The sequence below is a fragment of the Telmatherina bonti genome, assembly GCF_933228915.1.
Source record: "Telmatherina bonti genome assembly, chromosome: 12".
In the NCBI taxonomy this organism is placed as follows: Eukaryota; Metazoa; Chordata; class Actinopteri; order Atheriniformes; family Telmatherinidae; genus Telmatherina; species Telmatherina bonti.
The window spans coordinates 3,194,963-3,265,992 of NC_136610.1; the positions used below are offsets into that span (position 1 = coordinate 3,194,963).

The 71,030-nt window shown below is 50.2% G+C and overlaps 1 protein-coding gene across 3 annotated transcripts; it reads left to right on the forward strand.

Moving 5' to 3' along the window:
* Positions 1-9,315: 9,315 nt before the first annotated feature.
* Positions 9,316-43,770, forward strand: csnk1a1 (casein kinase 1, alpha 1). Of its 3 annotated transcripts, none has more exons than XM_079250579.1 (11): positions 9,316-10,074; positions 10,281-10,387; positions 20,352-20,478; positions 20,599-20,697; positions 26,198-26,281; positions 30,488-30,627; positions 32,495-32,573; positions 32,673-32,747; positions 35,176-35,282; positions 35,516-35,664; positions 43,172-43,770. In XM_079250579.1, exons 1-11 carry the CDS (start codon positions 9,952-9,954, stop codon positions 43,177-43,179), a joined length of 1,098 nt encoding a protein of 365 aa, XP_079106705.1. In that variant the 5' UTR covers positions 9,316-9,951; the 3' UTR covers positions 43,180-43,770. The 3 variants fall into 3 exon arrangements, with proteins under 3 accessions (XP_079106705.1, XP_079106706.1, XP_079106707.1); XM_079250580.1 differs by having other exon boundaries at positions 35,516-35,628; XM_079250581.1 differs by lacking the exon at positions 26,198-26,281.
* Positions 43,771-71,030: the final 27,260 nt, after the last annotated feature.

A 71,030-nucleotide genomic window follows, 5' to 3' on the forward strand; every position in this document is an offset into this window, starting at 1 on the left:
CTCCATGGAACTTTGAATTTGGCAAATGTGGATTTGATTTAGAACTTGCTGTGTTTGTTTTTGGTTATTTCTGTGCTATAAAACTATTAATCTATAGATCTACATAAAAGTATCACCATGTTTTTGTCCCATCTTTGCATGATAAACTGACAGCAAGTCATTAAGGGAGTATCAGCACTTATTTTGGTCCACTTAAAGCACTGCGCAACACTATCATATTTCATCATCAGTAATTTCTTACGATCTGCTGCCGAACGAGATGCAGGTGGCTGCAAATGGCAGTTACCTTGGCAACAGCGCAACAAGAAACATTAAATTGTCCGCTCAGCCGCTTCTTGTTAAAAACATTATTTTAACAATAAAAACAACATTAGTAATTTATCTTAAATCATTTCCTTTGTGAGTGACCAAAGGTATAAGTGGGAGGCAGCCAACCACGGCACCTGCACTGCGTTGGACGGTTCTTGCCTCCACGTCGTCCATTAATTTCTGATAATGGACACCTCATCGGGCCTTATCACTTACTTTATATTTGGGGTTTTACATCTGCCTGCTATTCAGTCAGACTGAGTTCTTTCCTGATTACAGTTATGCAGAATATATTGTTTCTGAAAGCTCACTAAAGGACCTTTTTAGAAAATGTCCTGTTTGCAAACGTCTGTCTGAAGTCAAGAGATGGAGACTTGGGACCATTGTGTTGTTCAGTCAGGTGTGTCCAGGTGACAGTAAGTTGGCCTGTGGAAGGAAACACCCCAGTGGGCAGTTTGCAACTATTTGCTGCAGTATACTTCACAGGAGGAGCTTTTGTTCAGATGGAAAAGGTTTCTATAAGATTAAAAACACACATCATTTCTTCACTACATGGATAAAATTAAACTTCTGTTCTTTTCTCAGGTCTGCAAAGCCAAGATTTTGTAAATTCATCAGTACGACACCTTCAGAAGACCCCCGGATGTTTCTGGAACCAGTGATCTACCACAAACGGAAGCTGGACCAGCAGAACTTGTTTAGTGAACTTAGACCACATGGACAACTTTGTGTAGGGCGGGCAGTGCTCAACCCAACAGAGCTTCCACAGAACCAAATGACAGGGTTTCAGCCAAGTCAGTACCTTTTTCATTACTCTCATTATTATAAAAGATGACGCTACAGTGATAAGGGTTTTATATAAACAGCCTGATGCTTTTCTTTCAGGCTCCATGGCACTGTACAAAGCAGAAAAACTTCAAAACTAGCTGACAAACATGTAAAAACTGTCAACATTTGGTAAGCAATAAATATTTTATCACTGACAAAGGCTGTAATGAATAAAATGTTTGAAAAAAGAAATACTTATACTAAGTATTATAAAACTTGTGGGAAAAACTAAATAAACAAAGTGCACTCAGCATTACTCCGTATGAGAGACTACCAAAGGAAGAAGTCACATTTCAGTCAAGAGCCAGCTGGAACCCAGTGTAGCTCCTATCCTGACCAGGAACCTCTTGGTGTATCAGGTCTACAACACATGACAGGATGACCACCCTGATGTATTCCCAGCACCACTTGTTCCAATTTTAGGGATTTTTACAATTAAGATATTAATAAAAACTCAAATGGAGCACCAGTTGAAACCCTGTGTAGGATAAAGGCAGGTTAAAATCTGGGTGACGTCTCCAAAAAAAAAAACAAAAGAAAAAAAACAAATAGAAAACACCCAGCAACACATGAACAACTCATGCTGGGCGGACACTGTGCGATTTCGAGAGGATTTCACCAGGATTTGCGATTTCGAGAGGATTTCACCAGGATTTTGCTGTCGCAGACCGCGCTGCGTCATTGTGGAAACATGGTAGCGTCGGGATGTCCGGTCGGGAGCCGTACAGTGTGAGAACACTCACGAGGAAGGATTAATTGCTGCTACGTTCTAACAATGATGCTGCGACCTCCCGATCAAACTTCTGGCATGTCAGAAATGTTCGCCGTCGCTCGTACAGTGTGAGCGGTGTTACGTCACGATTCTACATTCGCACCTGCGCAGAAGACACTGGTGGAGCTTTAAACAATGACGGGCAAGCCCAACTTCAGACGTGTGCGGTGGACACAGCTGCTAGAAGAGAGATTAGTAGAGCTATGGAGAGAACACGAGGTTTTCTTTTGTTTTTTCGTTTCAGCGCACAAGACAGCGCACACAACTGCAACAACTGGCTGCCTGCTCGCCATCTTGTTGTCAGGCACGCTGTGGTTGTCATAGGAACTAGGAACACTTGTTTTTCGTTGTTCACACTCGAGCACATCATGCCGTCACGCGCCGACTGACGCCGACAAGTAGTCGTGGTTGTCAATAATCGTGGCTGACAGCAGTCGTACAGTATGAGTACACATGTCATAGGGTCAAATAGAGTAGGAGGGACAAACCCGGTCGTGCAGAGGGAGCATTTCCCCGACAGTCAGATTTCTAAAATCGCACCTGACACGTAGTGCCACCCCAGCCAATGTTAAGACGACACACTGAAGGTGATGCCACCACCTGGCCGACAAGACCACTATACGTCAGCATTTAAAAGGTTCCAAAAATAGAAAAACATAAGAAAACCATCAGCAGGTGTGCTTCCTACGAAACCGTAAAGCAGAAGAGTAGAATTATCCTTCTGCTGCCACAGGACAGCACAAATAATGTGCCAGTTAACTTTCCCACAGTGATCAGCCTGCGGATCCCGCCTTGTTCCAATTCAGAGAGTAAATGAGGGCAAAGCAGCAGTCGCGTTCCAGCGGCCCATCTTAAGGGCCAGAGCACGGCAAGTCACTCGCCAGGTTATGATCAGACCTTCAGTCCCTGTAATGAAGGACATGTCAGCCACGCAGAGTGATAATTAAATAAAGAATCTAGTGATCACTTACTGATCAGCAGAAGTCAGAAACAGAGGCATGCACTGAAGTGTGTTCAGCATGACACTGCCTTAGTACCAAGCTGATCTGCCAGTGATTTGGGGCAGCTGTAGCTCAGGAGGAAGAGCAGTCATCCTTCAAGTGGTAAGCTGGGGGATCAATTCCAGGCTTCCCCTGATGGAAATGCCCCAAACTGCCCCCCCCCCCCCCCCCCCCCCCAATGTGCCTATTGGGGTATGGGTGAATGTGGCAAGTAGTGTAAAGTGCTTTGAGAGGTCTGCATGACTAGAAAAGCACTATAGAAGTACAAGTTGATTTGCCAGGGGATCAGCACAAATTGCTGAGACCTGGAGAGGATCTCTCTTACTACACATAGTCAGCTGTGTATTTACATTATTGAGATTCTGTTCGGCCATTTTTATTATTATTCTGCCAAACTTTGCAGCGTTGGTTTTTGCATAATGAGCTGAAAAATGCTTTAACAGGGTTTCGGAGCTCTGCACCGGTTTGCAGAGTCCGGTTCACCAAGTTCCCGTCCCCATTGTCTTTCCTGCAAAATGTTTGAAACTCTATTCCTCCCACACCTTTTGCCTCATTTCAACCATTCAAATATCAAGCTGTTCAGCTCATTCAGGAGATATGTGCTATGACTTTTGGTCTTTCTAACATGTAAACTTTTCAAGTTATTCACATTTTTGCCAAATGTTGAAATCCGTTCCTGTGATTGGACAAAACAAATTTCAGCTCAGCGATTGGTCCATTTTGTGCACTGGTACACAGGTACACATACAAGGCACTGGTTCAAATGCAACATTTAACATGTTGCTCTGTTGTTATATGTCGGCTGTTGTTTGTGTGATGGCATGCAGTTCTGCAGGCTGCTTAATGTGAACTATTGGTTTCAGCTGCACACTTCAAGGAGCAAAGGAATTTATTTGCAAATGTCTCAGTTAAATATGAAGGATTTGTTCCAACAATGCTCCCTGCAACATTTCAAGACTTTGATGAATCTTAAACAACTTAAAAATGAGTTTTTCACATTGAACAAAGTCTTTCATATCTTCACTGGAGTTTAGTTCAACCTTGCACATGTTTTTGCCATCCCGCTAATTACACTCTGCTGGAAGTGAAATACAAAGGCGTACCCATCCCAATTGAAAAAAGTCATGAGAATGGCTTTCTCATAATGGCTTTCCATTCTAGATTGCACCGTCTGATGGCAGCAAATTGTAGTAGCTCTGACATGCGATCTTGTTTTTTTTGTTCGTTTTTTTTAAAGTACAAACTTTTCTCACATAGATATTACCTCAAATTTGGTCTTTTTTCTGAAGATTTCATGCCGGTTCAGAGGGTGTGCTGCAAGGGAGATCTTTCTGCATATTTTTGGCTCTCTCAAGATTTGTTATGATGAGTCTCCACGGCAACGAAAGACTTGTTTACAATCGGGATCAGCTAATTAAACTCTCCAGAACCGAGAGAGTATAATCAGCAAAACAACACATCAAATCCCGATGGAGTTGAAAAGAAAGAGAAAAGGATGCAGAGTGGGAGTGAGGCAGAGGAGAATGCGATGGAGATTTAAACCAATTCTTCCAACTGTTGTGATGGGTAACATGAGATTGCCAGCTAATAAAACGGACGAGCTTGAGACGCAAAAGCTCCTTAGCGGCAAGGCCCCGGGGGTGGATGAGATACGCACGGAGTTCCTTAAGGCTCTGGATGCTGTGGGGCTGTCCTGGCTGACACGCCTCTGCAGCATCACGTGGACATCAGGGACAATGCCTCTGGAAGAAGGGGGACCGGAGGGTGTGAGGAGGAGTGTGGTTTTCGTCCTGGTCGCGGAACAGTGGACCAGCTCTATACCCTCTTTGGGGTCCTGGAGGGGGTATGGGGGTTTGCCCAACCAGTCTACATGTGCTTTGTGGACCTGGAGAAGGCGTTCGACCGTGTCCCCCGGGGGCTCCTGTGGGGGGTACTCCGGGAGTATGGGGTACCGGACCCCCTTGTACGAGCTGTCCGGTCCCTGTACGACAGGTGTCAGAGCTTGGTTCGCATTGCCGGTAGTAAGTTGGATTCGTTTCCGGTGAGGGTTGAACTCCGCCAAGGCTGCCCTTTATCACTGATTCTGTTCATAACTTATATGGACAGAATTTCTAGGTGCAGCCGAGGTGTTGAGGGGATCCGGTTTGGTGGCCTCAGAATTGGGTCCCTGCTTTCTGCAGATGACGTGGTCCTGTTGGCTTCATCTGGTCGTGATCTCCAGCTCTCGCTTGAGCGATTCGCGGCCGAGTGTGAAGTGGCTGGGATGGGAATCAGCACCTCCAAATCTGAGACCATGGTCCTCAGCCGGAATAGGGTGGATTGCCCTCTCCGGGTCGGGAGTCAGGTCCTGCCTCAAGTGGAGGAGTTTAAATATCTCGGGGTCTTGTTCACGAGTGAGGGAAGGATGGAGCGCCGGTCTGTCGTGGTGAAGAAGGAGCTGAGCCAGAAGGCGAAGCTCTCGATTTACCAGTCGATCTACGTTCCTACCCTCCCCTATGGTCATGAGCTGTGGGTCGTGACCGAAAGAACCAGATCTCGTATACAGGCGGCTGAAATGAGTTTCCTCCGCAGGGTGGCCGGACTCTCCCTTAGAGATAGGGTGAGGAGCTTGGTCATCCAGGAGGAGAACAGAGTAGAGCCGCTGCTTCTCCGCATTGAGAGGAACCAGTTGAGGTGGCTCGGACATCTGGACAGGATGCCTCCTGGACCTCCCTGGTGAGGTGTTCCAGGCACGTCCCTCTGGGAGGAGACCCCGGGGAAGACCCAGGACACGCTGGAGGGATTACATCTCTCGGCTGGCCTGGGAACGCCTCGGGATCCCCCGCAGAGTTGGCAAATGTGGCTGGGGAGAGGGAAGTCTGGGCTTCCCTGCTTAGGCTGCTGCCCCCGCAACCCGACCCCGGATAAGCGGCTGAAGATGAAGATGAAGATGAAGCTTGAGATGCTAACAAGGTCTCAGAAAGAATACAGAGTGCAGTATTATGTGCTTCACCGAGACATGGCTCCATGAACACATCCCTGACTGTAATGTGTCTGTACCGGGCTTTAAAACGGTCCGTGCAGACCGCAGTAGACAACACAGCGGAAAGCTAAAGGGTGGTGGAATTGCAGTGCTGGTTAACCAGCGTTGGTGTCATCCTGGACATGTTACTGTCAAGGAGAAGATATGCACAAGGGACATGGAACTGTTAGCTGTGAGCTTCCGTCCATATTATTTACCCAGAGAGTTTACCTGTGTTATTCTGGTAGCAGTTTATATAATACCTGGTACCGCACCAGACACAGCCTGTGACGTCATCAGCGCCGTCGTTGCTCGGCTACAAACACAGCATCCAAACTCATTCATGGCGATCTCCGGAGACTTCAACAACGTCTCCCTCTCTGCAACTCTACCAACATTCCAGCAGTTTGTCAGCTGCTCCACCAGAGAAAATAAGATGTTGGACTTATTTTATGCAAATATGAATAATGGATCCAGTTGTTCTGCCCTGCCTCCTTTAGGAAGATCTGACCATAATCTGGTTCTTCTCACCTCCACCTACAAGCCCATCGTTCAGCAGCAACCAGTCATCACAAAGACTATCAAAATCTGGTCTGCTGAAGCTGAAGATGCTCTTAGAGGAGGCTTTGAGGCTACAGACTGGAACGTCCTCTGTGAACTTCATGGAGACGACATCAACGCCATGACTGAGTGTGTGACAGATTACATAAACTTCTGTGTGGACAGCATCGTCCCAACAAGAACAGTGAGGTGCTTCCCCAATAACAAACCCTGGATCACCAGTGAGCTGAAAAAGCTGCTGAACATCAAAAAGAAAGCCTTCAGGGATGGAGACAGGGAGTTATTGAGGGCAACACAAAAACAACTTCAAACACAAACTAAGAAGTGCAAAGAGGATAGGAAAGGTCAGAGCAGACTGTACTTCTTAAGGAAGCTGAGATGGTTTAACGTCTGCACCAAGATGTTGCATATCTTCTATAAGTCTGTTGTGGAGAGTGCAGTCAGCTTTGCAGCATCTGCTGGGGTAGTAGCATCAGAACCAGAGACTTGAAGAGAATCAACAAACTGATCCAGAAAGCTGCTTCTGTGCTTGGAGTAACTCTGGAGCCGCTGGAGCTGATTGTCCAAAGAAGAATGCTGCACAAGCTGATGAAGATGATGGAGGATTCTTCACACCCTCTCCACAACACAGTGATGAAACAACAAAGTGTGTTCAGTGAGAGGCTTCTTCAGGTCCGATGTAAGACTGAAAGATACAGAAGATCATTCCTGCCAGCAGCCATCAGCCTCTGGAACTAGTTAATGACCTACTACAATAAAGGATTTCCCTTTAGGGATTAATAAAGTATTTTTCATTTATTTCATTTTTCATTCATTACAGATGTCAACTACTGGTAATGTGGCTTGTTATAATTAAATTTTAGGAATGGGACTGTGACGTCATTTGTCCTGCTCAGAATATCAATTTAGATATCTGAAATGATGATTTTGACTAGGGATAATTGAATTACAGATATCTGAAATACGTATCCCATTAAACGAATAAATGCTGAAAAAAACCCCCAAAAACTTGCCGTAGTATAAATTTGTCCTGCCATGGGAATGACTGATTGACTCCAGACAGGTTTATTCAGACTCTAACAGGGAGGAGAGCTTGTTGCTTTTGTCAGCTTTCTGTTGTTCAGTAAAAGTTGTCTCTCATATATTTGACACTTAATGTTATATTTGCTCTATCAGGATTACTTTACTAAGCTCGGTGTGTGTTTTATAGGCTCCTAGAAGTGTGTTCCTTTTTCATAATTCAAATAAATATTTGATGGAAATATTTCATGGTACTGACTAATTTAGACTATTGTGGCAGAGGAACGTTTATCTTAGTTTTCTTTAACTAGTACAGTGTGCAAACTAACGCAAAAAACTCTTCAAAGTGAATTTTTTTTTAATTGGGTAAAAGCATTAAAGTGACCCTGCAATCGCAATGTTTCATATAAAAACAAAGTCTTTTGAATTTTTCTGTATTACTGCAACATCACTGTTATATTAAAATAGGAATATGCACTTTTGATGTATTTTGCGTGATGATCTAATGAGCTTAATCTTTACAGGAGCAATATATTTTGGAGCACCAGACATTGACCCGGTGACTGTGGCCTCAGCAGAGAGGAGCTTCTCAAAGCTGAAGCTCATCAAGACCTACCTAAGGTCATCCATGAGACAGCATTGCCTCACTGGTTCTGCAGCACTCAGCATCAACCATGAGATGGGCAAATAGCTGTTAGATGAGGACGTTGTTGATGAAATAAAAAAAGTCAGGAAGCAGACGTTTAGAGAACGATACACTCTGACTGTTACTGTGAATAATGTGGGTTTTGAATGAATGAATGAACTTTATTCATTTCACAATGGAGAAATTCCAGTTTCAGTACAACCTATCCAAGATCAGCCAGACATACATAAACAAAAAATATTTTGGCTTGGTGGCTCGCCAGTTGGCTGGTGGTTCAGGGGCGGGAGTTGTCGTGTGACATGGATCGGCTCAACAGCACTCTCTCATGGCTGCTGAGCCCTTCCTTTTGGTGGACAGGAAAGAACTCTGTGACCAGCCTGACCACAATACAAACAGAAGTGTTTTTTAAATCTGTGATCTTGTTCTTTTTGACTCAAGCGTGTACGGCCAATTAACATCGGCTTGGGTTGATTACTTCCTTCAGAGACTGGAGTGCACATCGTCTACAGAGTGGGTTTGGGACAAGGCGCCACTACTAGTCAAGTGTAGTAGTGCGTGTAGCAGCAAGTGTTTATGGAAGTGAAGCTGTAATTTATGGGAAATACTCTGTGAATAGCAGAGAAGTTATTCACCATATTAACGTTGAAGTGTTTTTTTTTGTGCCAATTTATTATTTCTCTCTCAGATAAATAGCTCTTTTTATTTGATCTTTTCAATATATAATCTGTAAATGATCTAATTAACTTACTTTGTAATATTGCAGCACTAACATTGAAAATCTTAAGTAATTCATAGGGAAAATATAAAATAAACAAAAAACAAAGAAACAAGTAATAAAACAAGCACATAAAAATTGCTTGACAAAATATTAAATCCCTGCCTAATGATGCATTCAAAGACCCTGCGGTTGACAAAGCTCAAAAGCACGTCATGCTAACTTCATGACATACACAGACACATGGAAGAAACAATCGTGGCAAAGTAAAACACCGGCTTTCATCAATCATTCCAATAACGGAAACAGATTTTAATAAATAATGTTTCCCCTCTCTGATTACAAAAGCTGCACCTCTGCTTTGCAGTTCATGCGACAGACAGCTGCTAGTCGTGGGATTGCCGACAGCCCGTGAATGCGTCCTGTGATGTCTTAGCTAATCGCTTCAACGGAAGCCAGCTGAGAAGACAAGATGGCGGATTGAGTGGGTTGCGCTTTGTGAGGACCGTCGAGACCCTTAAAGTTAGGCGAAAACGGGCTCTAAGGATTACAAAAGCAACAATACCATCAGGAGAGAAAAATTTGCCTTTCGTTTGGGGAGAGGTTGGACATTTTTCCGCGGCGGTCCTTGCGACAGCGTTAGCTTGATGCTAATGTTAGCTAACGTTACAGCTGACAAACATTAGCTGCTAACGTTGCTTAAAGCCTGAAGCTGGTTAAGATCCTAACGGTGGTTCAGACCTGAAGCTGGCTCAGATTTAGATGTTAACGTCGCTTAAGGCCTGAAGTTGTTCAGATTTGGTTTGGATGTGGAAACTGTGACATCGACACGGTTTTTTCTTACTTTCAGAAGGGGCTTATTTTATTTCAGAACGCTGCAGTAGTCGCTAGTTTATCACTAAATCCAACGCCCTCGAAGAAATCTGCCGATTTCCCTTCCCTTTCCCACGGTGTTTGAAGTGCGACTTAATCCACTCCCAGCGACATCCACGGCCCTGCGTGTCCTGAAACCCAGCGACATCCACGGCCCTGCGTGTCCTGAAACCCAGCGACATCCACGGAGTTTCCTGAGGTTTGTTGGCTGCCTTGGGGGATATTATGGCGAGCAGCAGTGGCTCCAAAGCCGAGTTCATCGTCGGTGGGAAATACAAGCTTGTCAGAAAGATTGGATCAGGATCTTTCGGGGACATATATCTGGCGATCAACATCACAAATGGAGAGGTAAATGTTCCTGCTTGGGACTGATGGGGCAGCAGCCGACATGTTGTGGCTGCGAGGCAGTATGTTAGCAAGGCCACAGCCGAACCGCCATCATAGTGTTCTGGTTCGTGTTTCTGACCCAAACCGACCGAACTCCAGCAGACAGCTGTTGGAGGTGATCAGGAGACCGAACAGTCCAGAAATGCGTGTTTCTGTCTGCTTTTCAGGAGGTAGCAGTAAAACTGGAATCACAGAAAGCCAGACACCCACAGTTGTTGTACGAAAGCAAGCTGTACAAGATCCTACAGGGAGGTGTCGGGATCCCCCACATCAGGTAAGTCAGCACCTTCCTGTCTGCTGCTCACGCGCTGCGAGACAAACTCCGTGGTTATTGTGGTTTATTTTTACATGAGCTGCTGCTAAACAGAGCCAAGGCAAGAGTCATGAAGTGGAAATAAATCTGGATGTTTCCACGTTAAGTTGTTCCTGTCAGCAGCTGATCCAGGAGAACAGCTGACAGGCCGAGCAGGCTGCAAATGGCCGCTCCTCTTTGTTGTGCTACAACATGTCTTCCTGATAGAAAATGGCGGCGGAGTCAGCAGCGAGCGCAGCGGACCGGGCTCTGTTCCGGACCCGGGCTCTGTTCGGCTTCTGAGTTCTGTTCAGAACCGGGCTCTGTTCCGGGATTTGCTTCCATGATGGGTGTTTGGCCCTTGGGAGGTGTATGTAGTCTGTGTGTGTATGTGTGGTCTATATGTGTGTGTGTGTGTGGTCTATGTGTGTGTGTATGTGTGGTCTATGTGTGTGTGTGGTCTATGTGTGGTCTGTGTGTGTGTATAGGGAGGCAGTGGTCTGTTCCGGAGGTAAACTGCAGGGTCCGGAATAGGACTGGGCTATATGGCCGAAAAATTATTTTTTTAAAAACCAAATCCGATTCCTGATTTTAATCGATTTTTTCCCCCCGTACTGTAAAGAAAATAATAAATTACAAAAGTCAAAAATGATTCTTTTTCCAAAATGCTTTTATTGCAGCCAGCCGAGGAGTTTACCTGAATTTAAAGTGCACCTAAAGAAGCGGTTAAACTAGATTATAAAGAGATGCAGGCGCTGCCGCTGTAAACATTATAAGAAACACCATGTTTGTACTTCGCGCGTTTCCACTGTGAGATAGTTTTTAACTTTTGATCATGCATTTAAGAATAGACCTCACTTCACCTCACTTTATTCTAAAATTAAAAAAACCAAATAAATAATAAATAAAAATGCCTCCTTGGAAGAAAAATAGTGATTCCTTTTAGAGTATTTTGACATTAAATAACCAAAACAATTTCCCACGTTGGCAATGAGGGAATAAAAATGTTTCTTTACACTTAACATGTGTTTAGAGAAAATTGACCTCTGTGATACAAAATACTATTTGTAAAAAATCCCTGAATGTTAATTAAAGCTATATTTCTAACATACATGTATTATAACATTCTTGCTGTTTTTTGTTTAATTTACACATTTTAGGCAGAAAGACGAGCCTGTTGGCATCTGGCTTCAGACCCCTGTGGCATGGGACCCCTCCCACACTGAAACCCTGCCTTTCCATCACACCTAGAACTGCACAAAGACTAAATGTCACCATAAAAACCAGCTGCTATAAAAGTTTTTACCATCTCAAGAGGTGGTTTTTCAGACATTTCCATATATAAATATATTGCAGGATTGTAATGGAAACACTTTTTTTGCGTTTACGTGTCCCCGGACGTGACGTGGGGGACGTGACCAGTTAATTCCCGGTAAAGATGGCGCGGTGTGGAATAAACAGCCAATTTCAGAGTTTTAGAAAAGAAAGAAGGAGAAGAGCTTAGGAAGCAAATTCTCCGCAGCAAGTAGAAAACCCGAAAATAACGCAACGAGCCCACTCTGCATTAACTGAATATTTATGTAAAATCTCATGAGAGAAACTAGATTTTAGGAAACGTGATGCTAATGTGCTAAACGTTGTTCAACGGAAACACCCGCAAATCACAATTATTGTTTGTCGAAACTTACAAATATTGTTTTTATTTTGCAACAAAATGTAATGGAAACGCAGAGGGGGCACTTCTTCTACGTTTCTAGCTGCCATGTTGTTGTGTGTTTCTGTGGGAAACGAGCGGGAGTCTGACGTCACTATAAGCTACGGAAGCCCAAAAGGCCACGGTGGGGCAAAAAATATCCCGATTTTCATCAAAATAAATCTTCAGAAACAGCAAATTGGGATTAATCGATTAAATCGACCCTGCAGACCGGACGTGGTCTGCAGGGTCAGGACCCACCTGAAGGGAAAACCAGAACATGACACCGGTTCCGGATGTGGTCTGCAGGGTCAGAACCCACCTGAAGGGGAAACCAGAACATGACACCGGTTCCGGATGTGGTCTGCAGGGTCAGAACCCACCTGAAGGGAAAACCAGAACATGACACCGGTTCCGGACGTGGTCTGCAGGGTCAGAACCCACCTGAAGGGAAAACCAGAACATGACACCGGTTCCGGATGTGGTCTGCAGGGTCAGAACCCACCTGAAGGGGAAACCAGAACATGACACCGGTTCCGGATGTGGTCTGCAGGGTCAGAACCCACCTGAAGGGAAAACCAGAACGTGACACCGGTTCCGGACGTGGTCTGCAGGGTCAGAACCCACCTGAAGGGAAAACCAGAACGTGACACCGGTTCCGGACGTGGTCTGCAGGGTCAGAACCCACCTGAAGGGAAAACCAGAACGTGACACCGGTTCCGGACGTGGTCTGCAGGGTCAGAACCCACCTAAAGGGAAGCCGAGATACATGCAAAAACTGCAGGGTTGGGGACCGGAGCTGGTCACCTCTGCTGTAAAATATAATACATCAAAGAAACTACAACATTTGTTAATAAGTTCTAGTTTTTAACAACTGACCTTTTCATCACAATACCTAGCGGATCAAGTAAATAGAAAAAAGTATTGATCCATATTAAGTGTGTCAAAAATCATATTTAGAAGATTCTCGTATTAGACAGGAACCTGGTCCATTCAAATGGACCTGGCAACAGTTCCGTTTAGCTTCTGTGTGTCTCTGTTTCTGGCAGGTGGTTTTGTGTTTGTGGTTGTTTAGGTCTGGCTGTTGGTCCTCTTCTGTTTCAGCCTGGCCCATAGGACACACGACAGTCCCATAAGGAGTTGTGTAAACCTGGCAGCGTGGCTGTATTACTGGAACTGTGGATGCCAGCAGTGTGGCTACTTATGGATGTTGTTGTTGGACAACAGTAAAGCATGGATAGGAGCAAAGTCACAACGTTAAAACAGTGAACATGGCGTCAGGCACTATCATCGTTAGCCAAGCCCCAGCTCTAAAAAACGCCCGAAATGTTTCAGATGGAGACCTGGAAACATTTCAGACTCAGAAAGGACAAACAAAGATGAACTTGACAAAAGAAAAGCGATTTGCAAGACGTGCCAAACGAAGGTGAAGTTTTATGGGAGGAACCAAAGGTTGAGACATCGCCAAGATTTCCTGTCTAAGCCGTTCACCTGGCAGCAACATATACACTACTCACAAAAAGTTAGGGATATTTGGCTTTCAGGTGAAATTTATGGAAAATGCAATATGTTCATGCTACAGTGATATAATATCATAAAAGTAAGACATTTAAGTAGAAGGATGCACTACTGATTTCCTCATCTCTAAAAATTCATTCAACACAAAAGGTAACAACAATGGTAGTTACACCACAACAAAGAATTTGAACGTCTCAATATCTGGTCATGTGCCCTTGAGCATCAATTACAGCTTGACAACGACGTCTCATGCTGTTCACAAGGCAACTTATTGCCTGCTGAGGCATGGCATCCCACTCTTCTTGAAGGGCAGCCCTCAGGTCATTGAGGTTCTGGGGTGCAGGGTCTCGAGCCTCTACATGACGGCTCAGCTGATCCCACAGGTTTTCAATGGGATTCAGGTCTGGAGAGAGTGCAGGCCATTCCATTTGAGGTCCACCAGTCTCCAACAGCCGTTCCCTGATGATGCGGCCTCGATGAGCAGGAGCATTGTCGTCCATGAAGATGAAATTAGGCCTGTGCTGTTCATGTAGGGGCACAATCACTGGATTAATGATGTTATTCAGGTAGTATGGGCTTGTCACTGTACCATTCACAAAGTGTAGGGCAGTTCTGTACCAAGTGGACACCCCTGCCCACACTGTAACACCGCCACCACCAAAAGCTGGCCTGGTGACAACAGTGGCTGATGCATAGCGCTCTCCCTGACGTCTCCAACATCATTTCTGCTCAGTGTGAATCGACTTTCATCAGAGAACAGCACTGAGGCCCACTGGTTCCTCGTCCAGCGTAAATGCTCCCTGGCCCATGCAAGACGATGATGCCTGTGCCTGGTGGTGTGGTCAGGTACCCGTGCAGGTCGTCTAGCACGCAGACCACGCTGATGGAAACGGTTTGGAATGGTCTGACGTGACACTTGGGTGCCTCTCACCTCTCTTAAACGTGCCTGGAGTTGAGTGGCATTCATCATCCGGTTTCTCAGGGCAGTGTTCACAATGTAGCGGTCATCAGCACGGGATGTGGCCAAAGGACGTCCACTTCTAGGCCTTTCTGTGACTCTTCCAGTCTCTCCATATCTCTGTTGCAACCTGCTGATGACACTCTGTGACACTCCAAGCTCAGTGGCCACTTCTGTCTGAGAACGTCCTGTTTGAAGCATGGCAATGGCAAGGGACTGTTGTTCCATTGTTAGGTGTCGTCTTGGTCTCATGATGTCAAAATGTGAACAGCATGATGAGGACAACTGTTTAAACACCAGCTCTAATTGAACCAGGACATTTATTGGTCAATTTAAGGATCACACACCTGCCGTGATTTTTGCCGTTAAGCTCCTTGTTAGAGAACAGCAACTTGTGCAAAATTTAATGAAACATTTAACAGTTGGACATGTGCATTTAAAAGCTTAGAGAAGATCACATTAAGTTCACCTGTACAGGTCTGAATGCATTTTAGGCTTGTTGTGAAATTTCACCCAAAAGCTGAATATCCCTAACTTTTTGTGAATAGTGTGTATGTATATATATATATATATATATATATATATATATATATATATATATATATAGCGTCATATCGCCCAACCCTAGTTGCATATAACAAGTCATGTAAATAAAAAAACTTACATAAAACCCTATTGGATCAGAACAAATCAGATCCAGTTGTGATGATCCATTCTAAATTTTCAGAATCGAATCGTTTCTTGACACTGAGCCCTATGAACAGTGGAAACTCTATATTCGTATTTCGTTTGACTGGAAACTTGTTGAAAGTGTCTCCAATGCCAACAATGGGTCCACCAGGAAGCTGCTGTAAAGAGAGGGGCTGTCTTCTGCAGTGCCTGATCAAAATGGTTGGAGTTCTAAAAGCGGCATTTAAAGTTGGGTAGGTAATGTTGGGGGTATGCGCTGCGGGAGGGGAGCCAGGAGAAGAAGCTTTGGAAGTATAAGAAATGAACAACTCCATTTAGGTCGGAACGCTTGGATTGGTCAGAGTTTTTTACAGATTTACAGTAAACTGAGGGGTCTAACTATATTTCTTATTGTTCATGAATACAGAATATGTAGACTATCAGGATGAGGAACCACTTCACCCAGAGGAACATGTCTCTGAGTAACATTACCTACTAGAGATTTAAGTATTAAGTACCTCTTTCCCCGTCAGACAACTTGTAAATTAGTTGCTAGCCAGCACCAGGCATTTTGATAATATCCAGCAATCTTTTAAGGCTGGCTGAAAATGTTGACACTGCATTTATCAAAAGAAAGAGAATCTGACCTTTCAAATAAAAAAAGAAACCTTTTTTTTTTTTTTAAATTTATTTATTCATTCTTGAGTTATCAACTGTTGAATATTGGTCATTTTTGTAAAAAAAAAAAAAAAAAAAAAAAAAAAAAAAGAAGAAGAAAAACAATCTCAGAAAACAACTTTTTTCATAAACATTGTCAGTACAAAACTGCTATTTACATTTTTTTTTATTTACAAATAAAAAAGCATCACAGTTAACCAAATATAATAATAATAATATAATTAATAATAATAATAATAATAATATCTTTGAAAATATCCGAACAGCTTTTAGAATGTTAGGGGTCACAACACTAGAAGAAAATTTCCTTACATGGAAGATTATATCACAAACTTTAGATATTTCCATCAATTTCTCTTATATTACAAATTAATAACTAAATAAATAAATAATTCCATCTTATTTTCGTTCTTCGAGCAAGCACTGCAAAAATGGAACAAAAAAATGAAAACCTGGAAAAATTTGCAGAATAAATTGCATTTGTAACTAAATTGTCCAGAATTATCACAAACAAATAACTGGACAGTCATAAAACCAATTTCCATCCTAAGAAGGATTGATTGGTTGATTAATTGATTTTTGTTGATTGGAATTAACAGTTTTTTGTCTATTTTGTTTTACGCGTTATAATTTGCTTTTGAATGGTACACAGTGTAACACTGTCCAAAGTGTAAAGGGACACCACAGCCTTTGCAGTTATGTTTCCTTACGCAACCCCTTACGTATGCAAAACCTGCACCTTCTGGTTGGGTGATCTTTTTTGGCTGTTGGCAGGATGGGGACCAGTGAATGTGCAGCAAATATGACATCCGATCTTTTCTTGGAGTCGGTCATGTAAGGAGCTCTTCGGTTTTCTGAGCAGTGGGGTTGTCTCGTCCCTCCTCAGCATGGGTTTCGGGACCATCAGCCTGTCTCACGGGGACCTGACTGGTCCATGACTTCACGACACTCTGAATAAAGGCCAAAAGCGTGCTGCATCAGCCAGATGGGGTTTTTGCTTTGTCGATGAAAGTGTTGAAAAAAACTGATTTCAAATAAATAGTTGATGAATTTCTTTGTCCACTTGTGGGACTTTCTGACAAAGAGGTGTTACACAATATTTTGATCTAATTTATCTACTCCATTCATGGCGTTGTTGTATTCCACAATGCAAGTTGGCTTTTGTTTGGAAATCCTGTCTTTATATCCTCTTTGCCAAACCTGAATGGTTTTCATCTCATTTGGCTGCAATGTTGTCACCATTTTTACTATCTGCTTGTCTCGCCAAGCTAAGACCATGTGACGCACAAGTGGTGCTCCTTCTCTCCTAAGATCTGCGTTACCAGCATCTTGGATCACTGATGGTTCCCCCCTGTTCTTTCTCAGTGTGCCACAGACATGGGTTTTTAAGTCGAGCAGACGCTCACATAGGGCAACAGAGTTATAGTAGTTGTCTATGTACAGCCTGTAGCCATGACCTGCTAAGCGGTCAAGTAGAGAGACAACTGTGTCTCCAAGTGGGGCACTTGCTCCGCAGTAGGGTTTTAGGTTGCCCGGTCTCCGAATCACAAAGAATGTAGGATTTGATCCCATATTTTACTGGTTGTACACCCTAAAAGCCATGTGCCCACGCCTGAGAAGCATTCCCTCATCAATGCAAATGTTTCAAGGACAGAGCGGACTTTGTACAGATTATCATTGCAATTGGCTGGTCTTGTTTCATTATCACTGAAGTGGAGAAATCTCCAAATGATTTCAAATCTGTTCATATATATATATATATATATATATATATATATATATATATATAAGGCCATAGAGCGCAACTATATAAAAGCCGCACTGAGCGCAGCAGCTCTTCTTCCTTTTCCAACAGCCACATCGTTGCCTCTTGAAGGCTGTTTTGATCATTTCATGTTTTTCATGATGGTGTGTGCATGAACACAAAATGACAAAATACATAAATTAGCCACATCACTGTTTAAGCCACATAATTCCAATCAAGGTGAAAATCAGCAGAAATTACAGAACACATTTATTTATTCAAATGCTAAAGAAAACGATGTCTTGAGCCTCTGGCATCTGGGAGCCCAGATCAAGATCTCTGCCTTGAGTCCCTCCACTCCGTCTTATTACCTAAACGGCCACTGTCATCACGACGAGTCAGTGCGCTTCGTCTTGTCCCACACCTGGCGGTTCGTCTTTTCCTGTCACGTCCCCTAAAAGTTACTTCGGTCTGGCTGTGATCGTCGTCTCTTCCGTGTCCGTGTCCCCCGTCGTGTCGTTTCTCACCTCCCCCGACTTCTTTCTTGTTTCGGCGTCCAATTTCTCCCTCATCACGGCATCCGATCTCTCTCATATCCTCATCTTCCCTGTCACGGTCACGGTCAGTCTCCTCTGACAAATCAAAGATCGAGTTGCCGGAGTCCATGATAGTTTTGAGGGCCTCTGTAGCGGAGTGCGTTTTCTGTGGAGCCGCCATTGTCAATCATAGGTGTGATAGTGTTGTTTACTGTGTTGCTATATGATACCAGTTATTTGTTTATTTACCAAATCAGCCGCAGCCCCGCCCACATTTTAAGCGCAAAAACACGGATTGCCGGAATATCTCGTCAATGGCAGAGAAAGAGTTAAGTACTTGTGAATGTTTGACGCTGATGCAAGTGTTGGAGCCCAAAGCGACAATGTTGAGAATCATTTAACAAAAGTAGCCTTCAAAACCCGCCAGTTGCTGTGCTGCTCATATTGTCACGATACCAGAAATTCACGAGTCGATACCAATACCGGTGAATTCCCATGGTACTCAGTACCAAATTCAATACCATGGCAAAAAAACCCAAACTCTTAACCATTTTTAATAGTCACCTATTTACAATGTAAAACTTGAACAGATGAATAAATATACCTGCAGTGGCACGTTGCCTGCAAGTATCTAAAACAAATTTTTACCGTAATTAGCAAAGTTTCAGCTAACCCCAACAATTAAATACATATAAATAATAGGTAGGTAATGTCAGCCTCATTGTGTCTGTCACCTTATTCCCTACATCGAGCTCTCACCATTTTTTAGAGGTGTCCAAAGAGGAAAAAAGTAGTGCACTCCAAATTACCCAGAATGCATATAGAAAAGTAGTGACGGTCACTATACGGGTCCATACTGACCGCAGGAGCAAGTGTTAAATCATCAAAGCAGTTCACTTTATATCCTGATTGAGTAATTATGCAACAAAGAAGGAATAAAATACAGTATAAGAAAATAAATTATTTTCACAGGAACTTGAATCTGGTTTGGAATGATGTGTGGTGGTTGCCATGGTGACAGCCGGTAGTCATGTGATCTGCAATGAGGAGAAAAACGCCGGCTTTGTGTCAACAACAGAATAAGTTCAGTAAATATTCTGGTGTACAGCACAGCAGGCACGGTTAGGGCACAGTGTGGACATTCGGACACGGAGAGTCTCAGCTGCTCTCCGTGTCGCGTGCTCGGAGCCTCACCGGGATGCGACCACACACGGAGCAGCACGCTTACCTGTGTGTGCGCCGGCTGCTCCTGCCAGCACCGCGTACAGAGTGCGCATCGGGAAAAGTGATCTACCATGTGAAAAATCTGACACATCTTTTAAACTCAACCAGGAGATGAAACACTCCATCAAGGAATGATCAGAGTATTTTTCCTGCTCCGGCAGTTAACGCGTTTACTTTGACAGTCCTGGCATGTAAAACTCAGACTCTGTTCAGCAGCGTCAGTTTTTTTTTTGAAGCGCTGTTAGGATACATGAGGCAGTTCTATAGGAAGAAGAACTCTGACATGCGGTTGGCCAGAGACCGTTTGGGAACCCGAAGGCCTCGTTGGGGAACATTATGTTCAGAAAGCTTTTCATTCGGCCCAACAACTTTGTCATTTTCATGTCCACCGTAAGCAGACTTCAAAGGAAACGCAGCTCATCTCTGCTAAACCACGACTGGTGTTTGTGAACAGCTGTCAGCACTGTGCGTGTGTGTTAGTCAGACTGCTGGAGTCTTGTTGGAGCCTGTCCAACCTGTTGGTCCTGCTGCCACTCCTAGCTGCCACCCTTTTTCCTCATTCTTCTGCTGCTGACCCACCCTTCTTCTACAGGGAAACCAGGCAGGCTGTGCCCCTTTGGGACACGAAAGCAGTTGTAAAGCGTGATGATATGTTTATCAAGGAGGGTGAACCTGCTGTGCATGCAGAGGTGGTCGGTGCCAGAGGGTCTCCAGTGCAAGCCTCTGATAAAACCACACATCTACTGTTAAAAGAAAACAGATTTACAATCAACGTTGATGACTAAACACTAGAATTTCCACCCTGATGAAAATTTTCATTGGACTGTGGTACCTGGGGTGTGTGTATATATGTGTGTGTGTATATATATATATATATATATATATAAGTGTGTATGTATGTTTCTGTTGTCTCTTGTCTTTCCCAGGTGGTATGGCCAAGAGAAGGACTACAATGTCCTAGTCATGGACTTGCTTGGACCCAGTCTGGAGGATCTGTTTAACTTCTGCTCTCGCCGCTTCACAATGAAAACGGTCTTAATGCTGGCAGATCAGGTAGGAAAGCCATGTCTGGCTGGATCAAGTCAGATGTTCACTTGCAGGGGATCTCAGACCTGCATCTGCAAAGAAGTGACAGGATGGTCTATCTGCTTACCTCGGCTGTTCTCTCTTTAGATGATCAGCAGAATTGAATATGTACACACAAAGAACTTCATCCATAGAGACATCAAACCAGACAACTTCCTCATGGGCATCGGCCGTCACTGTAACAAGGTAAGGTCTGCAGGATGCTGTAAGTATGGCTCAGGAAAATGCCTGTGAATAATTTGTAGTGTGTCCTGACTTATTACCAACAGCATGGACCTTTTACTGCTTGTAAACCTGACTCCGCTAAACCTACCAGGATTTTAGGGGATGGGGGGGTGTGCTCAGCTAATAAATACACTAACCAGTGTCAACTTCATTAGGCTATGGTGGCGTTAAGACCAGTTAACATCTCATTCTAGCTCATCAATATCTTTATCTGACTGTCTGGTCAACTTGTAACATGTAAAGCAGCTGCATAAAAACCATGCCGGTTCACCTGGTTTCTGGGTTTAGCGCATGCTGCGTTCAGGTGCAGAGCAGATGTCAGACAGCAGAGTATTGTAGGTTCAGTTAGAAAATGTCAGGTTGTCCACCGCCATCGCACATGTTAACAATGTCGGCTCACATCACAGCCATTGCACCGTCATATTAAAAATAACCTTTCTTTCTTTGAAAAGCAGAAAGGAAATACATATTCAGTATTACCACTAAAGTACTATTTAACTCATCTATATGATACACTATATAAACACATACTGTTTTCTCCTCCTATACATATTTTAAGTACTGACTTAAATTTTTCTAAGTGGAAGGGTTAGTCTCTGTATGGATCTCACATTTCTGAATGGACAATCATGTTTTCTAAATGCATTCACACCAGTCTGAAGTCAGGTCTGTCTATATGGAGGGTTGTGCAACAAAATATAAAGGTAAAGGTGCCATCATTCTTGTTCAGGTCTGTTTCATGAATTAATTTTTTAATTTGTCCACGTGTATATTCTGGATTCATAAATACTTTCTTGCCCCATAATACCTTTTTCCCAGTAATCTTTTGTGGTGGTTTTAAGGCAAGTTTGTTTGTGTACCACATTTCATGTACAAGACGGTTCAAAGTTCTTTACATGAAACAAAAAACATTAGTGGGCGGAGGAAACATTAAACACAAGCTTTTAAAAGAAAATAAATAAAAGTAATACTGTTTAAACACATCCTAGCTTTCAACTCCTTCTAAAGTGACTTTAAAAATAACTATTGCTAAAGAATATATTAGATCCTGTTGTAACACATTTATCAAAATGGCAGTAGTTATTCTGTTTGGGTAAAGTAGTGTAAACCCACCTGGAAGGCTGAAGACCAAAGAGTCAAAGATACGGCTGCTCGATTATGCCAAAAATTATAATCAGAATTATTTTGACTGAAATTGAGATCTGGATTATTTAACACAACTGTCCAGTATTTATAAACAACGCTGCGCGTCGTGGTGTTCTAGACTCCGTGTCGTACATTATAACCGTCTAATGCACGGTTCCGAGTTGTTTAATCTGCTTTTACTGCTTCTATAGGAACTATTTTACGTTGGCCTGGATGTACGTTTTATACCAAACAACTGCTGTCAGGCTGCAGCACGTTTCTCTCATTCACCTGTTAAAAGACGGCTGATCTGAACCAGCTGGTTAACGCGTTGCTATGGTAACGCCCCGTAACGGAGGGATATTACAGTGTTTAACTGGCCGAACTGTGTATAGGAAAATAATGCAGCCAGCTGTCACTGACAATGGTATAAACTATGTTTAGGTGAACTTCCACAACCTACTGCAGTTATTCTACATTGACCTGCAGCCGGAGCCGACTGAGACTGGCCGCCTGGGAGTGCTTTAGGACGGGAGAGGCTCCCGCTGCTCCTTCCTTACAGTAACTGCAGAACAATATGTGCCTTCAAGTCAGTCGCCAAAACACCAGAAAAGTCTCTAATAACTCCAGTAAAAGTCGCTAGATTTGTCGCTTTTAACAAAAAAAGTCTCCAGATTTAGCGAGAAAGTCTCCAAGTTGGCAACAGTGTCTGAATGAAAGCAAAGCGGCTGTGGGAGGAGTTTACAGCACAGCGCTGCAACGCCAGAGACGCTCGATTAGCAGCTGAAGACAGCAGGAGAGGAAACTGCAGAGAGAAAAATAATCACACCCTTTTAGTTTTTATCATCGTTGGAAACTCAGATCGTACTGAGATTAAAATCAGAGTAATGGCCCAGCCCTAGTCAAAGGTCCACCTCTACAGTGTGTTGTGAACAATATAGTGTGTATTGCCATTGTGAGGACCCCAGAGCAATCGCTCCAAAAATTCAGCTAAAAATATGGGATGGCCATGATGGTGTCTGGTACCTTGATTGGGTCAACACCCACGGACAGGTTAGCAGAAATAGGTTTAGCTAATGTAAACTCAAAAAAATAATTTTTTGTAGGAAAAAATCGTAAATTAGAGAAAGACGAGGTATCATTCTAGGAGTCAGGATATCATGAATGAATGAGAGATCTTTGGTTTCTGAGTTAACACTGACACCCTATGACTGTTATTATAGGACCACCTGGTGGTTGACCCATCACTGTTCAGATTTCTCTACATGGACAGAAGTCGTCACAGCCCTATTCACGATGTCATCCGTATACGTATGGTTTCAACTGCCCAATCACTTTTTTGTGCAATAGGAAAATAAGAATAATAAAAAAATAAGAATGAAAAAAGGAAGCAACCACAATAGAGTGAATGCAGGAGCAGTGGGAAATGTGATAATCTTGGACCTTGCCCTGCTCTGTGGGACCCCTGATAAACTCACTGGTCTGTTTGGACCAATCAGTCATCCATGTAACTTATAGGCTTAGTAATTCACATATGTACTGTTAACGTTCCTGACTTGTTTGTTTGATGCCACAGTAACATCTATTCTGTCCATTTTGGGAGCCGATGCTGTCCTGCTGATTCTGAGAAACCACTGTACTACATACGTTTCCAGGACATAAGCCAGTGCGACTGTTGCAGCAAAGAAACACAAGGACATTATAGGGGAAGAAAGGGAAAGAGATAAGAAAGGAGACTGATAAGACTGTTTCTCACTGTCTGGAAAGATCTAACCATGCAGGCAGAATGAAGACTATGCTTGACTAGCCGTCTGAAGTTCTTCCACATTTATCACTTCATTAAATGACCTGTTGTTTTTCATACCAACTTTTCACTACACCTCAGAAACTTTAACTTCATTTCAGTCTGTAGTGATGAAAATACATTATCTTTATACTAAATCTTTAGTAAATATGGGATTCATTTAACAGAGCCTGCACCATTTTAAAGTTTCAACAACTTTGTCAGAAAAAATGTCACAATGAGGTGGAGGTGTGGACCCAAACGCAGGGCTGGAGACAGAATGCTCATTAGGTTCTGGGAATGTTTGACTACACATGCAGGGGACCAAACTCAATGGACCAGCGAGGTAAAACCACAAGTGAGGGGTATAAATACACAGAGCAAAACAAGACACATGTGACATGGATGAACTAAATGAATCCAGGTGAACTAATGAACATAGAACAAGGCAAAACAGGAGAAACTACCAAATAAGAGGAAACCAGACCTAAAGACACATGAAACATAACCTCATGACAGAAAACCATGAAGTCCTGCTGGTTCCTGACTGTTCCTCAAACTAGTTTAATATTTAGTAAAGATCAGAGGAGATGTGATCCTTTCCACATAGATGCAGCGGCTGATTATGACGGGATTTTACACTCTTCCTGTTTTAGCTTCCCACTGACTGAATTCAGTGTAGCTGTAATGGACGAGTTACTACTAAGAGTTCATGAGTACAGATTCAGCAGAGCTGACTTTAAGGTTGAGCTTTACATCCTGTTTAACACCAAAGACTAAACAGAGTACCTATTAGATTCTATTTCAGCAAAGGGTTTTCTATCACCCACAAGTACAAGGAATGTATTTATTCATTCCAGTGAGATACACAAGGCGAGAGCTGCTGCAGTTTAAATGGCTTATGAGTGAAACTCATCTGGACTGTGTCCCTTTTTGGTGTCTTGGGTGGGCTGAAATGTGCCGGTGTTCTGGCTGGATGGAACAGCAAGCTGCTTATGAGAGACATGGACCGAACAAGTCTACGCCACTAGATGACTCCCTTACGCTATAAGTTAACTGTAAGTTATTGTTCATTGAGAGGGATCTGATGGCTTTCCAACATTGCTGGGGATCATTGAGTCCAGCTGAAGTAATGTATAAATGATCATCTTGGTGAGGAGCCTTTGCCATCTTTGCTGTCCTGTGAGTTTGTCTTTTGGTTTATTGTTGAGCTGAAAGTGTTACCCTTGTGCCATCCTTTCTCCCGACCCTGTCTGGATCCATGGCAGCACTTTTAGCACATAGAGCTTGTGGAGAACGATCCCAGCAGTGTGTGTTTATTAGCCGGGGAGATGAGCACTACTCGGTCTGTTTTCAGCATTTACGTAACGTTCTGATTTGTCTGGATGTTGAAGAAATGTGTAAACGGGTCCTGAAAGTCTGCTTAACCAAACACTGTTGTGTGTTAGAGACATAGTCTCTACTGTTTCTGACTTTTAAACTCAAAGCCCTCGTGTTATGGAGCCTATCTCACACATTAATAAAGTACTGGTCTTAAACAGGCTTTGGGGTCTTATTGGAATGTCGTGTGACCACACTTTATGCAGTTATTTTGCCATTGGTCTGAAATACAGCCCCAGTCACTGCATTTTAAACTGCTTCTGGCCCCTTCACTTAGAAAACATGTTGAATGTTGGCAGCTTTCCATTCAGAAGTGGAAAAATGGTCCTTTATAAAACTCCGGCTCCTCTGAAGTCCACCTTTTCTACCATTTACAATAGTAAATCTGTGGTTGATAACTGACCCTTTTCTGGTGCACCCACATGAACAAAATGAGACACCCCAGTGGAACATGTGCTAAATGTTAGTCTGGAGTCCTGGAAGAAACCCAGAGAGCTCTTCTTATCTCTGCCAGTATGTGGAAAGGCAGCAGCCTAGACAGCACACAGGTCCTATACATTTGTTCTCATTTCTGATGTAAAACACACAACTTAACCCTTACCACTGACCGATCTTCATTAGAAACGGATAATAGTCATTGATGAGCGATTGGCTGTGGTGCTTTGGAGATTGAGCAACGCAGCCCTGCAGTGCTCATACTTGCTTCCTGAAGATGAATCTGTTTGGCTGCCATGTTGGAATAATCTGTGTGTAAGTAGAAGACATGTTGGTAAAGGCATGTGTTTTCCAAACAGCAGCAGTTGTTCAGAACACAAAAGAACTGATCTGTGAAACTCTCCCAGTGTCCCTCATGTTCTGTGGGACCTTTAAAATGTTCCTGTAGTGGTGATTCCTGTCATACAGGGATGATCTTTTTAACGCTGTCCTGACAGGAAGTCACCGTCATTTGGTGTCTTCTACACCAATGGCCAGAAAGATCATGTCTGTATTACATATGTGACGAGGTTTTCTCTGTGAGATGTGTAGAGGCTGAGCCCATCCTGGCAGCGTAACACACCTGTAGCTGCGCATGTGGGTGCAAACAGAAGAGCCTGTTGTACTCATGTTGATGTTGACTTAAGGTGGATAGAAGCTGTGTAATGTTGACCCCTGCCCCTCTACTGTCTGCCCTAGTGTTTAGACTCGTCAGTGGGGAAGAGGAAAAGAAGCTTGGCTGTTAGCTCTTCTCAGGATCCATCTTTCTCAGGATTAAACCAGGTGTGACTTTACCACAACACCAGCTGCCTCACTACAGCTTTTTGCTTTGCTATCATACCTAACCACATTGGTCTGAATTTATCTGGCACCCATCCTGCACCTGCATAACACATACTGTCTGCTCTCCATCACTCCTTGTGCTCCTGGTTAGAGTGGGCACTCCCACTTCAATCAGGGCTCCGAGCTCTTAGACTATAGCTCAGGTGGTTTCTTGTGATTTGAAGGTTGATCATAAATGAATACAATCTCAGAGCCCAGGGGGAGATGAGGAATTACAGGAGATGTTGCTTGGTCATTAGTGAAGGTTGGATCACAAATCATTTAAATTGAGCTGGTAGATGTGTTCCTTATCACAGAACATGTATTATATTTACCTTTATGTCACCAGGCAACACAGATAAGAACCAAATGGATTGTAGATGAAATTATTTTTTTTATCTCTGATGTATAAAGTTGTATCTGACTTGTCTCTTTCTGGAACTAAATGAAGTTGGATTATTTCTACTTAAATACCTGTAAAAAGCACAACTTGTAATACTCTGACCTTTGGGCTGCCTTTTAGGCATCACAGCTGCATTATTGCCGTGTCATGCCACTGTTTGAGCCTCATCACAGCTCTGTCATGGCTGCATCGTGGCGGGTTAAAGCTAAATCACACTATTAACTAGCTAAAAACTGGCTGTGCCACATTCTGCCTTCCTGCAGCAGGATATCTGCTACCTGTCAATCAAAAGGTCACGCCCTTATTTAGACTGACTTTCGTGATTAAGTTACTAGTAAACGTAAGTTATTTAAAAAAAAAAAAAAAAAAAAAAAAATCACTCCCTCACAGTTGTCATGAAGGTTAACCTGACCTGTTGAACCTAAAATGTTTTTTGTATCAGGCTGGAAACATGTTTTTTCTGCTGCGGACGTGTTTATTTCCGCTGTAAACTACGTGTTTATTTCGGCTGCTGACGTGTTTATTTTGGCTGCTAACGTGTTTATTTTGGCTGCTGACGTGTTTATTTTGGCTGCTGACGTGTTTCTTTCGGCTGCTGACGTGTTTCTTTCGGCTGCTGACGTGTTTCTTTCGGCTGCTGACGTGTTTCTTTCGGCTGCTGACGTGTTTCTTTCGGCTGCTGACGTGTTTCTTTCGGCTGCTGACGTGTTTCTTTCGGCTGCTGACGTGTTTCTTTCGGCTGCTGACGTGTTTCTTTCGGCTGCTGACGTGTTTCTTTCGGCTGCTGACGTGTTTCTTTCGGCTGCTGACGTGTTTCTTTCGGCTGCTGACGTGTTTCTTTCGGCTGCTGACGTGTTTCTTTCGGCTGCTGACGTGTTTCTTTCGGCTGCTGACGTGTTTCTTTCGGCTGCTGACGTGTTTCTTTCGGCTGCTGACGTGTTTCTTTCGGCTGCTGACGTGTTTCTTTCGGCTGCTGACGTGTTTCTTTCGGCTGCTGACGTGTTTCTTTCGGCTGCTGACGTGTTTCTTTCGGCTGCTGACGTGTTTCTTTCGGCTGCTGACGTGTTTCTTTCGGCTGCTGACGTGTTTCTTTCGGCTGCTGACGTGTTTCTTTCGGCTGCTGACGTGTTTCTTTCGGCTGCTGACGTGTTTCTTTCGGCTGCTGACGTGTTTCTTTCGGCTGCTGACGTGTTTCTTTCGGCTGCTGACGTGTTTCTTTCGGCTGCTGACGTGTTTCTTTCGGCTGCTGACGTGTTTCTTTCGGCTGCTGACGTGTTTCTTTCGGCTGCTGACGTGTTTCTTTCGGCTGCTGACGTGTTTCTTTCGGCTGCTGACGTGTTTCTTTTGGCTGCTGACGTGTTTCTTTTGGCTGCTGACGTGTTTCTTTTGGCTGCTGACGTGTTTCTTTCGGCTGCTGACGTGTTTCTTTCGGCTGCTGACGTGTTTCTTTCGGCTGCTGACGTGTTTCTTTTGGCTGCTGACGTGTTTCTTTCGGCTGCTGACGTGTTTCTTTCGGCTGCTGACGTGTTTCTTTCGGCTGCTGACGTGTTTCTTTCGGCTGCTGACGTGTTTCTTTTGGCTGCTGACGTGTTTCTTTCGGCTGTAAAGTTGGTCTTTTTTAACATGAAACTTTATATAGATTTGCTCTGTTTTAGAGCCCCTAGTGGATGATTGGGGAACTGCAACTTTTGGCATTTTCACACAGCATCACTATGGCTGTGTCTTGCCCTTGACAGCTATCAGGAGTTGTTAAAGGAACCGTAAGACGGTCAATCCAGGCTGGGTCGTCATGGCAACCAGGGAGTGATTGGCCAGGACTGCCAGTGTTATGTTGACTTCATTAAACCAAAAACTTTTTGGGAAGATGGCAGTCTTTACATTGATTCTGATTGTTACTGTCAAGCAGATAATCAGGGTGATTCTGCATGAATTAATTTACCAACAGCCTCCTAGATCCCTAAGTTTTATTTCTGGTTCTGCAGACATAACAAGTGAAGAACATAGTCCCACTCCATATAAACCTCCTTTGCTGTGTAAATAAGGATTAAATCCTACATTTAACTCTGGATTTGTCTCAAATAAAACTGATGAAAAGACTAAAGCACCTCCATCTAGACCTCGACTTAGACCTGGACTTGGTCTTCTACCTGGTCCTGGAAGTGGACTTGGGACACATTTGGAGCTAAATGAAATGCCTGCAGGGTGATTTAGTCTGTTAGTTTGGAGAAAATAAATCTTCCTCTTCTGAACTTTCCCATGAAAACAGGAAGGAAAGAAAACAAGCAGGAACACATGTTTAACTTTGTTCTCCTTCCTTCCAGGTTGTTTCCATGTAGGAAGTCATGAAGATCTTTGATCATTTCATAATGTTGCGATTAATAACGAAATGTTGTCATAAAATCTTTGGTGTACTTAATAAAATACTGTCTGCATACTTCTCCTGAATTGGTTTGTAATTAGGTTGAAGAACAGTTTATGAATCCAGTGGAATAATCATGGAAGTTAGGAAAACAGGTGTCCTGGTCTCCTCCAGGAGCTCCTGGCCTCTGATCTGTTTCTTCGTGGTGACCTTGTTCACTCTGGTTAACTCTGAGCCACTACATGTGGACAAGTCCCAGGAAAGATTGGCATGCCAGTAGTCCTAGAGCAACCTGTGAGACTGGTGAGTTGTTTGCCCTGACATCTTAGAAACTTGGACGAAGTAGGACCTGGACAGAAATGATCTGCTGTAGACATAGGCATCTTCAGACTGATGTCTCTGCCGGGCTTAGAGGTCTCATCAGGACTGTGTGATTCAGCTTAGAGGAACTAAAACCATGTTTATATAAACTGAGCTTGTGTTTAGCGTCACGTTCTGACTGGACCTGCGTCTCAACATGGGCTATTACGTCACATGGACTGCTTGGTTCTTTAACTGCCAGCTTGATGCAACACAACACTAACAAGTGACAGCTGATCTCCTTCACTCTGCTGACAGCCAATCACTGATCAAAGTAGTTGGTTTAAGTGTAGTTACTGCATTCAACCTCCATCAGTTTGCTTTGTTCAATCCAGGTAATTGATGAGGAAGAAAAGGCCTGAGTGTCTGCTCCCTGACTGTCCACCAGCTTGTACTGTTGGTTAGCTGATGGTGAAGCTTTATGCTGAAACTTGAGGTTGTAGCTTCTCAGTTGGTGTAAAACATTGTCGCGCCGACTGTTGGTCAACTTCATCATGGGAAAAAGTCCATTCAGTACTTCCCACCCTGATACATATCATTTCTATCATGATGCTAGAACACACACGTCAGAGGTGAAGAGCAGGACTAAAAACATGGACGTGTTGGCGATGAACAGCAAGCTTGTGGCTCCTTGCTGTTTAGTGTCAGCCGATACACCAGCTGGAATTCCCAGTACAGTAGTGTGTCTTCTCTGAAGATGGCGTGAGTCCCTATACTTCATAAAAAGCACACACCATGCAGACTGCAGCCAGTCTTGCTGAAATGAGCAGGAACACATCCTGAATGCTACAATGTCATCAGTGTATATATTAGGAACTCCGTCTTTACATTTACAGCAGCTGTTTCACTGCTGCTGTAAGCTTCTATAGACAGAAACGATCAGCAGATTCATCTGTAAATGTGTGCAGTGATCATTAATCGGTGATGGGATTAACATCACATTTTTCCTAGCAGAGGGCCATAAAACCACTAAAAACTGTCACCTTTTATGGATGTATTTAGTTGATAACCACCAGAGACTGAATATTCTCTTCCTCTCTGACAGTTGTTCCTTATTGACTTTGGTTTGGCGAAGAAGTACAGAGACAACCGTACGCGACAACACATCCCCTACAGAGAAGACAAGAACCTGACCGGCACAGCACGCTATGCCTCCATTAACGCACACTTGGGCATCGAACAGAGGTTAGTCTGCCAACACATCACATTTTGGTTTAGCTACAGAATGACCCTTAGACCACAGGGCTTGGTTATTATGAGGTTTACAGAGAAATGCTGCTGCCCCTTGTGGTGTAGTCAGAGGTCCAGGGGGTTATGGACAGAGCCCATCCTCAAAAGTTCAGACACACTTCTTTAAGTCATCACACCTGAACTGCCAGGAAGTCTGCACCAGCTAAAGAGACACAAACGCCAACGTTGTCAAAGAAATAATGTTCTGCTCCCTTCATTTTTTTTAGTGAACGAACGAAAACAAAAAGTTTTTTAGACTCGGGGTGGACTCTCCTATCTCTGGGGCTGAAGTCGCTGAGGTGGTTAAAAAGCTCCTTGGCGGCAAGGCCCCGGGGGTGGATGAGATCCGCCCGGAGTTCCTTAAGGCTCTGGATGCTGTGGGGCTGTCCTGGCTGACACGTGGACATCGGGGGCAGTACCGCTGGATTGGCAGACTGGGGTGGTGGTCCCCCTTTTTAAGAAGGGGGACCGGAGGGTGTGTTCCAATTACAGGGGAATCACACTCCTCAGCCTCCCTGGTAAGGTCTATTCAGGGGTCCTGGAGAGGAGGGTCCGCCGGATAGTCGAATCCCGGATTGAGGAGGAGCAGTGTGGTTTTCGTCCTGGTCGCGGAACAGTGGACCAGCTCTATACCCTCTTTGGGGTCCTGGAGGGGGCATGGGAGTTTGCCCAACCAGTCTACATGTGCTTTGTGGACCTGGAGAAGGCATTCGACCGTGTCCCCCGGGGGCTCCTGTGGGGGGTACTCCGGGAGTATGGGGTACCAGACCCCCTTGTACGAGCTGTCCGGTCCCTGTACGACAGGTGTCAGAGCTTGGTCCGCATTGCCGGTAGTAAGTCGGATTCGTTTCCGGTGAGGGTTGGACTCCACCAAGGCTGCCCTTTATCACCGATTCTGTTCATAACTTATATGGACAGAATTTCTAGGCGCAGCCGAGGTGTTGAGGGGATCCGACTTGGTGGCCTCAGGATTGGGTCCCTGCTTTTTGCAGATGACGTGGTCCTGTTGGCTTCATCTGGTCGTGATCTCCAGCTCTCGCTTGAGCGATTCGCGGCCGAGTGTGAAGCGGCTGGGATGAGAATCAGCACCTCCAGATCTGAGACCATGGTCCTCAGCCGGAATAGGGTGGATTGTCCTCTCCGGGTCGGGGGTCAGGTCCTGCCTCAAGTGGAGGAGTTTAAATATCTCGGGGTCTTGTTCACGAGTGAGGGAAGGATGGAGCGTGAGATCGACAGACGGATCGGTGCAGTGTCTGCAGTAATGCGGACTCTGCGCCGGTCTGTCGTGGTGAAGAAGGAGCTGAGCCAGAAGGCGAAGCTCTCCATTTACCAGTCGATCTACGTTCCTACCCTCACCTATGGTCATGAGCTGTGGGTCGTGACCGAAAGAACCAGATCTCGTATACAGGCGGCTGAAATGAGTTTCCTCCGCAGGGTGGCCGGGCTCTCCCTTAGAGATAGGGTGAGGAGCTCGGTCATCCGGGAGGAGATCAGAGTAGAGCCGCTGCTCCTCCGCATCGAGAGGAACCAGTTGAGGTGGCTCGGGCATCTGGTCAGGATGCCTCCTGGACCTCCCTGGTGAGGTGTTCCAGGCACGTCCCTCTGGGAGGAGACCCCGGGGAACATGGCTTCTCTTTCACCTGGTCTGGAACCTGGGTGGTGATGAATGTGTTTATGTGCTCACTGTGTTTGTTTGGGGCCCTATAAACTGAATTTATTCTTGCAAACAGTTATACAGCTTCACTCTTTTTCATCTGATCTGATAAATCTTTTTTTCTTTCTGATGCTCTTTCTTCTTGGTAACTCTGATTGTTGTGACCAGTCGCCGCGATGACATGGAGTCGCTAGGCTATGTGCTGATGTACTTCAACAGAACCAGTCTGCCGTGGCAAGGGCTGAAGGTAAACCTCCCCAGTCGTCTTCCTGTTAGTTTTGTAGGTCATTTTTCTGAGACGGGTGTAGTTACTCAGTAATGATGGAATTTGGGTTTTCCTGTTCAGGCTGCCACAAAGAAGCAAAAGTATGAGAAGATCTCAGAGAAGAAAATGTCCACCCCTGTTGAAGTCCTCTGTAAGGTAAAACCTTGACACAACTCACCACCTTATCTCTTGCACGTCTGTGTGAATAACTCGCACAGCAAATATCGTCAGAAAATATTTATCTTTCCGTCTATTAGTCTATCTGTATAAAAGAAAATGTATAAAATGACATGGTAAGACTAAAAATGACTATCAATAAAATCTTGATGAAGTAATTTGAAAAAGTGACATTGTGGAAAAAAATAACATTTGACAATTAGATGTTAAAAATAATTAGATATATTTTCAAATAGCAACTCATATTACACTTTCGTGGTCATATTTCTGTTTATCAAAATAGAAATGAAAAAAGTTTTAATTTTATTACAGATAAATCGGCTTCACACAGAGACTACCGTGGTTGATTTTCTGTACACGTGTCAGAGATGCTTCTTGTCATCTCGTGCATTCCTCAGAGATGCAGACACAAATGAACGTTGACTTGAAACACTGAACTGCATTGCGACAGGACGAATAGCAGCACACTGACGGACCAGGTTGTTAAACCAGTTTTAGTGTCTGCATATGGAAATGGATCCTAGATGAAAACTAGGCACTTTTGGACCAGTGTAAACATTCGTCATCATACCAGCGTGGTCCTGGTTGTCAGTTCGGCTAACGTGACACGGAGCCACGTGACAACCGTGGACAATGACATAAACACCGTCTGTACACTAGTGTAACTGAAATAAAGGCGAGAAACTCGTCCACAACATGTTTGACGGTCTGTTTTACTCCCAGTCACCACAGACAACCCGGTAATCTTGTAAAATAAGGCAGTGGGACAAAAATAAACAGTCCTTGTAGTTCAGTCTTGTTTCCACTGTGATGTCGAGGCAACCCCTTCTTGCTCTGACATGGCCGTGGTGCTGCTGGGATTTTGTTTCTGTAACTGTGGGTAAACTACAAGACTTCTCATTTGTTTCCTGCACCTTTCGTAACTTCCATGCTTCCCACAGTGCTTCCGTTCTTACTCTGTTCTGACGTCATCCACAAGTTGCCGACACACAAAATTTGCATCAACATATTTTAATTTGCAAAACGCATCTTCGAGGTCCTACAAATGTTTACAAAACTTGCTAAATATGCTAAAGTATGATAATATTTTTGTCAGAAAATGGCCAAATGGTCGCATTTTGCAAGTAAATGTGAGACCGGACAAATGAATTCTCATCTACTTGTGCTATTTGCCCAATAAATTTGGCGACGCTTCCTGAAAATCCAGATATGAGAAAAACAACTAGAGCTAAAAGGGGGGCTGTGAGCATGGAGGTGGACGATGCCTGTAACTAAGAGCTAACTGAGCTTACCTGGAGCCAACGAGAGTTAATTAGCTAACAGAGGTAGACAGGAGAAAGCCAGAGTGCTGTTTTAGCCAGCTAAATTTCACTGTTGTCTGCCCTCTTGCAAGTGGATACCTGTCAGTCACGAGGACACGCCCCTAATCATGCCGAATTTCAAGATTAAATGACATCTGAACAGATGAGTTATATTAAAAAAAACATTCACTCCCCCCGCAGTTGCCATGAAGGTAAACGTAACTTACATATTAGTTCGTAGCAGGCTGGAAGCATGTTTTTCTGCTGTGAAGTTAACACTTCTGCTTTGGCTTCACTACAAACTGTAGGAGGTTGTTGCTCACTTCACCAAACACAAACATTGTCAATGGCTACGGTTACATGATGTTTTTTAAATCTGAGTTAATAATTAGGAATTAACGTATACTCATAGTAGTCCACATGAAAATAATCATTCCGAATGAAGGTTTACATGAAACTCGTCTTACTTAATCCCTCTTCAGAGCAGCGGGTTGGGAAGGGTTCTGATTGGACAGAGGGTGCACGTGACGTATGATGTATACCGGAAATAAAGTTACCTCCCTGCTTCTCGTCTTTTCAGTCGTCGCTTGTAAAAACTACATAATAAGAACGAGTTTATTTTTATTCTAAATGTGAAGTAGCAGCTCCACACCAGCATACTACTTCACTTTCTGCAGCAGCTGAGAAGGAGAAAGATAGAGCACCGAACACGGGAGGTAAAACAACGTCATCGGGACAGGACAAGGTAACGAGCATGCTCAGAACGACCGGAGTTAACTTAGAGCGGAACAAAGGTTTACATGACAGAGGAATTAAATAGATTGGGATTAAAATGCGAATAAACCAGCCGCTTACATCGGAACTAAGTTTCATTCTGAATAGAAATCTGCATTAGGAATTAAGTGTTTACATGGTTGTTTTTCATCAGTTTAAAGCGGAATTAACTTTTATTCTGAATTAAACAGGAACTAAAACTCCCATGGAAACGCATGGAATGATGGTTAAGGGGACCACCAGGGCGTTCTCCCCAGTCAACCTTTCATTGGAGGCTGGTATGATTCCAGACAGAACATGTGGAAGTGAGCTGTTGTGACCTGTGTTTCCAGGGTTTCCCAGCTGAGTTTGCCATGTATCTAAACTACTGCCGTGGATTACGCTTCGAGGAGGCTCCAGACTACATGTACCTGCGTCAGCTGTTTCGCATTCTTTTCAGGTAAATGTGGAACATTAAACATGATCAGTGTAATCTGGCAGGAAAAGTTTAGAAGTTAGGACGGTTATGGATCGCTGCCGCCCGTTGTTTCCAGACGTTCTAATAGTTTAAAAGTCAGAAACAGAATAGTTTCGGTCTAGATCAGACAACAAGGTCTGAACTGATGCAGGAGATTCTCTGTTCCACACTGTCCACTGCACATTAAAACCCGCTGGTGTGTTTCTGTTTTGCAGGACTCTGAACCACCAGTATGACTACACATTTGACTGGACCATGCTGAAACAGAAAGCAGCCCAGCAGGGGGCCTCCTCAGGGGGCCAGGGCCAGCAGGCACAAACCCCCACAGGCAAGCAAACTGACAAATCCAAGCCTAACTTGAAAGGTTAGTAGCAAACAGCCAAGTGACGTTTTTTACAGACACCAATTGCTCATATTTCATTAAGTTTTGTAAGTAGGAAGATGAGATATGGTTTTAGTTCCTGACCCATACCCCAGTGCCCCTTTACAGTAAAACAAGCTCCAAATTGAACATGGACCTGGTCTCAACTGGAATGATGAGACCAGGTGGCATTAGTCTGAGGAGGCACCTAAAACCACAGTAAATCCAGAATTAGAAACCAAACAAAAGTACAATTGGTCTGTCTTTCAGAAGCAAAGACGTCCTTGGGGAATTTGACTACTAACTTTGCCACCCTGCTCTTCTGTTCCTATGTTGGGGCTGGACAATGGGCTTTCTCCACATTGATCACACAATGATCTCTTTGCTGTACTTCCTCTTTATTAACGCTCCTTTTCCAAACTCGGATAAAAAACACTTCCTCTTCTACGCTCCACACTCATCTTCCTCTTATTGTTTCTCTGACAGTAAGACAATAACATGGCATTGTTTCTGACAGGTTCTAAATATCATATATCCGGTTTACTTTGTGTTAAACAAGCATGCAGCCTTTTCAGTCTGAGAATAATGAAGTATTCTGATTCTTCAGGACCTGGGAGTGAAACTGTCTAGCAGGCTGAGTTTACTGAAACCGTTTCACTTAAGGAAAGCAGGTGACTTGGAAATGTGATCAACTCAGAAGGTTCAGGCGGATCTCTACTGAAGAGGAAAACTAGGAGACTTGGGATCGTCGTGTGCAGAAACTGATCAAAAGGAGTTGCTCTTTCCATCCGCAGACATTTTATAACCTTTCTGTAAATGCAGCTGTAGGTCGTTTCTATTAATTCATCTGAAACATTCATGTTCATCATCATCATCATCAGTCTTTATTCCAGACACATCGCTCCGTATCAGCAATTAAAAAACAAAACACAAATTTATGAAAACGTCCGTAGAGACATTCATTACAGTGCTTCCAAAAACAGTAGAAATGCCTTGCGTCACTTATTTTGGCTCAGTCATAACCATTACAAAGACATTTTCTGAGACCCTTAATGGAAATAAATTTATACAAATTCCTCAACACGGCATGAAAAGTAGGAACGTAATTCGATACGAGCATGTGGCTTTACATGTCCATCCTGGAAGTGACAACAGCATTCTCAAAGCTTCATGAAATGCCACCTGAAGCTTTTTTATTTTAGCTTTGCTAGTATTCCACCATAAATGAGCAGTACAATACAATCTAAAAAGGGTTATTTTCACATCAAACTTGCGAGTCAGAATATTTCCATGTGCAAAACTGCAGGTAAAAATCATCATCACATAAATTTGAAGAAGCTGCTGTAAACCTGCACTGTAAAGGGACAGGATAACTAAGTCGTGCACACTTTGCATCCGGTTGCATTCAGCTTTCTGGAGAGATCATCCACGTGTATGTTAAAAGCACAGGTGAGAACCCTGTCGAACCCTGTTCGTAACTGGAAATGATGCAGGAACGCTCCTCCCTCATTTAGCTTGCATAGACTGATGTGAATACCCATACACTTTTTGGGAGTTCCGATCTGATACCTGAAATTTGTGACTTTGGTTATTATTGCTTTGCCGATGCTGGTATCTGTGCATCCCTAGTGAATACCAATACTGTAAAATTTTCATCAAATACAATCTGGTCTTCCAATTTGTCAAACAATTTACAGTGATTAACGCTGTCAAAAGCTTTAGACATCTAAAAAACACATGAATACTGTAGTTCTATACCTAGTAGCAACTTCCTTCAGTGCATGTAAACAAAGATCTGTCCTGTGCTTTTGTTTAAAACCAAGCTGACTGTTCCTTGTCATGATGCACTGATGGAGCCGATCCAGAAGTAATTGCTCAAAAACTTTAGAAAGTATGCTAGCCAGGGCAACAGGCCTGTAATTCTCAGTGCTGGATATTTTACCAGTTTAATCTTTAACTACTGGCACTAACCAGACTTAACATGGAATCAGGTAAGATGCCACGTTTTGTAGCAAAAACACTCAACTTAGTCTTGATGGTTTGTATCTTTCCTCCAGTGCAGGTTCCAATAGCATTTTTCCTACTCCATCTACTCAAAGTTCCCAAACAAGCCAGCTCTCCACAATGGTGCCACTTGAGTTGCGCTAAAAAGATGCATATGTGGAACTTCAGGTTGAGCGACTAGAGGAATGGCGACGTAAAGTTTAGCTATCACCAGTCCAAAGGAAACTAATACCCCCCCAAAAACTTGAATAAAATTTTAAATGCACCAAGTTAAAAGCAGGTAACAAGTTGTAGACATCGGAGACGTTGGAAGGGCCTGAGGAAAAAAAACAAACGCACACGGAAAGATTGCAGATAGCAAAGCTACAACGAAGTTGTTGCTTAGGGAGACACCTCAATGCTATATGCATATTTGACAAACATAAACAAAGAAGTACGTGAACTCAAAGTGGAATTGTGAAATGGCATAACATCTCTTGACTGGAGCTTCAAAAAGAAGTTTGCTAGTTTCAATGATAACAAGCTAAAGACTAACAGTGACATGAACAGAGGAAAAGTCTTACCAAGGTCCAAACACACATCGAGGAGTTTGACATTTTAACATGGAGGCCAAGGAAGCTCTACTAAAACTACATGAGCAAAGAAAACTACAGAACAAGTTAAAGAATCTGGAGGGAACACCCAGGACGAACAACATGCAGATTTTCGGGGTCTAAGGGTTTGGAACGGGACTCGGTTCTTCGTTTTGTTGAGGAACTGTTACTGAAATGGTCTGAAACTTCGACCTGTTATTAATTTTCACCAATTTGACACCAAAGAGCTGATACTGATGAAAACCTGGTAAAAATGGATTAAACCCAAACACACCTCTATACCTCGGCCATTACTACATCGCCAAGGTGGTACAGAAGTGTAAAACACACCGAAATAAAGATTCTAAAAGAAAAAGGCATCGGGTTCCAGACACCTTTTACTAGGATCAGAATCCGCTGGACTGATGATCCCGGCAATATAAAAGCAAAGCAGATGAGGAAAAAGGGGATGGAGGTCCAGATAAAAGAGCCTGACGAAGGTCACTCGGAGGAGCAGATCCGAGGGAGGAGCTACAATGTGGCAGCATGTCAGAGACCCAGAGATGCAAAGTGATCTGTCCCAGTGTGCAAGAGGAAAGCTACAGGATTCCAGCTTTCCTCGTAATGCAAGGCACCTTTGACGTCATGTCTGCTGGCGTAGTCCAAACACAGAAATTGTTGGACACTACTAGAAAGCAGGGGGGTTGTTTTCAAAGACCCCTTCCCACCTCTAGCAAGAGGTGCTAGAGGTGGGAATGCCTCTTTACAGGAATATCCCCCCCTTCATCAGGGACACAGCCGTAGTACAGGAGGCCCATTAATATTGTTCTTGTGCTGCTTTTCATGTTGTTCGTGTTGATGGGAAGAAATCGAGTAGAAGAGATGAAATGTAGCCAACTCAAAGTGGTGTCTCTGAGTGTCAACGGGTTAAATTATCCAGTGAAATGAGAGAAGGCATAGCAATAAAAAAGTCAGATTAGTGTTTTTTTCCAGGAAACTTGAGACAAAAGATGAAAAAATTTGAAAGTCAACTTGTTACCCTACTCAGTGTTTATGTTCTTCCAAATGAGTGAAAAGGTTTTTTCACATGTTTGTTTGTAGTTATTGTTCAAGAATCAGAATAATTTTTTTAAGCCATGTCCAGCATTGAAGCAGCAGAATAATGCTGTTCTGGTGAGCAAGTTTACTTTGCTCGGAGGAGATTGTAATGATCCCCTTGATATTCTGAAGTCTATGTTGCTGGACCTGAATGGAGAGGATAGCAGGAGGATGGAAAGAGAAGAGAGAAAAGGGAAGTAGACACAGAACTGTAAGGAGACAGAAATACACAATGTAGGAAAAAACAGCTGACCACAGATTCTGGACCATCTGCTACACCTCTACTGAAACCCAACATAGGATGACACCCACAGAACGACCAAGTCAACAACTGTCAGGAGGACTAGAAAAGCACAAGCTAAATAAAACCCATGTAGTTTGGCTGAAGCCAGAAATACACAAAGAAAATTACCTGCTGTTTGTGGATAAACCTGCAGAACAACTCTTGTGTATATCAGCAGAAGTGGCTGGTTTATTCGCATTTTAAATGCGAATGGTTTAATTCCTCTGTCATGTAAACCTTCATTCTGCTCTAAGTTAATTCCTATCATTCCGTTCATGCTCGTTGCTTTATGACGTCCCAATGATGTACATATTCCAGATGTTGTTTTGCCTCCCATGTATCTTCCTTATCAATTGTTGAACAAAGTACTATGTTTGCTTGTACTTGAAAATTTTAATCACCATAGAAGCAAAACTGGTTATCATGCAGTTTTCTGTGTTAAGACTGAAAAGACCGGGAGCATAAAGCAAACTTTATTTCCGGTAGATGTCAGGAATCCACGTTCACCTGAACCGGAAACTTTACATCCGCCTGTTCGCTAAACCTTACATCCGCCTGTTCGCTAAACCTTACATCCGCCTGTTCGCTAAACCTTACATCCGCCTGTTCGCTAAACCTTCCATCCGCCGGTTCGCTAAACCTTCCATCCGCCGGTTCGCTAAACCTTCCATCCGCCTGTTCGCTAAACCTTACATCCGCCTGTTCGCTAAACCTTACATCCGCCTGTTCGCTAAACCTTCCATCCGCCGGTTCGCTAAACCTTCCATCCGCCGGTTCGCTAAACCTTCCATCCGCCTGTTCGCTAAACCTTCCATCCGCCGGTTCGCTAAACCTTCCATCCGCCTGTTCGCTAAACCTTCCATCCGCCTGTTCGCTAAACCTTCCATCCGCCTGTTCGCTAAACCTTCCATCCGCCGGTTCGCTAAACCTTCCATCCGCCGGTTCGCTAAACCTTCCATCCGCCTGTTCGCTAAACCTTACATCCGCCTGTTCGCTAAACCTTACATCCGCCTGTTCGCTAAACCTTACATCCGCCTGTTCGCTAAACCTTACATCCGCCTGTTCGCTAAACCTTACATCCGCCTGTTCGCTAAACCTTACATCCGCCTGTTCGCTAAACCTTGCATCCGCCTGTTCGCTAAACCTTACATCCGCCTGTTCGCTAAACCTTACATCCGCCTGTTCGCTAAACCTTACATCCGCCTGTTCGCTAAACCTTACATCCGCCTGTTCGCTAAACCTTACATCCGCCTGTTCGCTAAACCTTACATCCGCCTGTTCGCTAAACCTTACATCCGCCTGTTCGCTAAACCTTACATCCGCCTGTTCGCTAAACCTTACATCCGCCTGTTCGCTAAACCTTACATCCGCCTGTTCGCTAAACCTTACATCCGCCTGTTCGCTAAACCTTACATCCGCCTGCTCGCTAAACCTTCCATCCGCCTGTTCGCTAAACTTTCCATCCGCCTGTTCGCTAAACTTTCCATCCGCCTGTTCGCTAAACCTTACATCCGCCTGTTCGCTAAACCTTACATCCGCCGGTTCGCTAAACCTTACATCCGCCGGTTCGCTAAACCTTACATCCGCCTGTTCGCTAAACCTTACATCCGCCTGTTCGCTAAACTTTCCATCCGCCTGTTCGCTAAACCTTACATCCGCCTGTTCGCTAAACCTTACATCCGCCTGTTCGCTAAACCTTACATCCGCCTGTTCGCTAAACCTTACATCCGCCTGTTCGCTAAACCTTACATCCGCCTGTTCGCTAAACTTTCCATCCGCCGGTTCGCTAAACTTTCCATCCGCCGGTTCGCTAAACCTTACATCCGCCTGTTCGCTAAACTTTACATCCGCCTGTTCGCTAAACTTTCCATCCGCCGGTTCGCTAAACTTTCCATCCGCCGGTTCGCTAAACTTTCCATCCGCCGGTTCGCTAAACTTTCCATCCGCCGGTTCGCTAAACTTTCCATCCGCCGGTTCGCTAAACTTTCCATCCGCCGGTTCGCTAAACTTTCCCATCCGCTAAACTTTCCATCCGCCGGTTCGCTAAACTTTCCCATCCGCTAAACTTTCCATCCGCCTGTTCGCTAAACTTTCCATCCGCCGGTTCGCTAAACTTTCCATCCGCCGGTTCGCTAAACTTTCCATCCGCCGGTTCGCTAAACTTTCCATCCGCCGGTTCGCTAAACTTTCCATCCGCCGGTTCGCTAAACTTTCCATCCGCCGGTTCGCTAAACTTTCCATCCGCCGGTTCGCTAAACTTTCCATCCGCCGGTTCGCTAAACTTTCCATCCGCCGGTTCGCTAAACTTTCCCATCCGCTAAACTTTCCATCCGCCGGTTCGCTAAACTTTCCCATCCGCTAAACTTTCCATCCGCCGGTTCGCTAAACTTTCCATCCGCCGGTTTGCTAAACTTTACATCCGCCGGTTTGCTAAACTTTACATCCGCCGGTTCGCTAAACTTTACATCCGCCGGTTTGCTAAACTTTACATCCGCCGGTTCGCTAAACTTTACATCCGCCGGTTTGCTAAACTTTACATCCGCCGGTTTGCTAAACTTTACATCCGCCGGTTTGCTAAACTTTACATCCGCCTGTTCGCTAAACTTTACATCTGCCGGTCCACAATACTGTGAAAAGTAGTACTATGGAAAAAATCTTGGAGAGCCGGGCCTTTTTAATGTCCCACTTTTCCATGAAGTGGACTGAAGACCGATGCAGCTCCCAGGTCCTGCTGGTCTATGTCAGCAGTCAAAGCAAAATGTTGTCGGCCAGACTTTCTCTTTTTGGTAGTGCTTGTCCTGTGAAATCATTTTGGCTTGTTTGGGGTCAGCAGGCTTTAGTACATGCTCCAGTTGTATTGGGATCAGATCTTCATTCACAGGACAACGCAGTCCACCTCCTGCTTTTCTGTTCATAGTTGACCGAAAATCGGTGAGCTCTGCAGAGTGGCCTGCTTCAGGGCGGGTCCTCATTCCCACTTACTGTTCTTAATGCTGTTGTGATGGAAGAACTTCTGGAGCAGCTTTCTGTGGCTTTGTCTGTGTCCTGGGGATCGGGCCCAGCCCTGACAGGATCTTCTTCTGGAAGCAGATAAGCCTGCTTTCATGGATGATCATTGCTGATTGTTTAGTTGGACATATTTTAAATGTATTCAGATCAGTTTTTATGATCAGTTGATTAACAAGCAGCTGGTTGTCTCTATGTGAAGCTCGGGACATCCAACGGCAAACCTGACGATCTGAGTAACGATGTTTAGCTGAATGTCTCTGGATGAAGACCTGAACTCAGACTTGACATGTCCATTGTGATGTCAGAGCTGGAACCTCTATCACCTCCCTGTTTACTGGACAGGTTGAAGCCCCCCTGAAATCCAGATGTTCAGGGTGGAGTGTCTGTGCCATTAGTTTCATTGGCTGGATGGAGCTGTAGAGAGGCATGACAGAGGCTGGTGGACATGCTATCCATCAGAAATGAAGGATACACTTGTCCCCCCCCCCTCCTCTCTCTGTTAAGGATGCTGATATCATGACAACACCTGTGTTTGTGTCTGCAGGGTTCTAATTGGCTGGTGAGTCTGCGGTGGGTGACCAGGACCAAGCGGTGCGTTCCTGTGTCTTTGTGATGGAAACATGGATCTACACGCCTCTGTCTGCTCTGATCTATATTTTCATATGTGTATAAATCATTAAATTCCACCTGGGAAAATGTTTTGTTTATTTTTTAGACTGGGGAAGCTGTAGCTGCCTCCTCCCCCCCCCCCCTCCATGTCTGTCCTCTGCATCGTCCTGTTTGTTTTTCTTTGGAGACCGGTGAAGGTTTTTCTGCCCCAGTGGAATCATCTCAGATATCTTTTCCTCCTCACTCCCTAATTATTTCACTCTTTACCGCCTCCATGGTAAAACATGTAAACTCTAAACTTTTCTTTTTAATTGAATGATGCAACCCTGGATGTTTATTTACAACGCAGAACTGTTGGACTTCTTCTTTTTGTTTTCTGATGGTGATTAAGAGTCTGCCTGTTAATATAAGGGGCTGGCGGTGACCGTTGACGGTAGGATAATTTGCTCTCCCTCTCTAGAACTGAAGAATGGAATCTGTTGTAAAACCTATGGTCCTTTCCACAAATGCCAATAAAAACATGACTTAACTCTATCACATGGTTTTATTTGTGTTCACTACGTTTTATTCACATCACCTGAAGATGATTCAGGTTTCTTCCGTGTAGCTAACCCTCTCTTTTTCTGCTCTAGAAAGATTTTCATTGAACAAACATTGAGTTGAAAGGAGTAAATTAGGTCTTGCTGGCCAAAAGGTGATTCGTGAAGAGTTTAGAAAACTGGTTCTCTCCCATTTGGAAAATGTATGACAGATTCATCTGCCTCACAAAATGAGCTCTATTTTTCTATGTTTGTATATTTAGAGATGGCAGCATTAACTGGGTAAATATTGTGTGGAATATACCAGGTGGAGTAAGAATAAGTGTAGAAAAGTCCACCAGTCATGTTGAACATACGATAGGAGAGCAGAAACCACAAAGCATCAGGGTTTGTAAAACATTCGCACTGCTCCAGAGGACATCTTTTATTTAGTTTGGAAGGTTTATATTTCCAATTAAAGTCTAAAATTGTTTTACAAAACGGAGCTGCTGAAGTGAAGCGTAGTCTGCCAAACCTACTCCGTTCTCTGGAGACACAAGTCGAAGAACTTTTTAAATTTAATTTTCTTTCCGAGGCTGAGATCTTTGTTCCATAGACATTTCAGATGTAGATCCGTCCGGTCCAGACTCCCTTCAGGATCCGAGACCGGTCCAGACTCCCTTCAGGTCCACAGACCGGTCCAGACTCCCTTAAGGTCCACAGACCGGTCCAGACTCCCTTCAGGTCCAGAGACCGGTCCAGACTCCCTTAAGGTCCAGAGACCGGTCCAGACTCCCTTCAGGTCCAGAGACCGGTCCACACTCCCTTCAGGTCCCGAGACCGGTCCAGACTCCCTTCAGGTCCCGAGACCGGTCCAGACTCCCTTCAGGTCCAGAGACCGGTCCAGACTCTCTTCAGGTCCCGAGACCGGTCCAGACTCCCTTCAGGTCCCGAGACCGGTCCAGACTCCCTTCAGGTCCCGAGACCGGTCCAGACTCCCTTCAGGTCCAGAGACCGGTCCAGACTTCCTTATTGTCCAGAGACCGGTCCAGTCTCCCTTCAGGTCCAGAGACCGGTCCAGACTTCCTTAATGTCCAGAGACCGGTCCAGACTCCCTTCAGGTCCCGAGACCGGTCCAGACTCCCTTCAGGTCCAGAGACCGGTCCAAACTCCCTTCAGGTCCAGAGACCGGTCCAGACTCCCTTCAGGTCCAGAGACCGGTCCAGACTCCCTTCAGGTCCAGAGACCGGTCCAGACTTCCTTCAGGTCCCGAGACCGGTCCAGACTTCCTTCAGGTCCCGAGACCGGTCCAGACTCCCTTCAGGTCCAGAGACCGGTCCAGACTCTCTTCAGGTCCCGAGACCGGTCCAGACTCCCTTCAGGTCCCGAGACCGGTCCAGACTCCCTTCAGGTCCCGAGACCGGTCCAGACTCCCTTCAGGTCCAGAGACCGGTCCAGACTTCCTTAATGTCCAGAGACCGGTCCAGACTCCCTTCAGGTCCAGAGACCGGTCCAGACTTCCTTAATGTCCAGAGACCGGTCCAGTCTCCCTTCAGGTCCAGAGACCGGTCCAGACTTCCTTAATGTCCAGAGACCGGTCCAGACTCCCTTCAGGTCCAGAGACCGGTCCAGACTCCCTTCAGGATCCGAGACCGGTCCAGACTCCCTTCAGGTCCAGAGACCGGTCCAGACTCTCTTCAGGTCCCGAGACCGGTCCAGACTCCCTTCAGGTCCCGAGACCGGTCCAGACTCCCTTCAGGTCCCGAGACCGGTCCAGACTTCCTTAATGTCCAGAGACCGGTCCAGTCTCCCTTCAGGTCCAGAGACCGGTCCAGACTCCCTTCAGGTCCAGAGACCGGTCCAGACTCCCTTCAGGATCCGAGACCGGTCCAGACTACCTTCAGGTCCACAGACCGGTACAGACTTCTTTAATGTCCAGAGACCGGTCCAGTCTCCCTTCAGGTCCAGAGACCGGTCCAGACTCCCTTCAGGTCCAGAGACCGGTCCAGACTCCCTTCAGGATCCGAGACCGGTCCAGACTCCCTTCAGGATCCGAGACCGGTCCAGACTCCCTTCAGGTCCAGAGACCGGTCCAGACTCCCTTCAGGATCCGAGACTGGTCCAGACTACCTTCAGGTCCAGAGACCGGTCCAGACTCCCTTCAGGTCCAAAGACCGGTCCAGACTCCCTTCAGGTCCAGAGACCGGTCCAGACTCCCTTCAGGTCCAGAGACCGGTCCAGACTCCCTTCAGGTCCAGAGACCGGTCCAGACTCCCTTCAGGATCCGAGACCGGTCCAGACTCCCTTCAGGTCCAGAGACCGGTCCAGACTCCCTTCAGGTCCAGAGACCGGTCCAGACTCCCTTCAGGATCCGAGACTGGTCCAGACTACCTTCAGGTCCAGAGACCGGTCCAGACTTCCTTAATGTCCAGAGACCGGTCCAGACTCCCTTCAGGTCCAGAGACCGGTCCAGACTCCCTTCAGGATCCGAGACCGGTCCAGACTCCCTTCAGGTCCAGAGACCGGTCCAGACTCTCTTCAGGTCCCGAGACCGGTCCAGACTCCCTTCAGGTCCCGAGACCGGTCCAGACTCCCTTCAGGTCCCGAGACCGGTCCAGACTCCCTTCAGGTCCCGAGACCGGTCCAGACTTCCTTAATGTCCAGAGACCGGTCCAGTCTCCCTTCAGGTCCAGAGACCGGTCCAGACTCCCTTCAGGTCCAGAGACCGGTCCAGACTCCCTTCAGGATCCGAGACCGGTCCAGACTACCTTCAGGTCCACAGACCGGTACAGACTTCTTTAATGTCCAGAGACCGGTCCAGTCTCCCTTCAGGTCCAGAGACCGGTCCAGACTCCCTTCAGGTCCAGAGACCGGTCCAGACTCCCTTCAGGATCCGAGACCGGTCCAGACTCCCTTCAGGATCCGAGACCGGTCCAGACTCCCTTCAGGTCCAGAGACCGGTCCAGACTCCCTTCAGGATCCGAGACCGGTCCAGACTCCCTTCAGGATCCGAGACCGGTCCAGACTCCCTTCAGGATCCGAGACTGGTCCAGACTCCCTTCAGGTCCAGAGACCGGTCCAGACTCCCTTCAGGTCCAAAGACCGGTCCAGACTCCCTTCAGGTCCAGAGACCGGTCCAGACTCCCTTCAGGTCCAGAGACCGGTCCAGACTCCCTTCAGGTCCAGAGACCGGTCCAGACTTCTTTAATGTCCAGAGACCGGTCCAGTCTCCCTTCAGGTCCAGAGACCGGTCCAGACTCCCTTCAGGTCCAGAGACCGGTCCAGACTCCCTTCAGGATCCGAGACCGGTCCAGACTCCCTTCAGGATCCGAGACCGGTCCAGACTCCCTTCAGGTCCAGAGACCGGTCCAGACTCCCTTCAGGATCCGAGACTGGTCCAGACTACCTTCAGGTCCAGAGACCGGTCCAGACTCCCTTCAGGTCCAAAGACCGGTCCAGACTCCCTTCAGGTCCAGAGACCGGTCCAGACTCCCTTCAGGTCCAGAGACCGGTCCAGACTCCCTTCAGGTCCAGAGACCGGTCCAGTCTCCCTTCAGGTCCAGAGACCGGTCCAGACTCCCTTCAGGATCCGAGACCGGTCCAGACTCCCTTCAGGATCCGAGACCGGTCCAGACTCCCTTCAGGATCCGAGACCGGTCCAGACTCCCTTCAGGTCCAGAGACCGGTGCAGACTCCCTTCAGGTCCAGAGACCGGTCCAGACTCCCTTCAGGTCCAGAGACCGGTCCAGTCTCTCTTCAGGTCCAGAGTCCGGTCCAGACTCCCTTCAGGTCCAGAGACCGGTCCAGACTCCCTTCAGGTCCAGACACCGGTCCAGTCTCTCTTCAGGTCCAGAGTCCGGTCCAGACTCCCTTCAGGTCCAGAGACCGGTCCAAACTCCCTTCAGGTCCAGAGACCGGTCCAGACTCCCTTCAGGTCCAGAGACCGGTCCAGACTCCCTTCAGGTCCCGAGACCGGTCCAGACTTCCTTCAGGTCCCGAGACCGGTCCAGACTTCCTTCAGGTCCCGAGACCGGTCCAGACTTCCTTCAGGTCCCGAGACCGGTCCAGACTCCCTTCAGGTCCCGAGACCGGTCCAGACTCTCTTCAGGTCCCGAGACCGGTCCAGACTCCCTTCAGGTCCCGAGACCGGTCCAGACTCCCTTCAGGTCCCGAGACCGGTCCAGACTCCCTTCAGGTCCAGAGACCGGTCCAGACTTCCTTATTGTCCAGAGACCGGTCCAGTCTCCCTTCAGGTCCAGAGACCGGTCCAGACTTCCTTAATGTCCAGAGACCGGTCCAGACTCCCTTCAGGTCCCGAGACCGGTCCAGACTCCCTTCAGGTCCAGAGACCGGTCCAAACTCCCTTCAGGTCCAGAGACCGGTCCAGACTCCCTTCAGGTCCAGAGACCGGTCCAGACTCCCTTCAGGTCCAGAGACCGGTCCAGACTTCCTTCAGGTCCCGAGACCGGTCCAGACTTCCTTCAGGTCCCGAGACCGGTCCAGACTCCCTTCAGGTCCAGAGACCGGTCCAGACTCTCTTCAGGTCCCGAGACCGGTCCAGACTCCCTTCAGGTCCCGAGACCGGTCCAGACTCCCTTCAGGTCCCGAGACCGGTCCAGACTCCCTTCAGGTCCAGAGACCGGTCCAGACTTCCTTAATGTCCAGAGACCGGTCCAGACTCCCTTCAGGTCCAGAGACCGGTCCAGACTTCCTTAATGTCCAGAGACCGGTCCAGACTCCCTTCAGGATCCGAGACCGGTCCAGACTCCCTTCAGGTCCAGAGACCGGTCCAGACTTCCTTAATGTCCAGAGACCGGTCCAGACTCCCTTCAGGATCCGAGACCGGTCCAGTCTCCCTTCAGGTCCAGAGACCGGTCCAGACTTCCTTAATGTCCAGAGACCGGTCCAGACTCCCTTCAGGATCCGAGACCGGTCCAGACTCCCTTCAGGTCCAGAGACCGGTCCAGACTCTCTTCAGGTCCCGAGACCGGTCCAGACTCCCTTCAGGTCCCGAGACCGGTCCAGACTCCCTTCAGGTCCCGAGACCGGTCCAGACTCCCTTCAGGTCCCGAGACCGGTCCAGACTTCCTTAATGTCCAGAGACCGGTCCAGTCTCCCTTCAGGTCCAGAGACCGGTCCAGACTCCCTTCAGGTCCAGAGACCGGTCCAGACTCCCTTCAGGATCCGAGACCGGTCCAGACTACCTTCAGGTCCACAGACCGGTACAGACTTCTTTAATGTCCAGAGACCGGTCCAGTCTCCCTTCAGGTCCAGAGACCGGTCCAGACTCCCTTCAGGTCCAGAGACCGGTCCAGACTCCCTTCAGGATCCGAGACCGGTCCAGACTCCCTTCAGGATCCGAGACCGGTCCAGACTCCCTTCAGGTCCAGAGACCGGTCCAGACTCCCTTCAGGATCCGAGACTGGTCCAGACTACCTTCAGGTCCAGAGACCGGTCCAGACTCCCTTCAGGTCCAAAGACCGGTCCAGACTCCCTTCAGGTCCAGAGACCGGTCCAGACTCCCTTCAGGTCCAGAGACCGGTCCAGACTCCCTTCAGGTCCAGAGACCGGTCCAGACTCCCTTCAGGATCCGAGACCGGTCCAGACTCCCTTCAGGATCCGAGACCGGTCCAGACTCCCTTCAGGTCCAGAGACCGGTCCAGACTCCCTTCAGGATCCGAGACTGGTCCAGACTACCTTCAGGTCCAGAGACCGGTCCAGACTTCCTTAATGTCCAGAGACCGGTCCAGACTCCCTTCAGGTCCAGAGACCGGTCCAGACTCCCTTCAGGATCCGAGACCGGTCCAGACTCCCTTCAGGTCCAGAGACCGGTCCAGACTCTCTTCAGGTCCCGAGACCGGTCCAGACTCCCTTCAGGTCCCGAGACCGGTCCAGACTCCCTTCAGGTCCCGAGACCGGTCCAGACTTCCTTAATGTCCAGAGACCGGTCCAGTCTCCCTTCAGGTCCAGAGACCGGTCCAGACTCCCTTCAGGTCCAGAGACCGGTCCAGACTCCCTTCAGGATCCGAGACCGGTCCAGACTACCTTCAGGTCCACAGACCGGTACAGACTTCTTTAATGTCCAGAGACCGGTCCAGTCTCCCTTCAGGTCCAGAGACCGGTCCAGACTCCCTTCAGGTCCAGAGACCGGTCCAGACTCCCTTCAGGATCCGAGACCGGTCCAGACTCCCTTCAGGATCCGAGACCGGTCCAGACTCCCTTCAGGTCCAGAGACCGGTCCAGACTCCCTTCAGGATCCGAGACCGGTCCAGACTCCCTTCAGGATCCGAGACCGGTCCAGACTCCCTTCAGGATCCGAGACCGGTCCAGACTCCCTTCAGGTCCAGAGACCGGTCCAGACTCCCTTCAGGTCCAAAGACCGGTCCAGACTCCCTTCAGGTCCAGAGACCGGTCCAGACTCCCTTCAGGTCCAGAGACCGGTCCAGACTCCCTTCAGGTCCAGAGACCGGTCCAGACTTCTTTAATGTCCAGAGACCGGTCCAGACTCCCTTCAGGTCCAGAGACCGGTCCAGACTCCCTTCAGGTCCAGAGACCGGTCCAGACTCCCTTCAGGATCCGAGACCGGTCCAGACTCCCTTCAGGATCCGAGACCGGTCCAGACTCCCTTCAGGTCCAGAGACCGGTCCAGACTCCCTTCAGGATCCGAGACCGGTCCAGACTACCTTCAGGTCCAGAGACCGGTCCAGACTCCCTTCAGGTCCAAAGACCGGTCCAGACTCCCTTCAGGTCCAGAGACCGGTCCAGACTCCCTTCAGGTCCAGAGACCGGTCCAGTCTCCCTTCAGGTCCAGAGACCGGTCCAGACTCCCTTCAGGATCCGAGACCGGTCCAGACTCCCTTCAGGATCCGAGACCGGTCCAGACTACCTTCAGGTCCAGAGACCGGTCCAGACTCCCTTCAGGTCCAGAGACCGGTCCAGACTCCCTTCAGGTCCAGAGACCGGTCCAGACTCCCTTCAGGTACACAGACCGGTCCAGACTCGCTTCAGGTACACAGACCGGTCCAGACTCGCTTCAGGATCCGAGACCGGTCCAGACTACCTTCAGGTCCAGAGACCGGTCCAGACTCCCTTCAGGTCCAGAGACCGGTCCAGACTCCCTTCAGGTCCAAAGACCGGTCCAGACTCCCTTCAGGTCCAAAGACCGGTCCAGACTACCTTCAGGTCCAGAGACCGGTCCAGACTCCCTTCAGGTCCAGAGACCGGTCCAGACTCCCTTCAGGTCCAGAGACCGGTCCAGACTCCCTTCAGGTCCCGAGACCGGTCCAGTCTCCCTTCAGGTCCCGAGACCGGTCCAGACTTCCTTCAGATCCAGAGACCGGTCCAGACTCCCTTCAGGATCCGAGACCGGTCCAGTCACCCTTCAGACCCAGAGACCGGTCCAGACTCCCTTCAGATCCCGAGACCGGTCCAGACTCCCTTCAGGTCCAGAGACCGGTCCAGACTCCCTTCAGGTCCAGAGACCGGTCCAGACTCCCTTCAGGTCCAGAGACCGGTCCAGACTCCCTTCAGGTCCAGAGACCGGTCCAGACTCCCTTCAGGTCCAGTGACCGGTCCAGACTCCCTTCAGGTCCAGAGACCGGTCCAGTCTCCCTTCAGGTCCAGAGACCGGTCCAGTCTCCCTTCAGGTCCAGAGACCGGTCCAGTCTCCCTTCAGGTCCAGTGACCGGTCCAGACTCCCTTCAGGTCCAGTGACCGGTCCAGACTCCCTTCAGGTCCAGTGACCGGTCCAGACTCCCTTCAGGTCCAGAGACCGGTCCAGTCTCCCTTCAGGATCCGAGACCGGTCCAGTCTCCCTTCAGGATCCGAGACCGGTCCAGTCTCCTGAGACCGGTCCAGACTTCCTTCAGGTCCCGAGACCGGTCCAGACTTCCTTCAGGATCCGAGACCGGTCCAGTCTCCCTTCAGGATCCGAGACCGGTCCAGACTCCCTTCAGGTCCAGAGACCGGTCCAGTCTCCCTCCAGGTCCAGAGACCGGTCCAGTCTCCCTTCAGGTCCAGAGACCGGTCCAGACTCCCTTCAGGATCCGAGACCGGTCCAGACTCCCTTCAGGATCCGAGACCGGTCCAGACTCCCTTCAGGTCCCGAGACCGGTCCAGACTCCCTTCAGGATCCGAGACCGGTCCAGACTACCTTCAGGTCCAGAGACCGGTCCAGACTCCCTTCAGGTCCAGAGACCGGTCCAGACTCCCTTCAGGATCCGAGACTGGTCCAGACTACCTTCAGGTCCAGAGACCGGTCCAGACTCCCTTCAGGTCCAGAGACCGGTCCAGACTCGCTTCAGGTACACAGACCGGTCCAGTCTCCCTTCAGGATCCGAGACCGGTCCAGACTTCCTTCAGGTCCAGAGACCGGTCCAGTCTCCCTTCAGGTCCCGAGACCGGTCCAGACTCTCTTCAGGTCCCGAGACCGGTCCAGTCTCCCTTCAGGTCCCGAGACTCCCTTCAGGTCCAGAGACCGGTCCAGACTCCCTTCAGGATCCGAGACTGGTCCAGACTACCTTCAGGTCCAGAGACCGGTCCAGACTCCCTTCAGGTCCAGAGACCGGTCCAGACTCGCTTCAGGTACACAGACCGGTCCAGACTCGCTTCAGGTCCAGAGACCGGTCCAGTCTCCCTTCAGGATCCGAGACCGGTCCAGACTTCCTTCAGGTCCAGAGACCGGTCCAGTCTCCCTTCAGGTCCCGAGACCGGTCCAGACTCTCTTCAGGTCCCGAGACCGGTCCAGTCTCCCTTCAGGTCCCGAGACCGGTCCAGACTCCCTTCAGGTCCAGAGACCGGTCCAGACTCCCTTCAGGTCCAGAGACCGGTCCAGTCTCCCTTCAGGTCCCGAGACCGGTCCAGACTCTCTTCAGGTCCCGAGACCGGTCCAGTCTCCCTTCAGGTCCCGAGACCGGTCCAGACTCCCTTCAGGTCCAGAGACCGGTCCAGTCTCCCTTCAGGTCCAGAGACCGGTCCAGTCTCCCTTCAGGTCCAGAGACCGGTCCAGACTCCCTTTAGGTCCAAAGACCGGTCCAGTCTCCCTTTAGGTCCCGAGACCGGTCCAGACTTACTTCAGGTCCAGAGATCGGTCCAGTCTTCCTTCAGATCCAGAGACCGGACCAGACTCCCTTCAGATCCAGAGACCGGTCCAGACTCCCTTCAGGATCCGAGACCGGTCCAGACTCCCTTCAGGTCCCGAGACCGGTCCAGACTCTCTTCAGGTCCCGAGACCGGTCCAGACTCCCTTCAGGTCCAGAGACCGGTCCAGTCTCCCTTCAGGTCCAGAGACCGGTCCAGTCTCCCTTCAGGTCCAGAGACCGGTCCATTCTCCCTTCAGGTCCAGAGACCGGTCCAGACTCCCTTCCGGTCCAGAGACCGGTCCAGTCTCCCTTCAGGTCCCGAGACCGGTCCAGACTTCCTTCAGGTCCCGAGACCGGTCCAGTCTCCCTTCAGGTCCAGAGACCGGTCCAGTCTCCCTTCAGGTCCAGAGACCGGTCCAGACTTCCTTCAGGTCCCGAGACCGGTCCAGTCTCCCTTCAGACCCAGAGACCGGTCCAGTCTCCCTTCAGGTCCAGAGACCGGTCCAGTCTCCCTTCAGGTCCAGAGACCGGTCCAGACTCCCTTCAGGTCCAAAGACAGGTCCAGACTCCCTTCAGGTCCCGAGACCGGTCCAGACTCCCTTCAGGTCCAGAGACCGGTCCAGTCTCCCTTCAGGTCCAGAGACCGGTCCAGACTTCCTTCAGGTCCCGAGACCGGTCCAGACTTCCTTCAGGTCCCGAGACCGGTCCAGTCTCCCTTCAGGTCCAGAGACCGGTCCAGTCTCCCTTCAGGTCCAGAGACCGGTCCAGACTCCCTTCAGGTCCAAAGACAGGTCCAGACTCCCTTCAGATCCAGAGACCGGTCCAGTCTCCCTTCAGGTCCCGAGACCGGTCCAGTCTCATTTCAGACCCAGAGACCGGTCAGGTCTTCCTTCAGATCCAGAGACCGGTCCAGACTCCCTTCAGGTCCAGAGACCGGTCCACACTCCCTTCAGATCCCGAGACCGGTCCAGTCTCCTGAGACCGGTCCAGACTCCCTTCAGATCCCGAGACCGGTCCAGACTCCCTTCAGATCCTGAGACCGGTCCAGTCTCCTGAGACCGGTCCAGACTCACTTCAGATCCCGAGACCGGTCCAGACTCCCTTCAGATCCTGAGACCGGTCCAGACTTCGTTCAGGTCCCGAGACCGGTCCAGAATTCCTTCAGGTCCAGAGACCGGTCCAGTCTCCCTTCAGACCCAGAGACCGGTCCAGTCTCCCTTCAGACCCCGAGACCGGTCCAGTCTCCCTTCAGGATCCGAGACCGGTCCAGACTTCCTTCAGGTCCAGAGACCGGTCCAGTCTCCCTTCAGGTCCCGAGACCGGTCCAGTCTCCCTTCAGGTCCAGAGACCGGTCCAGTCTCCCTTCAGGTCCAGGGACCGGTCCAGACTCCCTTCAGGTCCAAAGACCGGTCCAGACTCCCTTCAGGTCCAAAGACCGGTCCAGTCTCCCTTCAGGTCCAGAGACCGGTCCAGTCTTCCTTCAGATCCAGAGACCGATCCAGTCTCCCTTCAGGTCCAGAGACCGGTCCAGACTCCCTTCAGGTCCAAAGACCGGTCCAGATTCCCTTCAGGTCCAAAGACCGGTCCAGACTTACTTCAGGTCCAGAGACCGGTCCAGTCTTCCTTCAGATCCAGAGACCGGTCCAGTCTCCCTTCAGGTCCAGAGACCGGTCCATTCTCCCTTCAGGTCCAGAGACCGGTCCAGTCTCCCTTCAGACCCAGAGACCTGTCCAGTCTCCCTTCCGGTACAGAGACCAGTCCAGTCTCCCTTCAGGTCCAGAGACCGGTCCAGACTCCCTTCCGGTCCAGAGACCAGTCCAGTCTCCCTTCAGGTCCCGAGACCGGTCCAGACTTCCTTCAGGTCCCGAGACCGGTCCAGACTCCCTTCGGGTCCACAGACCGGTCCAGACTTCCTTCAGGTCCCGAGACCGGTCCAGACTTCCTTCAGGTCCCGAGACCGGTCCAGACTCCCTTCAGGTCCAGAGACCGGTCCAGTCTCCCTTCAGGTCCCGAGACCGGTCCAGACTCCCTTCAGGTCCAGAGACCGGTCCAGACTCCCTTCAGGTCCAAAGACCGGTCCAGACTCCCTTCAGATCCCGAGACCGGTCCAGACTCCCTTCAGGTCCCAGAGACCGGTCCAGTCTTCCTTCCGATCCAGAGACCGGTCCAGACTTCCTTCAGGTCCCGAGACCGGTCCAGACTCCCTTCAGGATCCGAGACCGGTCCAGTCTCATTTCAGACCCAGAGACCGGTCCAGACTTCCTTCAGATCCAGAGACCGGTCCAGTCTCCCTTCAGATCCCGAGACCGGTCCAGACTCCCTTCAGATCCCCAGACCGGTCCAGACTCCCTTCAGGTCCCAGAGACCGGTCCAGTCTCCCTTCCGATCCAGAGACCGGTCCAGACTTCCTTCAGGTCCCGAGACCGGTCCAGTCACCTTTCAGACCCAGAGACCGGTCCAGTCTTCCTTCAGGTCCAGAGACCGGTCCAGTCTTCCTTCAGATCCAAAGACCGGTCCAGACTCCCTTCAGATCCCGAGACCGGTCCAGTCTCCCTTCAGATCCCGAGACCGGTCCAGACTCCCTTCAGGTCCAGAGACCGGTCCAGACTCCCTTCAGGTCCAGAGACCGGTCCAGACTACCTTCAGATCCACATACCGGTGCAGTCACCTTTCAGACCCAGAGACCGGTCCAGACTCCCTTCAGATCCCGAGACCGGTCCAGACTTCCTTCAGGTCCCGAGACCGGTCCAGACTACCTTCAGATCCACAGACCGGTCCAGGCTTCCTTCAGGTCCCGAGACCGGTCCAGTCACCTTTCAGACCCAGAGACCGGTCCAGACTTCCATCAGGTCCCGAGACTGGTCCAGACTTCCTTCAGGTCCCGAGACCGGTCCAGACTACCTTCAGATCCAGAGACCGGTCCAGACTCCCTTCAGGTACAGAGACCGGTCCAGTCTCCCTTCAGACCCAGAGACCGGTCCAGTCTCCCTTCAGACCCAGAGACCGGTCCAGTCTCATTTCAGACCCAGAGACCGGTCCAGTCTCCCGTCAGGTCCCAAGACCGGTCCAGTCTCCCTTCAGGTCCCGAGACCGGTCCAGACTCCCTTCAGATCCAGAGACCGGTCCAGTCTCCCTTCAGGTCCCGAGACCGGTCCAGTCTCCCTTCAGGTCCAGAGACCGGTCCAGTCTCCCTTCAGGTCCAGAGACCGGTCCAGACTCCCTTCAGACCCAGAGACCGGTCCAGACTCTTTTCTGGTCCAGAGACCGGTCCAGACTCTTTTCTGGTCCAGAGACCGGTCCAGTCTTCCTTCAGATCCAAAGACCGGTCCAGACTCCCTTCAGATCCCGAGACCGGTCCAGTCTCCCTTCAGATCCCGAGACCGGTCCAGTCTCCCTTCAGATCCCGAGACCGGTCCAGACTTCCTTCAGGTCCCGAGACCGGTCCAGACTTCCTTCAGGTCCCGAGACCGGTCCAGACTACCTTCAGATCCAGAGACCGGTCCAGACTCCCTTCAGGTCCAGAGACCGGTCCAGTCTCCCTTCAGACCCAGAGACCGGTCCAGTCTCATTTCAGACCCAGAGACCGGTCCAGTCTCATTTCAGACCCCAAGACCGGTCCAGTCTCCCTTCAGGTCCAGAGACCGGTCCAGACTCCCTTCAGATCCAGGGACCGGTCCAGTCTCCCTTCAGGTCCCGAGACCGGTCCAGTCTCCCTTCAGGTCCCGAGACCGGTCCAGTCTCCCTTCAGGTCCCGAGACCGGTCCAGTCTCCCTTCAGGTCCAGAGACCGGTCCAGTCTCCCTTCAGGTCCAGAGACCGGTCCAGACTCCCTTCAGACCCAGAGACCGGTCCAGACTCTTTTCTGGTCCAGAGACCGGTCCAGACTCTTTTCTGGTCCAGAGACCGGTCCAGTCTCCCTTCAGGTCCAGGGACCGGTCCAGACTCCCTTCAGGTCCAGAGACCGGTCCAGACTCTTTTCTGGTCCAGAGACCGGTCCAGACTCTTTTCTGGTCCAGAGACCGGTCCGGACTTCCTTCAGGTCCAGAGACCGGTCCAGACTCCGTTCTGGTCCAGAGACCGGTCCAGACTCCCTTCAGGTCCAGAGACCGGTCCAGACACTCTTCAGACCCAGAAACTGGTCCAGTCTCCCTTCAGGTCCAGAGACCGGTCCAGTCTCCCTTCAGGTCCAAAGACAGGTCCAGACTCCCTTCAGACCCAGAGACCGGTCCAGACTCCCTTCAGGTCCAGAGACCGGTCCAGACTCCCTTCACACCAAGAGACCGGTCCAGTGTCCCTTCAGGTCCAGAGACCGGTCCAGTCTCCCTTCAGGTCCCGAGACCGGTCCAGACTCCCTTCAGATCTAGAGACCGGTCCAGTCTCCCTTCAGGATCCAAGACCGGTCCAGACTCCCTTCAGATCCAGAGACCGGTCCCCTCTCCCTTCCGGTCCAGAGACCGGTCCAGTCTCCCTTCAGGTCCAGAGACCGGTCCAGACTCCCTTCAGGTCCAGAGACCGGTCCAGACTCCCTTCACACCAAGAGACCGGTCCAGTGTCCCTTCAGGTCCAGAGACCGGTCCAGTCTCCCTTCAGGTCCCGAGACCGGTCCAGACTCCCTTCAGATCTAGAGACCGGTCCAGTCTCCCTTCAGGATCCAAGACCGGTCCAGACTCCCTTCAGATCCAGAGACCGGTCCCCTCTCCCTTCCGGTCCAGAGACCGGTCCAGTCTCCCTTCAGGTCCAGAGACCTGTCCAGTCTCCCTTCAGGTCCAGAGACCGGTCCAGACTCTTTTCTGGTCCAGAGACCGGTCCAGACTCTTTTTTGGTCCAGAGACCAGTCCAGACTCCCTTCAGGTCCAGAGACCGGTCCAGTCTCCCTTCAGGTCCAGAGACCGGTCCAGACTCCCTTCAGACCCAGAGACCGGTCCAGACTCCCTTCAGGTCCAGAGACCGGTCCAGTCTTCCTTCAGATCCAGAGACCGGACCAGACTCCCTTCAGGTCCAGAGACCGGTCCAGACTCCCTTCAGGATCCGAGACCGGTCCAGACTCCCTTCAGGATCCGAGACCGGTCCAGACTCCCTTCAGGATCCGAGACCGGTCCAGACTCCCTTCAGGTCCAGAGACCGGTCCAGACTCCCTTCAGGTCCAGAGACCGGTCCAGTCTCCCTTCAGGTCCCGAGACCGGTCCATTCTCCCTTCAGGTCCAGAGACCGGTCCAGTCTCCCTTCAGACCCAGAGACCGGTCCAGACTCCCTTCCGGTACAGAGACCAGTCCAGTCTCCCTTCAGGTCCAGAGACCGGTCCAGACTCCCTTCCGGTCCAGAGACCAGTCCAGTCTCCCTTCAGGTCCCGAGACCGGTCCAGACTTCCTTCAGGTCCCGAGACCGGTCCAGACTCCCTTCGGGTCCACAGACCGGTCCAGACTTCCTTCTGGTCCCGAGACCGGTCCAGACTTCCTTCAGGTCCCGAGACCGGTCCAGACTCGCTTCAGGTCCAGAGACCGGTCCAGTCTCCCTTCAGGTCCCGAGACCGGTCCAGACTCCCTTCAGGTCCAGAGACCGGTCCAGACTCCCTTCAGGTCCAAAGACCGGTCCAGACTCCCTTCAGATCCAGAGACCGGTCTAGACTCCTTTCAGATCCCGAGACCGGTCCAGACTCCCTTCAGGTCCCAGAGACCGGTCCAGTCTTCCTTCCGATCCAGAGACCGGTCCAGACTTCCTTCAGGTCCCGAGACCGGTCCAGACTCCCTTCAGGATCCGAGACCGGTCCAGTCTCATTTCAGACCCAGAGACCGGTCCAGACTTCCTTCAGATCCCGAGACCGGTCCAGACTCCCTTCAGATCCCCAGACCGGTCCAGACTCCCTTCAGGTCCCAGAGACCGGTCCAGTCTTCCTTCTGATCCAGAGACCGGTCCAGACTTCCTTCAGGTCCCGAGACCGGTCCAGTCACCTTTCAGACCCAGAGAATGGTCCAGTCTTCCTTCAGGTCCTGAGACCGGTCCAGTCTTCCTTCAGATCCAAAGACCGGTCCAGACTCCCTTCAGATCCCGAGACCGGTCCAGTCTCCCTTCAGATCCCGAGACCGGTCCAGACTCCCTTCAGGACCAGAGACCGGTCCAGACTCCCTTCAGGTCCAGAGACCGGTCCAGACTCCCTTCAGATCCCGAGACCGGTCCAGACTTCCTTCAGGTCCCGAGACCGGTCCAGACTACCTTCAGATCCACAGACCGGTCCAGGCTTCCTTCAGGTCCCGAGACCGGTCCAGTCACCTTTCAGACCCAGAGACCGGTCCAGACTTCCTTCAGGTCCCGAGACTGGTCCAGACTTCCTTCAGGTCCCGAGACCGGTCCAGACTACCTTCAGATCCAGAGACCGGTCCAGACTCCCTTCAGGTCCAGAGACCGGTCCAGTCTCCCTTCAGACCCAGAGACCGGTCCAGTCTCATTTCAGACCCAGAGACCGGTCCAGTCTCCCTTCAGGTCCCAAGACCGGTCCAGTCTCCCTTCAGGTCCAGAGACCGGTCCAGACTCCCTTCAGATCCAGAGACCGGTCCAGTCTCCCTTCAGGTCCCGAGACCGGTCCAGACTCCCTTCAGACCCAGAGACCGGTCCAGTCTCCCGTCAGGTCCCAAGACCGGTCCAGTCTCCCTTCAGGTCCAGAGACCGGTCCAGACTCCCTTCAGATCCAGAGACCGGTCCAGTCTCCCTTCAGGTCCCGAGACCGGTCCAGTCTCCCTTCAGGTCCAGAGACCGGTCCAGTCTCCCTTCAGGTCCAGAGACCGGTCCAGACTCCCTTCAGACCCAGAGACCGGTCCAGACTCTTTTCTGGTCCAGAGACCGGTCCAGACTCTTTTCTGGTCCAGAGACCGGTCCAGTCTCCCTTCAGGTCCAGAGACCGGTCCAGTCTTTCTTCAGATCCAAAGACCGGTCCAGACTCCCTTCATCCCGAGACCGGTCCAGTCTCCCTTCAGATCCCGAGACCGGTCCAGACTTCCTTCAGGTCCCGAGACCGGTCCAGACTTCCTTCAGGTCCCGAGACCGGTCCAGACTACCTTCAGATCCAGAAACCGGTCCAGACTCCCTTCAGGTCCAGAGACCGGTCCAGTCTCCCTTCAGACCCAGAGACCGGTCCAGTCTCATTTCAGACCCAGAGACCGGTCCAGTCTCCCGTCAGGTCCCAAGACCGGTCCAGTCTCCCTTCAGGTCCAGAGACCGGTCCAGACTCCCTTCAGATCCAGAGACCGGTCCAGTCTCCCTTCAGGTCCCGAGACCGGTCCAGTCTCCCTTCAGGTCCCGAGACCGGTCCAGTCTCCCTTCAGGTCCAGAGACCGGTCCAGTCTCCCTTCAGGTCCAGAGACCGGTCCAGACTCCCTTCAGACCCAGAGACCGGTCCAGACTCTTTTCTGGTCCAGAGACCGGTCCAGACTCTTTTCTTGTCCAGAGACCGGTCCAGTCTCCCTTCAGGTCCAGAGACCGGTCCAGACTCCCTTCAGGTCCAGAGACCGGTCCAGACTCTTTTCTGGTCCAGAGACCGGTCCAGACTCCCTTCAGACCCAGAGACCGGTTCGGACTTCCTTCAGGTCCAGAGACCGGTCCAGACTCCGTTCTGGTCCAGAGACCGGTCCAGACTCCCTTCAGGTCCAGAGACCGGTCCAGACTCCCTTCAGACCCAGAAACTGGTCCAGTCTCCCTTCAGGTCCAGAGACCGGTCCAGTCTCTCTTCAGGTCCAGAGACCGGTCCAGTCTTCTTTCAGGTCCAGAGACCGGTCCAGACTCCCTTCAGGTCCAGAGACCGGTCCAGACTCCCTTCACACCCAGAGACCGGTCCAGTGTCCCTTCAGGTCCAGAGACCGGTCCAGTCTCCCTTCAGGTCCCGAGACCGGTCCAGACTCCCTTCAGATCTAGAGACCGGTCCAGTCTCCCTTCAGGATCCAAGACCGGTCCAGACTCCCTTCAGATCCAGAGGCCGGTCCAGTCTCCCTTCCGGTCCAGAGACCGGTCCAGTCTCCCTTCAGGTCCAGAGACCGGTCCAGTCTCCCTTCAGGTCCAGAGACCGGTCCAGACTCTTTTCTGGTCCAGAGACCGGTCCAGACTCTTTTTTGGTCCAGAGACCGGTCCAGACTCCCTTCAGGTCCAGAGACCGGTCCAGTCTCCCTTCAGGTCCAGAGACCGGTCCAGTCTCCCTTCAGACCCAGAGACCGGTCCAGACTCCCTTCAGACCCAGAGACCGGTCCAGACTCCCTTCAGACCCAGAGACCGGTCCAGACTCCCTTCAGGTCCAGAGACCGGTCCAGTCTCCCTTCAGGTCCAGAGACCGGTCCAGACTCCCTTCAGACCCAGAGACCGGTCCAGACTCCCTTCAGACCCAGAGACCGGTCCAGTTTCCCTTCAGATCCAGAGACCGGTCCAGACTCCCTTCAGGTCCAGAGACCGGTCCAGACTCCCTTCAGGTCCAGAGACCGGTCCAGACTCCTTTCAGACCCAGAGACCGGTCCAGACTCCCTTCAGGTCCAGAGACCGGTCCAGAATCCCTTCACACCCAGAGACCGGTCCAGACTCCCTTCACACCCAGAGACCGGTCCAGACTCCCTTCACACCCAGAGACCGGTCCAGTCTCCCTTTAGGTCCAGAGACCGGTCCAGACTCCCTTCAGGTCCAGAGACCGGTCCAGACTCCTTTCAGACCCAGAGACCGGTCCAGACTCCCTTCAGGTCCAGAGACCGGTCCAGTCTCCCTTCAGGTCCAGAGACCGGTCCAGTCTCCCTTCAGATCCAAAGACCGGTCCAGACTCCCTTCAGATCCCGAGACCGGTCCAGTCTCCCTTCAGGTCCAGAGACCGGTCCAGACTCCCTTCAGGTCCAGAGACCGGTCCAGACTCCCTTCAGATCCACAGACCGGTCCAGACTCCCTTCAGATCCACAGACCGGTCCGGTCACCTTTCAGACCCAGAGACCGGTCCAGTCTCCCTTCAGACCCAGAGACCGGTCCAGTCTCATTTCAGACCCAGAGACCGGTCCAGTCTCCCGTCAGGTCCCAAGACCGGTCCAGTCTCCCTTCAGGTCCAGAGACCGGTCCAGACTCCCTTCAGATCCAGAGACCGGTCCAGACTACCTTCAGACCCAGAGACCGGTCCAGTCTCCCTTCAGACCCAGAGACCGGTCCAGTCTCCCTTCAGACCCAGAGACCGGTCCAGTCTCATTTCAGACCCAGAGACCGGTCCAGTCTCCCGTCAGGTCCCAAGACCGGTCCAGTCTCCCTTCAGGTCCAGAGACCGGTCCAGACTTCCTTCAGGTCCCGAGACCGGTCCAGTCTCCCTTCAGACCCAGAGACCGGTCCAGTCTCCCTTCAGGTCCAGAGACCGGTCCAGTCTCCCTTCAGGTCCAGAGACCGGTCCAGACTCCCTTCAGGTCCAAAGACAGGTCCAGACTCCCTTCAGGTCCAGAGACCGGTCCAGTCTCATTTCAGACCCAGAGACCGGTCAGGTCTTCCTTCAGATCCAGAGACCGGTCCAGTCTCCCTTCAGGTCCCGAGACCGGTCCAGTCTCATTTCAGACCCAGAGACCGGTCAGGTCTTCCTTCAGATCCAGAGACCGGTCCAGACTCCCTTCAGGTCCAGAGACCGGTCCAGACTCCCTTCAGATCCAGAGACCGGTCCAGTCTCCTGAGACCGGTCCAGACTCCCTTCAGGTCCAGAGACCGGTCCAGTCTCCCTTCAGGTCCAGAGACCGGTCCAGACTCCCTTCATACCCAGAGACCGGTCCAGACTCTTTTCTGGTCCAGAGACCGGTCCAGACTCTTTTCTGGTCCAGAGACCGGTCCAGTCTCCCTTCAGGTCCAGAGACCGGTCCAGTCTTTCTTCAGATCCAAAGACCGGTCCAGACTCCCTTCAGATCCCGAGACCGGTCCAGTCTCCCTTCAGATCCCGAGACCGGTCCAGACTTCCTTCAGGTCCCGAGACCGGTCCAGACTTCCTTCAGGTCCCGAGACCGGTCCAGACTACCTTCAGATCCAGAGACCGGTCCAGACTCCCTTCAGGTCCAGAGACCGGTCCAGTCTCCCTTCAGACCCAGAGACCGGTCCAGTCTCATTTCAGACCCAGAGACCGGTCCAGTCTCCCGTCAGGTCCCAAGACCGGTCCAGTCTCCCTTCAGGTCCAGAGACCGGTCCAGACTCCCTTCAGATCCAGAGACCGGTCCAGTCTCCCTTCAGACCCAGAGACCGGTCCAGTCTCCCTTCAGGTCCAGAGACCGGTCCAGTCTCCCTTCAGGTCCAGAGACCGGTCCAGACTCCCTTCAGGTCCAAAGACAGGTCCAGACTCCCTTCAGGTCCAGAGACCGGTCCAGTCTCATTTCAGACCCAGAGACCGGTCAGGTCTTCCTTCAGATCCAGAGACCGGTCCAGTCTCCCTTCAGGTCCCGAGACCGGTCCAGTCTCATTTCAGACCCAGAGACCGGTCAGGTCTTCCTTCAGATCCAGAGACCGGTCCAGACTCCCTTCAGGTCCAGAGACCGGTCCAGACTCCCTTCAGATCCAGAGACCGGTCCAGTCTCCTGAGACCGGTCCAGACTCTTTTCTGGTCCAGAGACCGGTCCAGTCTCCCTTCAGGTCCAGAGACCGGTCCAGTCTTTCTTCAGATCCAAAGACCGGTCCAGACTCCCTTCAGATCCCGAGACCGGTCCAGTCTCCCTTCAGATCCCGAGACCGGTCCAGACTTCCTTCAGGTCCCGAGACCGGTCCAGACTACCTTCAGATCCAGAGACCGGTCCAGACTCCCTTCAGGTCCAGAGACCGGTCCAGTCTCCCTTCAGACCCAGAGACCGGTCCAGTCTCATTTCAGACCCAGAGACCGGTCCAGTCTCCCGTCAGGTCCCAAGACCGGTCCAGTCTCCCTTCAGGTCCAGAGACCGGTCCAGACTCCCTTCAGATCCAGAGACCGGTCCAGTCTCCCTTCAGGTCCCGAGACCGGTCCAGTCTCCCTTCAGGTCCCGAGACCGGTCCAGTCTCCCTTCAGGTCTAGAGACCGGTCCAGACTCCCTTCAGACCCAGAGACCGGTCCAGACTCCCTTCAGGTCCCAGAGACCGGTCCAGTCTTCCTTCCGATCCAGAGACCGGTCCAGACTTCCTTCAGGTCCCGAGACCGGTCCAGACTCCCTTCAGGATCCGAGACCGGTCCAGTCTCATTTCAGACCCAGAGACCGGTCCAGACTTCCTTCAGATCCCGAGACCGGTCCAGACTCCCTTCAGATCCCCAGACCGGTCCAGACTCCCTTCAGGTCCCAGAGACCGGTCCAGTCTTCCTTCCGATCCAGAGACCGGTCCAGACTTCCTTCAGGTCCCGAGACCGGTCCAGTCACCTTTCAGACCCAGAGACCGGTCCAGACTCCCTTCAGGTCCAGAGACCGGTCCAGACTCCCTTCAGGTCCAGAGACCGGTCCAGTCTTCCTTCAGATCCAAAGACCGGTCCAGACTCCCTTCAGATCCCGAGACCGGTCCAGTCTCCCTTCAGATCCCGAGACCGGTCCAGACTCCCTTCAGGTCCAGAGACCGGTCCAGACTCCCTTCAGGTCCAGAGACCGGTCCAGACTACCTTCAGATCCACAGACCGGTGCAGTCACCTTTCAGACCCAGAGACCGGTCCAGACTCCCTTCAGATCCCGAGACCGGTCCAGACTTCCTTCAGGTCCCGAGACCGGTCCAGACTACCTTCAGATCCACAGACCGGTCCAGGCTTCCTTCAGGTCCCGAGACCGGTCCAGTCACCTTTCAGACCCAGAGACCGGTCCAGACTTCCTTCAGGTCCCGAGACTGGTCCAGACTTCCTTCAGGTCCCGAGACCGGTCCAGACTACCTTCAGATCCAGAGACCGGTCCAGACTCCCTTCAGGTCCAGAGACCGGTCCAGTCTCCCTTCAGACCCAGAGACCGGTCCAGTCTCATTTCAGACCCAGAGACCGGTCCAGTCTCCCGTCAGGTCCCAAGACCGGTCCAGTCTCCCTTCAGGTCCAGAGACCGGTCCAGACTCCCTTCAGATCCAGAGACCGGTCCAGTCTCCCTTCAGGTCCCGAGACCGGTCCAGTCTCCCTTCAGGTCCAGAGACCGGTCCAGTCTCCCTTCAGGTCCAGAGACCGGTCCAGACTCCCTTCAGACCCAGAGACCGGTCCAGACTCTTTTCTGGTCCAGAGACCGGTCCAGTCTCCCTTCAGGTCCAGAGACCGGTCCAGTCTTTCTTCAGATCCAAAGACCGGTCCAGACTCCCTTCATCCCGAGACCGGTCCAGTCTTCCTTCAGGTCCCGAGACCGGTCCAGACTTCCTTCAGGTCCCGAGACCGGTCCAGACTTCCTTCAGGTCCCGAGACCGGTCCAGACTTCCTTCAGGTCCCGAGACCGGTCCAGACTACCTTCAGGTCCAGAAACCGGTCCAGACTCCCTTCAGGTCCAGAGACCGGTCCAGTCTCCCTTCAGACCCAGAGACCGGTCCAGTCTCATTTCAGACCCAGAGACCGGTCCAGTCTCCCGTCAGGTCCCAAGACCAGTCCAGTCTCCCTTCAGGTCCAGAGACCGGTCCAGACTCCCTTCAGATCCAGAGACCGGTCCAGTCTCCCTTCAGGTCCCGAGACCGGTCCAGTCTCCCTTCAGGTCCCGAGACCGGTCCAGTCTCCCTTCAGGTCCAGAGACCGGTCCAGTCTCCCTTCAGGTCCAGAGACCGGTCCAGTCTCATTTCAGACCCAGAGACCGGTCCAGTCTCCCTTCAGGTCCAGAGACCGGTCCAGACTCCCTTCAGACCCAGAGACCGGTCCAGACTCTTTACTGGTCCAGAGACCGGTCCAGACTCTTTTCTGGTCCAGAGACCGGTCCAGTCTCCCTTCAGGTCCAGAGACCGGTCCAGACTCCCTTCAGGTCCAGAGACCGGTCCAGACTCTTTTCTGGTCCCGAGACCGGTCCAGTCTCCCTTCAGACCCAGAGACCGGTCCAGTCTCCCTTCAGGTCCAGAGACCGGTCCAGACTCCCTTCAGACCCAGAGACCGGTCCAGACTCTTTTCTGGTCCAGAGACCGGTCCAGACTCTTTTCTGGTCCAGAGACCGGTCCAGTCTCCCTTCAGGTCCAGAGACCGGTCCAGACTCCCTTCAGGTCCAGAGACCGGTCCAGACTCTTTTCTGGTCCAGAGACCGGTCCAGACTCCCTTCAGACCCAGAGACCGGTCCGGACTTCCTTCAGGTCCAGAGACCGGTCCAGACTCCGTTCTGGTCCAGAGACCGGTCCAGACTCCCTTCAGGTCCAGAGACCGGTCCAGACTCCCTTCAGACCCAGAAACTGGTCCAGTCTCCCTTCAGGTCCAGAGACCGGTCCAGTCTCTCTTCAGGTCCAGAGACCGGTCCAGTCTTCTTTCAGGTCCAGAGACCGGTCCAGACTCCCTTCAGGTCCAGAGACCGGTCCAGACTCCCTTCACACCCAGAGACCGGTCCAGTGTCCCTTCAGGTCCAGAGACCGGTCCAGTCTCCCTTCAGGTCCCGAGACCGGTCCAGACTCCCTTCAGATCTAGAGACCGGTCCAGTCTCCCTTCAGGATCCAAGACCGGTCCAGTCTCCCTTCCGGTCCAGAGACCGGTCCAGTCTCCCTTCAGGTCCAGAGACCGGTCCAGTCTCCCTTCAGGTCCAGAGACCGGTCCAGACTCTTTTCTGGTCCAGAGACCGGTCCAGACTCTTTTTTGGTCCAGAGACCGGTCCAGACTCCCTTCAGGTCCAGAGACCGGTCCAGTCTCCCTTCAGGTCCAGAGACCGGTCCAGTCTCCCTTCAGACCCAGAGACCGGTCCAGACTCCCTTCAGACCCAGAGACCGGTCCAGACTCCCTTCAGGTCCAGAGACCGGTCCAGTCTCCCTTCAGGTCCAGAGACCGGTCCAGACTCCCTTCAGACCCAGAGACCGGTCCAGACTCCCTTCAGACCCAGAGACCGGTCCAGTTTCCCTTCAGATCCAGAGACCGGTCCAGACTCCCTTCAGGTCCAGAGACCGGTCCAGACTCCCTTCAGGTCCAGAGACCGGTCCAGACTCCTTTCAGACCCAGAGACCGGTCCAGACTCCCTTCAGGTCCAGAGACCGGTCCAGAATCCCTTCACACCCAGAGACCGGTCCAGACTCCCTTCACACCCAGAGACCGGTCCAGACTCCCTTCACACCCAGAGACCGGTCCAGTCTCCCTTTAGGTCCAGAGACCGGTCCAGACTCCCTTCAGGTCCAGAGACCGGTCCAGACTCCTTTCAGACCCAGAGACCGGTCCAGACTCCCTTCAGGTCCAGAGACCGGTCCAGTCTCCCTTTAGGTCCAGAGACCGGTCCAGACTCCCTTCAGGTCCCGAGACCGGTCCAGACTCCCTTCAGGTCCAGAGACCGGTCCAGACTCCCTTCAGGTCCAGAGACCGGTCCAGTCTCCCTTCAGGTCCAGAGACCGGTCCAGTCTCCCTTCAGATCCAGAGACCGGTCCAGACTCCCTTCAGATCCCGAGACCGGTCCAGTCTCCCTTCAGATCCCGAGACCGGTCAAGACTCCCTTCAGGTCCAGAGACCGGTCCAGACTCCCTTCAGGTCCAGAGACCGGTCCAGACTACCTTCAGATCCACAGACCGGTCCAGACTTCCTTCAGGTCCCGAGACCGGTCCAGACTATCTTCAGATCCACAGACCGGTCCAGGCTTCCTTCAGGTCCCGAGACCGGTCCAGTCACCTTTCAGACCCAGAGACCGGTCCAGACTTCCTTCAGGTCCCGAGACCGGTCCAGACTACCTTCAGATCCAGAGACCGGTCCAGACTCCCTTCAGGTCCAGAGACCGGTCCAGTCTCCCTTCAGACCCAGAGACCGGTCCAGTCTCATTTCAGACCCAGAGACCGGTCCAGTCTCCCGTCAGGTCCCAAGACCGGTCCAGTCTCCCTTCAGGTCCAGAGACCGGTCCAGACTCCCTTCAGATCCAGAGACCGGTCCAGACTTCCTTCAGGTCCCGAGACCGGTCCAGTCTCCCTTCAGACCCAGAGACCGGTCCAGTCTCCCTTCAGGTCCAGAGACCGGTCCAGTCTCCCTTCAGGTCCAGAGACCGGTCCAGACTCCCTTCAGGTCCAAAGACAGGTCCAGACTCCCTTCAGGTCCAGAGACCGGTCCAGTCTCATTTCAGACCCAGAGACCGGTCAGGTCTTCCTTCAGATCCAGAGACCGGTCCAGTCTCCCTTCAGGTCCCGAGACCGGTCCAGTCTCATTTCAGACCCAGAGACCGGTCAGGTCTTCCTTCAGATCCAGAGACCGGTCCAGACTCCCTTCAGGTCCAGAGACCGGTCCAGACTCCCTTCAGATCCAGAGACCGGTCCAGTCTCCTGAGACCGGTCCAGACTCCCTTCAGGTCCAGAGACCGGTCCAGTCTCCCTTCAGGTCCAGAGACCGGTCCAGACTCCCTTCAGACCCAGAGACCGGTCCAGACTCTTTTCTGGTCCAGAGACCGGTCCAGTCTCCCTTCAGGTCCAGAGACCGGTCCAGTCTTTCTTCAGATCCAAAGACCGGTCCAGACTCCCTTCAGATCCCGAGACCGGTCCAGTCTCCCTTCAGATCCCGAGACCGGTCCAGACTTCCTTCAGGTCCCGAGACCGGTCCAGACTTCCTTCAGGTCCCGAGACCGGTCCAGACTACCTTCAGATCCAGAGACCGGTCCAGACTCCCTTCAGGTCCAGAGACCGGTCCAGTCTCCCTTCAGACCCAGAGACCGGTCCAGTCTCATTTCAGACCCAGAGACCGGTCCAGTCTCCCGTCAGGTCCCAAGACCGGTCCAGTCTCCCTTCAGACCCAGAGACCGGTCCAGTCTCCCTTCAGGTCCAGAGACCGGTCCAGTCTCCCTTCAGGTCCAGAGACCGGTCCAGACTCCCTTCAGGTCCAAAGACAGGTCCAGACTCCCTTCAGGTCCAGAGACCGGTCCAGTCTCATTTCAGACCCAGAGACCGGTCAGGTCTTCCTTCAGATCCAGAGACCGGTCCAGTCTCCCTTCAGGTCCCGAGACCGGTCCAGTCTCATTTCAGACCCAGAGACCGGTCAGGTCTTCCTTCAGATCCAGAGACCGGTCCAGACTCCCTTCAGGTCCAGAGACCGGTCCAGACTCCCTTCAGATCCAGAGACCGGTCCAGTCTCCTGAGACCGGTCCAGACTCCCTTCAGGTCCAGAGACCGGTCCAGTCTCCCTTCAGGTCCAGAGACCGGTCCAGACTCCCTTCAGACCCAGAGACCGGTCCAGACTCCCTTCAGGTCCAGAGACCGGTCCAGACTCCCTTCAGACCCAGAGACCGGTCCGGACTTCCTTCAGGTCCCGAGACCGGTCCAGACTCCGTTCTGGTCCAGAGACCGGTCCAGACTCCCTTCAGGTCCAGAGACCGGTCCAGACTCCCTTCAGACCCAGAAACCGGTCCAGTCTCCCTTCAGGTCCAGAGACCGGTCCAGTCTCTCTTCAGGTCCAGAGACCGGTCCAGTCTTCTTTCAGGTCCAGAGACCGGTCCAGACTCCCTTCAGGTCCAGAGACCGGTCCAGACTCCCTTCACACCCAGAGACCGGTCCAGTGTCCCTTCAGGTCCAGAGACCGGTCCAGTCTCCCTTCAGGTCCCGAGACCGGTCCAGACTCCCTTCAGATCCAGAGACCGGTCCAGTCTCCCTTCCGGTCCAGAGACCGGTCCAGTCTCCCTTCCGGTCCAGAGACCGGTCCAGTCTCCCTTCCGGTCCAGAGACCGGTCCAGACTCCCTTCAGGTCCAGAGACCGGTCCAGTCTCCCTTCACACCCAGAGACCGGTCCAGACTCCCTTCACACCCAGAGACCGGTCCAGTCTCCCTTTAGGTCCAGAGACCGGTCCAGACTCCCTTCAGGTCCAGAGACCGGTCCAGTCTTCTTTCAGGTCCAGAGACCGGTCCAGACTCCCTTCAGGTCCAGAGACCGGTCCAGACTCCCTTCACACCCAGAGACCGGTCCAGTGTCCCTTCAGGTCCAGAGACCGGTCCAGTCTCCCTTCAGGTCCCGAGACCGGTCCAGACTCCCTTCAGATCCAGAGACCGGTCCAGTCTCCCTTCCGGTCCAGAGACCGGTCCAGTCTCCCTTCCGGTCCAGAGACCGGTCCAGTCTCCCTTCCGGTCCAGAGACCGGTCCAGACTCCCTTCAGGTCCAGAGACCGGTCCAGTCTCCCTTCACACCCAGAGACCGGTCCAGACTCCCTTCACACCCAGAGACCGGTCCAGTCTCCCTTTAGGTCCAGAGACCGGTCCAGACTCCCTTCAGGTCCAGAGACCGGTCCAGACTCCTTTCAGACCCAGAGACCGGTCCAGACTCCCTTCAGGTCCAGAGACCGGTCCAGTCTCCCTTCAGGTCCAGAGACCGGTCCAGTCTCCCTTCAGATCCAAAGACCGGTCCAGACTCCCTTCAGATCCCGAGACCGGTCCAGTCTCCCTTCAGATCCCGAGACCGGTCAAGACTCCCTTCAGGTCCAGAGACCGGTCCAGACTCCCTTCAGGTCCAGAGACCGGTCCAGACTCCCTTCAGGTCCAGAGACCGGTCCAGTCTCCCTTCAGGTCCAGAGACCGGTCCAGTCTCCCTTCAGACCCAGAGACCGGTCCAGACTCCCTTCAGACCCAGAGACCGGTCCAGACTCCCTTCAGGTCCAGAGACCGGTCCAGTCTCCCTTCAGGTCCAGAGACCGGTCCAGACTCCCTTCAGACCCAGAGACCGGTCCAGACTCCCTTCAGACCCAGAGACCGGTCCAGTTTCCCTTCAGATCCAGAGACCGGTCCAGACTCCCTTCAGGTCCAGAGACCGGTCCAGACTCCCTTCAGGTCCAGAGACCGGTCCAGACTCCTTTCAGACCCAGAGACCGGTCCAGACTCCCTTCAGGTCCAGAGACCGGTCCAGAATCCCTTCACACCCAGAGACCGGTCCAGACTCCCTTCACACCCAGAGACCGGTCCAGACTCCCTTCACACCCAGAGACCGGTCCAGTCTCCCTTTAGGTCCAGAGACCGGTCCAGACTCCCTTCAGGTCCAGAGACCGGTCCAGACTCCTTTCAGACCCAGAGACCGGTCCAGACTCCCTTCAGGTCCAGAGACCGGTCCAGACTCCCTTCAGGTCCAGAGACCGGTCCAGTCTCCCTTCAGGTCCAGAGACCGGTCCAGTCTCCCTTCAGATCCAGAGACCGGTCCA

Bases quoted from the DNA above. Each gene is read 5' to 3' on its own strand.
- csnk1a1 (XM_079250579.1), top strand. From the start codon at position 9,952: ATGGCGAGCAGCAGTGGCTCCAAAGCCGAGTTCATCGTCGGTGGGAAA. The intron at 10,075-10,280 runs GTAAATGTTCCT...TCTGCTTTTCAG, and splicing joins TCAACATCACAAATGGAGAG to GAGGTAGCAGTAAAACTGGA. The intron at 35,283-35,515 runs GTAAATGTGGAA...TCTGTTTTGCAG, and splicing joins CTGTTTCGCATTCTTTTCAG to GACTCTGAACCACCAGTATG.